The 56,912-nt window shown below is 45.9% G+C and overlaps 1 protein-coding gene across 1 annotated transcript; it reads right to left on the minus strand.

The window, feature by feature from the left end:
• Positions 1–6,649: 6,649 nt before the first annotated feature.
• Positions 6,650–50,250, minus strand: CACFD1 (calcium channel flower domain containing 1). Its single transcript, XM_069241791.1, has 5 exons — positions 49,894–50,250; positions 35,334–35,406; positions 33,320–33,445; positions 26,367–26,474; positions 6,650–11,996 (listed from the first exon to the last, which is right to left on the minus strand). The coding sequence occupies exons 1-5, from the start codon at positions 50,036–50,038 to the stop codon at positions 11,915–11,917; spliced, it is 534 nt and encodes a 177-aa protein (XP_069097892.1). The 5' UTR covers positions 50,039–50,250; the 3' UTR covers positions 6,650–11,914.
• Between the last annotated feature and the right edge of the window lie 6,662 nt (positions 50,251–56,912).

Here is a 56,912-nt window from a genome sequence, read left to right on the forward strand (position 1 = left end):
GCTGTCACTCATGACATCAGATGCCACCTCGACTGGGGCGAGAAGGCACCCCAGATCCTCCTCGACCTCTCCGCCACGATCTCTCACCACATCCTTGTGGCTAGACTCCTCCTCCTGGGAAACCGTAGCAACACCCTCAACTGGATCCACGACTTCCTCACAGGATGCACCCAGAGGATCAACCCCCCTCCTTACACATCAAAACCCAAGAAAATAATCTGTGGCGTTCCTGAGGAGTCCTCCCTCAGTCCCGCACTTTTCAACACTTTCAAGTCCCCACTGGTGGAGATCCTCCAAACCTATAGACTCAAGATAGTCTCCTACGTCGATGACACACAGCTAATAACCTACCTCTCAGAAGAGCACTCTACCGCCAGATCAAACTTCAAAAACGCCTTAGCCAACTTCACAGACTGGATGAAGTCCAACTCTCTCAAACTCAATACGGACAAAACCAAAGTTATCATCTTCAGCAACAACTCCCCCGGGACGACTCCTGGTGGCCAACCACACTTGCTACTCCCCCTTACCCCGGCTGACCATGCATGTAACCTCGGCATCATCATCGATAAAGAACTCTCATTCAAATAGCAGATAAACGAAGTGGCCTTGTCATGCTTCCACATCTTTCGCATGCTCCAAAAAATCTTCAACTGGATCCCTGTCAGCACCAGGAAAACAGTCACACAAGCCCTCATCGCCAACCACCTCGATCACATCAAAGCCCTTTACACCGGACTCCCCGCCCAACTCCTCCAGCACCTGTAAACCATTCAGAACACCACACCACCTAGGATCATCCTCGACCTTCCCATGCGAGCCAGCATCAGACCCAGTTACAGAAACCTTCACTGGCTACCCATCCACAAGTGATGCAAATTGAAGATCCTCACCCTCGCAAACAAGGCTCTCCACAACACCGGACCGAACATCATCAAATACAAACTGTCCTTCCACCTGTCCACCAGAAGGCTCCGTTCTGCCTCCCTCGCCCACATCCCCAGGATCCACCGCAGCTGAGAAGCGCCTTCTCCCAATTCACTGCCAAAGCATGGAACAACCTCCCTCTCCACCTCTGCACCACTCCTACCTTACTGTCTTCAGAAGAGAACTCAAGACCTGGATCTTCGACCTGTGATTATCCTACAGTTAGCAAACTCGACCACTCCAGCACCTGGATACCCCTCGGGGTGATAGGTTGCTCTTTATAAATACCAATGATTGATTGATGTCAGTACGACTGCCTGTCAGGGAGACCATCATCATTTATTGACTCCCATTTGGATACCTGTGGCGAAGAGGCTCATGGCTCAGTTGGGGTAAGGCAGACTAGCAAAGTGCAGGACAAACATTTCAGTGAAGCCATTTCACAGAAAGAGCACGTGTATGTTTTGCTCGCCTCACTGCTTAAAACTAAAACCAGATTATATAATTCTACCCTCAAAGTGCTTGTGGCCCACCACTAACTTCAGTCGGGCCACTCCTTCTACTGGTGTGGTACACTGCACTGAATAGTCATCACTCTAAATGCTTTGCTCTGTGAATTTTCCAGCATTCCTGGGAGCAGCTGGGCAGCCCGCACAGCAGGGTAAGCTAAACAGTAAACGCCCACCTGGCCTGCACAGATTTATTACAGCACCGACCCAACCAGCACCAGTGATCTGCTGTGAGCAGCCATCGCTGGGTAAATGGAGAATATCATTGTCTGCAGTGGGCCCTTGCTGCATCTGTCTTGGGTGTGTGCTTGTGATAAAGGTTGGTGATGCCACTGAAAGCTCGAGCCATATGCCGGACTGTGGTTCACCTCGAGGTGCTCATGGAACCTCAAGCATAAAACAAGCTAAACTAATCATGTGGCCTAGTGACTGCTATTGCAGACCATAAAACAGGAAACCAAGTTTGAATCCCTGGACACAGCACACTGAATATGGCAAATTTCCCACTGCCTAGGGGAAAAGTCTGTATCTGTTGTGAAGTGCTGGTCTTTCCTTGGTCAGCGTTCGCACCATGCAAAACTGCCAAAAATAAAATCGTCCATCACCCCTGCTCTAATTTTATCTGATCTGAATTAAGAACAAAGCATTAACCTTTGATGTCAGAAAACGATACCCATCTAATCATTTTGGCTGAATTGCACAGGTCGAAACTGGAGAACCTGGGGGGTCAATCCCGGCTTACCGGTTTGACCCAATCGTGGGATTGTAGGCAAAAACTGTAATGCACATAGCTATATTTTCATTCATTATCACAAGAGGACCTTCAAATACCGGAGTGCAGGATGTAAACTGCACAAAAACATTGTCTGATTTACCAGCCTACAACATTGCTGCATATATACTATGAATCGAGGCCACCTTTGGGGTACATATTGTCATGTGGTTCCTATTATTGTATTAATACTGCATGTTTAGGGTGGCAGAACTAGAGTGTGGAAGACTGAGTCAACCCCACATCACTTTGGAAACTGTCAGCCTAACTTCTGGCTAGCCTGCAGTGATTCACCCACCCCTAGCAAGAAAGAGGTGATTTTAGGCAACCTAAACCAGACACTGACTCCTCAGGAAAGACGTGGAAAAAAATCATACCCTTTTCTCGGTTACTCAGTGACTCACACTTGCCAAGGCAGGACACAAGATGCAAACTGGATTTCAATGCATTTATTGAAGCGATTGCATCCAAGTTTAAAAAGAATGGGCGGCGATAAGGCAGATGAAACAAAATATGGTGGTCATCATTACAACCAGTATGAAGGAAATTAACAACCCACAAGTTTGTATGATTCTAGAAAGCCTATAGATTCCAGCCTACACCCTATGTCTAGATCGGAGAGCACAGTGGTTTTAACCCCTCTGCCTGCCCAGATCTAAGGGAGTAAACCCCGACCCCCTACCTGAATAGGATGGCATGGGTCTGCCTATTGTCTGGATGGCAATCCTCTCAGGAAGCTGAAGTCAGCCCCAGGATCAGCAATGCAGTCTGTGGTGTGGTACGAGCCCCAGGACGACCCTGACTGGAATGCAAGCTGCCTTCCTTAGGCTGATGTAGTGTTTATATAATAACCCATACACACTTTGAGGAACAGCCCTGACAGAAATTGCAAGTCGGGAAAAACTTTGACTGCCCTAGACTGAACAGTATCTTTATTCAGATCCTTTGTATGTGTATTACATGCAAATGCAGCATTAGTTAATGAAGACGCTTAGACATGTTTTTTAAGAAGTCTTATGAAAATGGTTGCATTTCTGTTAAGTGGAAATTGTAGTATTTGCTCAAAACAATCAGAATTCATGAGTTCCAGTGTCAGCTCAGGAATGAATGGATCATTGTATTAGGCGTTCTCTTTAACTGAAAAATGTACGCAGCAATATACTTTGAGATGGGCTTCAGTCGTGTTTGCCTCAAACTTTCTGTCCATTGACTGTGGTGTCATTTTGCTAATCTGTTGTCCTTACAAATAATACTTTGATTGATTTAGTGGCTATCATTAAGAGTTGGGCTCAAATTTTAAAAATAAATGGTGTGAAACCAGACCTGTGTGGCACCAGGTGACCGATGTCCATCCTGTGGGCTTTATGCACTTTTTCCCCTTGAAACCTTTATTCTGATGTAGCCAAACCTTTTATTTTACCGTAGTTTTCCAAATGTATTGCCCGAAAAGCCACAGGTCTGTCAAATAGTGATGAAGAGACAGTCATGAACTACATCAGATCTGTCACGGTGTGAAATAGTAAATTATTGGTCGGTAAGAAACCATGTGCCACTTCCTAAGGTTTCAATGGTTTGTGGATTGGTAAGCTCATCCTGGCTGGAAAGGACTCTCACTCTGCTAAGCTCCTTCTATTCTTCATACATCCTGAACTGCTAGACAGATAATACTTTGAGGCGGGTAAGCAACCTGTATTATGTAAGAGATGAAGCACTTACAACTAGAACAATGGCGCGCCAGACAAATATCATGTAATACAGGGACAAGTCTATTTCTAAACATCCTAAAGTGTACTATGGGCCAGGGAGTGTGTGATTTGGGTAAATGGGGGAAACCTGAATTAAATTCAATGCCACCTGATTCCAGTATTATTTAGGGCTCTGGAGTTTGATCGGATCATCCGTCTAAGTCTCTTTAGTAACTTCTGCATTCTGTAATAAGCTAACATGAGCGAGCCACTGATCTTGACATACAATGACATCACACAAATCCCCTCTGGATAATCTTGTTACTGCTATGCAATATTTGTGTTTTGTTACTGTAAGTCACCTAGTGGTGGCTCTTCATGTGCAACACATGGTCCCATGTTTTGTTTTTCTAGCTGTGCATTAAGAGGCTTGTTGGCAATCTGGCTACTGAATCCTGTAGACATAATTTATGACTCATTTGCCTTGCTGGATAGAGTCAAATTAGCTGCGTCTTAGGTGCAGTATTGCTGTCTCTTTCCCCCCCCCCCCCATGTCTGTGTGTTCTTTTTCAATGGATCCATCAACCACCACAATGGGATGTCGTAACAGCCCAGGCCACGGGATAGTAAGGGCACCAGCGAGTCCATCCGCGACCTCATGCTGCAGAACCAGTTTGGTTTGTCTCTCTTTCAAGTACTCTTTTCAGGCTGCTCCACAGACACATTCATGTAAAGTGACTGTTCTCACAGCAGATAGAACTGGGGCCGACTCCAAGCAGCAGTATTCCCAACATGGACTTGATGAACTATGAGCTCCATGTACCCGGTTATCACCAATCTTCCTGAAGCAGTAATTAAGGTCAGACAAAAGGGCAGACTTGGCCTAGAAACCTTTTCGTCTTGAACAACACATTACAGTCCCAATAACATCTGCCAAATGGCAGAGTTCAGGAGGAACTGATCAGCTGCTCTTTGCTAATAAGGCCCAATCTGAATTTCTAAGTGAAACCTTTCAATTCATAATCTGGGTCTCCACCCTCCAGCTACAGCAATGCAGGCAATTCACTTCCACTGGAGGGGGAGCTTTCCTCACCCCTATATGGGGCCGTGCTGAGCTAGGGACATCCAAAATGAACCCCATGTTGCTTTTGTACAAATAATAGAGGCCAAACTTAAAAGGAAACCTAAACTTTAAGGGCTAGCGCTACAGGACAAGGGTAGCAGCTAAAAAAGGCCTGAATTTAGGTGGCCAAGGTAGGATCTTTTGGGGCTGTAGTCAGTGTCATGATAGTAGTAGCTGCAGAAATGTCTGTCGCAAATTACTGTTATGCTTGCTCAGAACTGGGTATGTTAGATGGATTGAGATCACACTTCACAACGATCTGCTGCTTTTTCATTCACTTTGCTTCCCTAAAATCTCAAACACTGGACAGAAGATTTCAAGCTATTTCACAAAATCTAAGATCAAAGATGAGGACCCTAGTACCAAACTTGCAAGAAAAGGTGACAGTCTTACAATGGATGAATGGAGCAATGACAATTATGAAGTCCATAGACAAAGCACTCAATAGTGAAACCGCTGACAGTATCAGTTATCACCTCTACAGAAGGAAGGGGGATATGACTGCCTGCCCTCCCCAACCCCCCCCCCCTCAGCCCCCCCACCCCACGTTGTTCTTCATGAAGTTTGGAGACATGGCCAAAAAAGTGTTTCCAAAATAAGCATACAGGTTAAATTGCTAAAGCCCCTAACCTTGGTTTTCCTATTTGTCGGCAACTTTGATCTTGGTGCTGAGCAATCTAGAAAAATGAAATAATTGAGGAAAAGGATAGCTGAACATGAACAAACCTATGTCCATGTTACACCTTTGAAGATCTTTGAAAATGCAAAAAAAAAGAAAAATATTCATTACTTTAAGTAACTGCAAAAGCAAAATCAGTACAAATGTCAGCAACAGCCAGAATATTCTGTATAGCTTACAAAGAAGCAAAGCAGAACAGGCCAATAATAGAATTATGAAACAGAGATAGACCACCACCAGTTGAATGGACTGGATATGGGACAAAGATTGCTCATATATCCACAGAAATGAAAAGGTCATTCTTGACAACTTTGAGTACTATAACTATCATCAAAAGTGGATTCGCGAGCGGTCCTGGGACCTTCCACGCGACTGGGACCACAAGTGGTGCAGGGTCATCGGACATCAGACAGAGAGGAGCTTCAGAGACCATTCCCCTCTGAGCCTCGAGTTCATGGTACAGCAGTCCTCCCAGGAGTTGGAATTGTGGTCCAGCTCGAAGCACCAAAGTCAAACTACACGAGTGTCTGTCAAAGATATCTACCTATGACATGCACCGCATGGTTTAAATCCAGTTGCCTTTTAGGGGACATCCCTAGCACACCAGGAGACGAACAAAAAAAAAAAAAAAAAAAAAAAAAAAAAAAGGACAGACCTACAAAAGTCGAGAAAGTCAATAAAAAAATTACTGAGGGTGATTCTCACGTGACCAGCGCTGACTCACGCAGAAAGAAAAGAACTGACATCATCGTACTGGGGTAGTGCTGATATAGGCACCGCACGCATCACTTCCGGCATAGACACCACCGATGTGGAGTTAAACAATGCCACATACCAGCAAACAGGGGTACTGATTGAAAATTTCCAGATCCAGACTGACGCCAGGGGAATATTCTGAGGTAGGGAATCTGCGGCTAGAAGTCTCTATCAGATATTATGCACATTTTGGAGATCTTTTACATCAAAACAGGGTTACATATATTTTATTCACAGATCATATAAAACGTACAAGTAAATCTAGTAGCTCTATGGTAGAAGACAAGGTTAACCACAGTTCAACAAGGTAAAGTACTTCTCGGACATTACAATTATGAGAACATGCAACAAATTTCTGAAAAGAAGCATGGGTTTTAGGAACAGTTGTATTTTAATAAAAAGATGGTGTGTGTGCAATCTTGAGAAAATTGTGTGCAACAGAAGATGCAGAGCATCAATCCAAGTTACAATGTGAGTAACTGGAGGGCAGTCAAGGCTGCAGATAAGAGAACGTTCTGCATCTTATAGCAAACATTTAACAATTTATCAAAGGTTATGAAATAAACTGTTTTTTTGTTTTTGTTTTTTTAGTAATCTGGTACCATTTGTACTTTGAAAATAATTTCATGTTATTTACTGGGTTCCTTTTCAGAGGAAAAACTTTTAAAAAAGCTATTTTAGCCCTTCTTCAGAAAAACCTTTAAAAAACATGGACTTTAATTAAATACATTTTGAGAGAAACAGCGATTCTAATAATTTTACCCAGTACACCTGGGGGTGAAGAAACACTTGAAAAGAATTACATTCATTTTGAATCAGTGATCATCAATAAGTAAGACTGTTGTTCTGGCCTTACATGTCTTATTAAATTATTTGAAAAGCAATAAATGCTGCGAGAACCACAGTCACTGTGCAAGTACTAGGACATAACTTTGAAAGTGAGTGGTTCCAGTGAAGGAAGGGGACATGGGAGGGACCATAGATGAAAAGGCTGGGTCAAAATGGCATTTATTAATTTTAAAAAGGTTATTTTAAGCCCTATTAACATCAGCTTTATTGCAGAAAACACTGAATAACAAAGTATGTGCAATTAGAAATGTGTGGCAGTTTAAAAACCAGAATAAATATCTTACTCATAAATAGCAGAAAAGTCATTAAATGAACGGAAATTAAATATTTGGTTATTTCAAACACAATCTGTAACATGCAATACAATCAAATTGTAGCAAGAAGCACCACCTGCTGGACACGTGCTCCAAGGACTTTACATCTGGTACAGAAGCAGTTTACCCATGGATCTGTGCAAAGATCTGCCAGCAGAAACTAAAAATAATCGTACAGTACCCCAGCAAGCCAGGTGCCCCAAATCCAAAGTTAAAACACAATACACAGAAAAAGAATCAGAGTTCGCATCAGTGAAAGTATGATTTTCCTTTCAGTTTAGTAGGGAACAAAATGGTTAGCTTATTTAAAGAGAAAGTTGTACGAAGCGCTTACATTCAACATACAGAATGTATCTAAACAATCTGTTTGAGTGGCCGTGAAATATCACCCAAGTAGGAGGGACAAGCCATGTTGATAAAAACAAAAAAAGCAACAAATTACTCATACAGGAACTGACGAGCTACTTAATTGCGCACACTAAACATTCTGAAAGTAAAACAGTAATTCTGAACATGTTCAATTGAAAACAATCCGATTAGATCAAAACTATTGAAAAAAAGAGCGTTAAGATGTAGTTTGTTTGTCTGAACCAGTAATCCTAATGTGCCAGTGTTTCATTGCGTGAAGCCCATGCAAGGCCATTTCAGTGTTTAGTGATATTCAAATGAGTTTAAACCAAAATAAAAAAAAAGGGGGTGGGGTCTACATGGAAGATAAAATTCAACAAAAGACTGGTACAACAAGATTCCACAGAGCACAATTAAGCCAACACATATTTGCGGGATTACCTCCTACGTTCCCACCTCAATTCACCAGCAAAATTCACACAAATAGCAGAACTTTCTCCCCTCTTCAGGAATAGTAAAAGTTCCACAAAAATTGGAGCTAAAAATAAAAGCCATTCCTACCAACACCGTGGATCCTGCTGTACATAAAAAATTGACTACTACAATGATAAATTGTAGTGATTTACCTTCAGGAGTCAATATCTGCATGATGTCACATCAGAAAGTAAGTACTCAATGCTTTTTTGGAAGAGGTAGACTTGCGAACAACTTTTCTACATGTACAAAATGCTGCCTGATCTTTTAAGACATTCGTTCAGGTAAAGCGCAGCTCTTAATTATAACCGCCATAATATTCCCTTTTAGTCCATTGTAAACAAGCACACTTTAAAAAAGCGACATTATTAATGTTATTAGTTTACAGAATTCCACAGCAAAAGAGAAAGGAAAAAAAAAAATCCACACAGAGCAACCTGAAAACAAAGCAAGCCACGAGCGGAGTGGACTCTATTCCTAGATTCATTTTTCAATTTTAGTTTCAAAATATAAATTCAATTTCACCACACAATGGGGGATGGGACAGGTAATGGGTAATTTAGTGCCCAAAAGAGGTTTTCTTCAGTCCAATAGGGCTTTGCTGGTGTATTGTAAACTCAAACCAAATAATCAAACAACCAATCTTACGCAATACAGGTAAGTGCTAGTGAAACACCTCAAAATATCATGTACTTACTAATGGGCGCCTGACAGCTATGTTTCAGGACGGGCCACAATTGAAAGAACAGCGTTAATAACCAGCTAAAAACAAAGCAAGGTTTTTATTTTTTTTAATCTAGATCCTTACATAAATTTAAAACTACAAGCAGGTGGGCGAAATGAAGTTAAAAACAGCTTTTTTGACCAATACTTCCAAACCAGTTAAAGGTTACTAAGTGGTAAAGTTAAAACTAGGGTGTGCAAACATTTGCATACTTCCTTTTGATTCATTATGCCAAATTTTGGAAATATTATGTGAAATGGAAATCTGGCATTTAGAGCTATATTTTAGAGTGAAATGTGTCCTCATGACCATTTGAGATGCGAGGGCGCATTTAAAGAAAAAAAAGTTCATAAGACACAATTACCACAAATAGGAGCATACTTTGTGGTCGGTCGCATTGTTCCAGTGTTCCTGCGATACGATTTTCATCTGAACAGTACTTCACCAACAGGCATAATTACAGGAATGTTGCTTAATAAATCCAACACATAAGGCCGGAAATTCATCAAGGTCACGACTGCCTAAGAAAACTTTCACCTTTCCCTGACAAACACAGAACGTTATTATAATACCCAAAGCAACCACTAGATGGCAGCACTATACAGCATATGGGAATCCATAACCACTTCATACTGCAGAAATATCCACCACTTGAGGCCCACAGTTTGAAGACCTCTGCCCTAAACAAAGCTTAGATGCGTGTTTTTTACATTAACAAGAGTTCCTTTGAGATAACAGGTATCGAGGCCCATAAAATATTGAAATCAGCACCAACCAAAAAAATTCTGAAGTACACAACCCAGGCTATCTGCTTCGATATAAGATGCATTCCATGTCTATGAAGGGCACAGTTGGATGGCTTCATTCAAAGCCTCGGCCTACAACAGATAATAGGGTACACATTTTTCCCACTACCACAGGTCACTCACTACCTATGAAAACGTTTCTTCCAAAGGATGACTGCTACAATTTCATCTTTACCTATTTCAGGACAATGGGGGAAAAAACATTTGTAAGAGCATCCACCAAGCACCTAATCACTGAGAAAAGACTTGAGCAAACAACGCTGTACCAACATGGTAGACGCCTGGAGCTCTTTCAAACAGAACCGCAAACAAACTCAACTCCGCAGCACTAGCACGGACCAAAGGGAGCTGTCGCAAAATAGTCCTTAGCATGAGCAAACCTTCATAGTACACACTAGTCTGCAGGAGAACAGACCAGGGTGACCAGGCCTTGTACGTCAGCATGCACTGGTGGACCTATCACGGCCAGGCACTCTGGTATCCTGAGAACATGATCTACTGCAAACTGCAACACCTGGGTGTGCTTCGTCAGGTGGGTTTGTTCTGTCCCATTCCAGTCATTCCGCATAGGATAAACAGGGCTTATCAATGAAAAAAAGGGACAACCTAAATTGGGATTCCTATGACAGAAAACTGGGGCCGGCAGGAGGGGAAACCAAAAGTCAAGAAACAAAAATAGTTTAAAAGGAAACAAAACTGAAATAAGAGCAAAAATAGAACTGCAAACTCACCAGCACCACAAAAAAGACGAGCCACAAATGGCATTTAGGATCATACTACCTACATCGGGGCCCAAAAAAATTCTCCATCACTTTTGAGTAGTACACTGAAAACTGGAGACCCACAATGGTTCATTCTTTATGAGCCATCGATAATGTGTCAGGCTCTTTAGGTTGCACAAAAGCAACCCAAGATTACAAACCCCTTCTTCGAGGTGAACCCCACTCCACAGAGACATGTTTTCAGTTTCCCTTAAGCTCTCTCTAGCTGCCGCTCTTTAAAAAAGTTACTTGGACGCACCGATTAAAACAAAAACTGCAAGAGAATAATTTTTAAAAGATGTAGTGTAGAATTAAAAAATAAAAACAGAAATGAGAAGCAGGCGTCACATCGCCAGAAGAAGCGTCCCTGGTAACAGTTGTACTTCGTTGAATTTGTGCTTTTCAGGCTCAGTCGCTGGTTATTGCATTGTCTTAAATTCACACACACGGGTTTTAGTTCACAGCCTCGGGGTTGGATGTGCAGGTCTCAGCGGATCTGTGCAGGCGGCATCCAGCCATGGGATAGAACAGTGCAGGTACCTGCTGCCACAGAACCCACAACGCGCCACCAGCTCCGAGGTCACACAATCCACCGAGGTCAGAGGTTACACAATCCACCGAGGTCGCACAATCCACAGCGCGTCACCAGCTCCGAGGCCACACAATCCACTGAGGTTACACAATCCACACCGCGTCACCAGCTCCGAGGTTCCATCTCAGATATCGAAGGGGGGGTATTGATGGGTTCACATTCGTCGCGCCCGCTCCTCGCCATCAGGCCCAGTCTCTGCGGGCATGTGCCAGGGCCACCGACCTGCTAGCACTTCAAAGGGAAGAAGAAACACAGGGCGGGTGCGCCCGGGGGTGGCAGGAAGCTGGTCGAGCCGAGGGCCTCCCTCCACCCCGAGGTACTCGGCACCCCACTGCTTCCAAACCTCGCTCCTCAGGCATGCATGCTCTGTCTTCGGGGGTCTCCCAGCTTCTCACGAACCACACCTCGCCCGCAGGGTCACTGCCCCCACCGTGAACCACAGCTCAGCAGGTTGGAAACGTAGAATAAAAGAACGGAACACTATTTAACGTAATTACATCCAGTACAATAAGTATTGATAAAAGACTCAATGCGGTGGGACTGCGGTCCTTGGAGAGGGGTCACTGCATTTAAGCAGCTTGGGCGATGGGCGGCCTTAGCCCTCGAGGGTTCCGGTCATCCGCTCCTCGTCCGCTTGTTTCTGCTGCTTGAGCTTCGAGTAGGCGATGGCGTCTCCTCTGTGGAGAAGCAAGGAGACAAGTGAGAAACGGAGCAAGAACAGCCGGACACGCATCCTGAGACAACCATCATCCATCCACATACTGGGCAGGCGCAGCGGGACACGCATCCTGAGACAGCCATCATCCATCCACATACTGAGGAAGCGCAGCCGGACACGCATCCTGAGACAGCCATCATCCATCCACATACTGAGGAAGCGCAGCCGGACACGCATCCTGAGACAGCCATCATCCATCCACATACTGAGCAAGCGCAGCTGGACACGCATCCTGAGACAGCCATCATCCATCCACATACTGAGGAAGCACAGCTGGACCCGCATCCTGAGACAACCATCATCCATCCACATACTGGGCAAGCGCAGCCGGACACGCATCCTGAGACAGCCATCATCCATCCACATACTGGGCAAGCGCAGCCGGACACGCATCCTGCGACAACCATCATCCATCCACATACTGGGCAAGAAGAGCTGGACACGCACCCTGAGACAGCCATCATCCATCCACATACTGGGCAAGCGCAGCTGGACACGCATCCTGAGACAGCCATCATCCATCCACATACTGGGCAAGCGCAGCTGGACACGCATCCTGAGACAGCCCTCATCCATCCACATACTGAGCAAGCGCAGCTGGACACGCATCCTGAGACAGCCATCATCCATCCACATACTGAGCAAGCGCAGCTGGACACGCATCCTGAGACAGCCATCATCCATCCACATACTGAGCAAGCGCAGCTGGACACGCATCCTGAGACAGCCATCATCCATCCACATACTGAGCAAGCGCAGCCGGACACACATCCTGAGACAGCCATCATCCATCCACATACTGGGCAAGAAGAGCTGGACACGCACCCTGAGACAGCCATCATCCATCCACATACTGGGCAAGCGCAGCTGGACACGCATCCTGAGACAGCCATCATCCATCCACATACTGGGCAAGCGCAGCTGGACCAGCATCCTGAGACAGCCATCCTCCATCCACATACTGAGCAAGCGCAGCTGGACACGCATCCCGAGACAACCATCATCCATCCACATACTGAGCAAGCACAGCTGGACCCGCATCCTGAGACAACCATCATCCATCCACATACTGGGCAAGCGCAGCTGGACACGCATCCTGAGACAGCCATCATCCATCCACATACTGAGGAAGCGCAGCCGGACACGCATCCTGAGACAGCCATCATCCATCCACATACTGAGGAAGCGCAGCCGGACACGCATCCTGAGACAACCATCATCCATCCACATACTGGGCAAGCGCAGCCGGACACGCATCCCGAGACAACCATCATCCATCCACATACTGGGCAAGCGCAGCCGGACACGCATCCCGAGACAACCATCATCCATCCACATACTGGGCAAGCGCAGCCGGACACGCATCCCGAGACAGCCATCATCCATCCACATACTGGGCAAGCGCAGCCGGACACGCATCCAGAGACAACCATCATCCATCCACATACTGGGCAAGCGCAGCCGGACACGCATCCCGAGACAGCCATCATCCATCCACATACTGAGCAAGCGCAGCCGGACACGCATCCCGAGACAGCCATCATCCATCCACATACTGGGCAAGCGCAGCCGGACACGCATCCCGAGACAGCCATCATCCATCCACATACTGAGCAAGCGCAGCCGGACACGCATCCCGAGACAGCCATCATCCATCTACATACTGGGCAAGCGCAGCCGGACACGCATCCCGGGACAGCCATCATCCATCCACATACTGAGCAAGCGCAGCCGGACACGCATCCCGAGACAGCCATCATCCATCCACATACTGAGCAAGCGCAGCCGGACACGCATCCTGAGACAGCCATCATCCATCCACATACTGGGCAAGCGCAGCCGGACACGCATCCTGAGACAGCCATCATCCATCCACATACTGGGCAAGCGCAGCCGGACACGCATCCTGAGACAATCATCCATCCACATACTGAGCAAGCGCAGCCGGACACGCATCCTGAGACAGCCATCATCCATCCACATACTGGGCAAGCGCAGCCGGACACGCATCCTGAGACAGCCATCATCCATCCACATACTGAGGAAGCGCAGCTGGACACGCATCCTGAGACAACCATCATCCATCCACATACTGGGCAAGAACAGCTGGACACGCATCCTGATACAGCCATCATCCATCCACATACTGGGCAAGAAGAGCAGGACACGCATCCTGAGACAGCCATCATCCATCCACATACTGGGCAAACGCAGCCACACACGCATCCTGAGACAGCCATCATCCATCCACATACTGGGCAAGCGCAGCCGGACACGCATCCTGAGACAGCCATCATCCATCGACATACTGGGCAAGCGCAGCCGGACACGCATCCTGAGACAGCCATCATCCATCCACATACTGGGCAAGCGCAGCTGGACACGCATCCTGAGACAACCATCATCCATCCACATACTGAGGAAGCGCAGCCGGACACGCATCCTGAGACAGCCATCATCCATCCACATACTGAGCAAGCGCAGCTGGACACGCATCCTGAGACAGCCATCATCCATCCACATACTGGGCAAGCGCAGCCGGACACGCATCCTGAGACAATCATCCATCCACATACTGAGCAAGCGCAGCCGGACACGCATCCTGAGACAGCCATCATCCATCCGCATACTGGGCAAGCGCAGCTGGACCCGCATCCCAAGACAGCCATCATCCATCCACATACTGAGCAAGCGCAGCTGGACCCGCATCCAGAGACAACCATCATCCATCCGCATACTGGCAAGAACAGCTGGACACGCATCCTGAGACAGCCATCATCCATCCACATACTGAGCAAGCGCAGCTGGACACGCATCCTGAGACAGCCATCACCCATCCACATACTGAGCAAGCGCAGCTGGACACGCATCCTGAGACAACCATCATCCACCCACATACTGAGCAAGCGCAGCCGGACACGCATCCTGAGACAACCATCATCCATCCACATACTGAGCAAGCGCAGCCGGACACGCATCCTGAGACAACCATCATCCATCCACATACTGAGCAAGCGCAGCCGCGCATGCATCCTGAGACAACCATCATCCATCCACATACTGAGCATGCGCAGCCGGACACGCATCCTGAGACAGCCATCATCCATCCACATACTGAGCAAGCGCAGCCGGACACGCATCCTGAGACAACCATCATCCACCCACATACTGAGCAAGCGCAGCCGGACACGCATCCTGAGACAACCATCATCCATCCACATACTGAGGAAGCGCAGCTGAACACGCATCCTGAGACAGCCATCATCCATCCACATACTGGGCAAGCGCAGCCGAACACGCATCCCGAGACAGCCATCATCCATTCACATACTGGGCAAGCGCAGCCGGACACGCATCCTGAGACAATCATCCATCCACATACTGAGCAAGCGCAGCCGGACACGCATCCTGAGACAGCCATCATCCATCCACATACTGGCAAGAACAGCTGGACACGCATCCTGAGACAACCATCATCCATCCACATACTGAGCAAGCGCAGCCGGACACGCATCCTGAGACAACCATCATCCATTCACATACTGAGCAAGCGCAGCCGGACCCGCAGCCTGAGACAGCCATCATCCATCCACATACTGAGCAAGCGCAGCGGGACACGCATCCTGAGACAGCCATCATCCATCCACATACTGAGGAAGCGCAGCCGGACACGCATCCTGAGACAACCATCATCCACCCACATACTGAGCAAGCGCAGCCGGACACGCATCCTGAGACAACCATCATCCATCCATATACTGAGGAAGCGCAGCAGGACCCGCATCCTGAGACAGCCATCATCCATCCACATACTGGGCAAGCGCAGCCGGACACGCATCCTGAGACAATCATCCATCCACATACTGAGCAAGCGCAGCCGGACACGCATCCTGAGACAGCCATCATCCATCCACATACTGGGCAAGCGCAGCTGGACACGCATCCCGAGACAACCATCATCCATTCACATACTGGGCAAGCGCAGCCGGACACGCATCCCGAGACAACCATCATCCATCCACATACTGGGCAAGCGCAGCCGCACACGCATCCTGAGACAACCATCATCCATCCACATACTGAGCAAGCGCAGCCGCACACGCATCCTGAGACAACCATCATCCATCCACATACTGAGGAAGCGCAGCAGGACACGCATCCTGAGACAACCATCATCCATCCACATACTGGGCAAGCGCAGCTGCACACGCATCCTGAGACAACCATCATCCATCCACATACTGAGGAAGCGCAGCTGGACACGCATCCTGAGACAACCATCATCCATCCACATACTGAGCAAGCGCAGCCGGACACGCATCCTGAGACAACCATCATCCACCCACATACTGAGCAAGCGCAGCCGGACACGCATCCTGAGACAACCATCATCCATCCACATACTGAGCAAGCGCAGCCGGACCCGCATCCTGAGACAGCCATCATCCATCCACATACTGAGCAAGCGCAGCGGGACACGCATCCTGAGACAGCCATCATCCATCCACATACTGGGCAAGCGCAGCCGGACACGCATCCTGAGACAGCCATCATCCATCCACATACTGAGCAAGCGCAGCCGGACACGCATCCTGAGACAGCCATCATCCATCCACATACTGGGAAAGCGCAGCCGGACACGCATCCTGAGACAGCCATCATCCATCCACATACTGGGCAAGCGCAGCCGGACACGCATCCTGAGACAACCATCATCCGTTCACATACTGGGCAAGCGCAGCCGGACACGCATCCCGAGACAACCATCATCCATCCACATACTGGGCAAGCGCAGCCACACACGCATCCTGAGACAACCATCATCCATCCACATACTGAGCAAGCGCAGCCGCACACGCATCCTGAGACAACCATCATCCATCCACATACTGAGGAAGCGCAGCAGGACACGCATCCTGAGACAACCATCATCCATCCACATACTGGGCAAGCGCAGCCGCACACGCATCCTGAGACAACCATCATCCATCCACATACTGAGGAAGCGCAGCTGGACACGCATCCTGAGACAACCATCATCCACCCACATACTGAGCAAGCGCAGCCGGACACGCATCCTGAGACAACCATCATCCATCCACATACTGAGCAAGCGCAGCCGGACACGCATCCTGAGACAGCCATCATCCATCCACATACTGAGCAAGCGCAGCGGGACACGCATCCTGAGACAGCCATCATCCATCCACATACTGGGCAAGCGCAGCCGGACACGCATCCTGAGACAGCCATCATCCATCCACATACTGAGCAAGCGCAGCCGGACACGCATCCTGAGACAGCCATCATCCATTCACATACTGGGCAAGCGCAGCCGGACACGCATCCTGAGACAGCCATCATCCATCCACATACTGGGCAAGCGCAGCCGGACACGCATCCTGAGACAACCATCATCCATCCACATACTGAGCAAGCGCAGCCGGACACGCATCCTGAGACAGCCATCATCCATCCACATACTGGGAAAGCGCAGCTGGACCCGCATCCCGAGACAGCCATCATCCATCCACATACTGAGCAAGCGCAGCCGGACACGCGTCCTGAGACAGCCATCATCCATCCACATACTGAGCAAGCGCAGCTGGACACGCATCCTGAGACAACCATCATCCATCCACATACTGAGCAAGCGCAGCCGGACACGCGTCCTGAGACAGCCATCATCCATCCACATACTGAGCAAGCGCAGCCGGACACGCATCCTGAGACAACCATCATCCATCCACATACTGAGCAAGCGCAGCCGGACACGCATCCTGAGACAACCATCATCCATCCACATACTGGGCAAGCGCAGCAGGACACGCATCCTGAGACAACCATCATCCATCCACATACTGGGCAAGCGCAGCCGGACACGCATCCTGAGACAGCCATCATCCATCCACATACTGGGCAAGCGCAGCCGGACACGCATCCTGAGACAGCCATCATCAATCCACATACTGGGCAAGCGCAGCTAGACACGCATCCTGAGACAACCATCATCCATCCACATACTGGGCAAGCGCTTGCGCGTGCGCACTGAGAACAGGGACGCCTGTATGCCCTCACCCTACTCGATAGGAAATGACTGCCTGGGTTTCTTGTAGTGATTCCGGGAAGGCCCAAATTCTAACTACCTTCGCAACATACATACAAAAAAATTGAAGAAGTTTAATATACTAAATCTACGTCACAAACCAGGGAAGTGTCTGAGAATTTCTGGAGTGTTAGTAAACCAGCAGGGAGATGAAAGCAGGATTGACATCCTAAACTAGGTGAAAAGGAAAGGTTACTTACTGTGGCAAACACTTGGTCCTTAGGCCCCTTCAAATCACACACACAGGATGCACTAGTTGGAGAAAAAGGAACATCCAGACTTTGGAAGACACCTATAGTACCAACGGGTGGCTGGATGAGGCAGGCCAAGTGCACTCTGCTTAGCAAGTTCAGGTCTAGATTCAGTTTCCATGTTAAGTGGCTGACGGATAGCAGATGGCCATCAGCACAGGCCCATCACCAGCTAGCAGACAGAAGTGCTGTGGTCGTGTCCGTGTGGACCTTCACCATCTTGGATTGGACCACTGCAGAAAAGATTTTTAATGCCGGACAAACTGCTTTCAGCACCAACATGTTCATCCGACTTGTCCTACAAATGCTATGGCGCGGCGTCTCCCGGCCGGGCCACGGGGGAAGCCGCGGCCAGTGTCAGAGGTCACGGGGCCCGCGGCAGCCCTTTTCTCCGGCCGCGCGCTGTTTGGATGCGGCGAGGCCGGAGGCCCAGAATTGGGTCTCGGTCCTCACCGCGCACGGCACGCGACACGGATATTGTTGTGGGGTATCTGCACCCCTCCAGCATCACTTACCGACACGCCTTCAGGGCCTTCCTCCTGCATGGTTTTTGAGCCATGCCTTCTCCTTCCCAGCATGTCGTGCACTTCCCTTCTTCCCTGCATGCATCTGTTCCCTTTGTACAAGGGTATATTTCCTATCTCTTGCTATAGCTCCTTCCCAATCCAAGATGGTGATGTTACTTCTTCCTGTTTATCACTTCCTGTCTAGGGGTATATAAGGGGAATCATTTCTTCTTCTCATTGCATTGCAACACTTCTGCTGTGGTGGTCACGCTCCGGCTGGTCTTCGCTTGGACGCCAGTCATTCTTGTTCTGTCTTCAGCCTTCCAGATTTCCAGGATCCTGAGTTCTAAATCCTTGTGTCCTCCTTCTGTTCCAGGGAGTTCCTGTTGGAGGTTTTTTCCCCTTGGGGTTTTTCCTCTGGGACACCTTCTGGAGGGCACGGACTGTGGTGGTGTACTATTGTCAGCAGCACTGTGGCTACCGGAAGGGGTCGCCCCTACCTCAGTCAGAGCAGGACTTGCAATAACCGGGGCCACTCACCATCCCTCTCCAGTACAGACGGTAAGCCCAGGGTGAATCGTGACGGATTGCAAAGCCCAAAACTTCAGTCGCTGACCGGAACCATGGAGAATCCCGTGATGAGTACGGAACCAACAAGTCAAACCTTGCTCCTGACTATCCAACAACAGGCCCAAGAACTCCAACAGCTACGAACCGAAAATACGGCTTTCCGACAAGCCCTAGCCTCTAGAGCGACTGATGTCCCTACTATCTCTGAAACCACACCTCGCTTCTCTGGGGATCCTAATAAATTGCGAGAGTTCCTAGATGCCTTGACAGTCTATTTCGCATTCCGTCCTTCACAGTTCATGCAAGACAAGACTAAGGTTGGATATTTGATCAGCGCTCTATCTGGCCCGGCCTTAGCCTGGGCACCCCCTTGGTGACAGGCAATGATCCCAGCCTGTCTAACTATTCAGCCTTTGTCGCTGCCTTTAAGCAAATGTTTGAACGTCCTGGACATGAATCTTCGGCAGAAGAAGCTCTATGCGATATTCAACAAGGAAGTCAGGATGTTCTACAATACATCACACGATTTAGACATTTGGCAGTTGAGACTTCTTGGGTGGAGCGTACTTTGGTGACCCTGTTTCGCAGGGGTCTTAGGGATGACATCAAAGATGAACTAGTGCACTCCGCCAGAGTGGAGAATATCTCAAGGGTTTAATGGATTTGACCCTTGCGATAGAATATCGTCTAAATGAGCGAAGGGTGGAGAAGAAAAAGAGTCGTATACCATCACACTCAATGACCTCCCGCGCCATTCCTCATCGTTCCGAGGAGACTCGTTTTGAACCTAAAGGACCTACTGATGAGGAGCCTATGCAAATTGATATGGCACGAGGGCCATTATCAACTAGTGAGCGTGAAAACAGGCGACAAAAAGGACTTTGCCTTTACTGTGGTGCTGCTGGTCATCTAACTTCGTACCTGTCCCATCGGTCCAGCCCCATCCTTCCAGCCAAGCCCTTGGGAAACGCCAGCTCCCGTCCTCTGTGAGAAGGGTGAGGACGGGATATTCAGAGATACCTTCCATCTGTTCCTCCAGGGAAGAAATAACTGCTCTTTTCCTCTTACCCGTCACATTACAATTAACAGATAGCCGTGAAGAAAGAGCACTGGCCTTGTTGGATTGTGGAGCCAGTGGTATCTATCTAGACGAAAACTGGGCCATGGAAAGACAGATTCCTCAGATACCCAAGGAAGTGCCAGAGCAAGTCCACACGGTGGATGGTTCCCTCCTAGCCTCGGGACCAGTCCGGCATACCAATCCTACATTAGGTCTGCATTTCAGGAAACATCAAGAAAATATTTCCTTCGACTTGATATCCTCACCGCATCACGTAATGATTCTGGGGATTCCATGGCAAACCCGGCCTAATCCCTACATTAATTGGGAAACTAGAACCATTTCTCTTTCCTCTCACTTTTGCCAACAGCATTGTTATTTAGCAGGAACCTATTGGTCCCCGAAGAGTCTCTTATTAACACCACCTAAAGTGGGATGTTCCATCAACGTTCTACAAGGAGTACCCAGACATTATCTAGAATATGCCAATGTATTCCAGAAACCAGAAAGGCCAGTACTGCTACCCCATAGGGAATACGATTGCGCCATTCCTCTGGAATCAGATGCCGTGGTTCCTTTTGGGCAAATGTATTCTCTAACCGAGCCTGAGAAAAAGATCCTCAAGGAATATCTAGAGGAAAATGTACAAAGTGGTCTGATTTCCCCTTCCTCTGCACCTCCAGGGGCTCCCCTCTTTTTCGTACCAAAGAAGACGAAAGACTTACGTCCTTGCATAGACTTTCGAGGATTTAATAAAATCACTACTAAGGATCGCTACCCTCTGCCTCTTATTAAGGACATCTTAGAAGCCGTCAGAGGGGCTAAGAAATTCACCAAGTTAGATCTTAGGGGAGCATTCCATCTTTTAAGGATAAAAGAAGGTGATGAATGGAAGACCGCCTTCAGAACACCTTTCGGCCATTATAAATATCGGGTGATGCCTTTTGGACTAACCAATGCTCCCTCCATCTTTCAGAGATTTATGGACGCTATTTTTTCTGATCTTCTACACCAGACAGTGGTCGTCTATATGGATGACATTCTAATATTCTCGGTTCACCCAGAACAACACACTAAACATGTACTCCAAGTATTAGAAAGGCTTAGACAACATAATCTATTCTGCAAGCCAGAAAAATGCGAATTTGACCAAACTGAAGCAAAATACTTGGGGTATTGCATCAACCAAGTAGGTGTTGCCATGGATTCAGACAAGATCCAAGCCATTCTGGATTGGCCATCCCCCTCCTCCATCAAGGAAACTCGGTGTTTTTTAGGATTGGCCAATTTTTATTGTCAGTTTACAGCCAACTTTGCCCAGAGAACCAGTTATATTACACAAACCCTTAAGAAAGAAAATTTAAGGAAGGGTTTTTGTTGGACCTAAGACGCCGAATCCGCCTTTCAAGAGTTAAAAAAGGCCTTCATTCAAGATCCCATTCTACGGCATCCAGACACCACCAAACAGTTCATTGTCGTCACGGACGCCTCAGAAAGAGCAATCGGGGCTGCTTTGCTACAAAAACAAGATGATGATGGGCTAGAGCACCCCGTATTCTATCTTTCACACATACTATCCGACTTCGAACGTAACTATTCGGTGTTAGAACGAGAACTAACCGCCTTGAAGACAGCTTGCACTGAATGGAGACACTTTAAGGGATCGAAAGAACCTTTTGAGGCACGGACAGATCATCGGAATTTACAGTGTTTGAGAAACTTTCAGTGCCAAAATAGTCGGCAGACTCGATGGGCTTTTTTTTTTTTAGTCAATATGATTTTTACATCACGTATATCCCTGGTTCCCAAAATATTTTGGCAGATGCCCTATCTCGTCACTATCCTGAGTGTAGTGACTCTCCTGTGCAAAACCTATTTGAAAATAATAAGATCATTGGTTTGGTACAATCATTCCTAGACAAGGTTAAGACTGAATATTCCAACCTTGAAACAACTGAAATGAACAATTTACGACCGCAGCTTCATAAAGACCAGGAATACTACTATCACAAAAAGGCTTTGTTCCTACCTACTAAGATAGTCCAAACAGAAGCCCTACGAATGTGCCACGACTCTCCCATCGCAGGTCATCGCGGTATGAAGGCTACCCAAGAGCTCCTGCTTCGCTCTTTTTGGTGGCCTACACTTAAAACAGACACTGAGGACTATGTGACTTCTTGTCCTATCTGTGCACAAGTCAAAACACCTCGCAATAAACCAGTAGGATTACTCCGTCCTTTACCGGTTCCACCAGGTCCGTGGCACACTATATCCACTGATTTTATGTGCTCTTTACCACCTTCCGTTGGGAATCGGGTAATAATGTTAACGATTGACTCCTTCACGAAAATGGCACATTTCACGGCATTAAGGAAACTACCTATGGCTAAAGATCTAAGTCAAATCTTTATTCAGGAGATCTTTCGGCTTCATGGCTTGCCACAAGTCATTATCTCAGACCGGGGTCCCCAATACATCTCCCGATTTTGGAGGCAATTTTGTAAGACACTAAGAATAGAGGTCGCTTTATCATCTGGTTTCTATCCCCAAACAAATGGACAGACAGAACGGCTGAATCAAGGCCTTGAACAATATTTACGTAGTTTTTGTAATGCTACGCAGAGTAACTGGTCTACGTACCTACCACTTGCGGAATTCTCATACAACAATTCGGTACACAGTGCTTCAAAAGTCTCTCCTTTCTATTGTTCTTATGGATTCCATCCAAAAGCCTTTCCTATTCCTCTGAAAGAAACATCCAATCTCCCTGCCATTACCTCATATGTCCGGCAACTAAGGGGTATCCAACGTGTCACACATTCAAATCTTTTAGCCACTAAGACACGCATGAAAAGAATGGCTGATAAGAAACGTTGTGAGGCCCTGCATTATCAGATCCACGATAAGGTCTGGCTTGCCTCTAAATTCTTACCTCTCCGACTAACCCAAAATAAATTCAAACTTCGGTATTATGGTCCATTCCTGATCCTTCAAAAGATCAATCCTGTCTCTGCTCGTCTTCGCTTGCCTCAGACTTGGAAAATACATCCTGTATTCCATGTATCTCAGCTTAAACCCTATGTCCCTGATCCTTTTCGCAGACAATTCACCTGTCCTCCTCTTCAATTGATTGATAACGTGCCTGAATACGAGGTCCAGGAAATCTATGACTCTCGGGTCTTCCGTGGTCATCTCCAATACCTCATTCATTGGAAGGGCTACCCTATGAGTGAGTGCTCCTGGGAAGACGCACCTTCGGTTCATGCCCCTTTTTTGATCCGTCGTTTTTTCCGTCTTTTCCCTCACAAACCTGGGACCTTGGGGGGGGGGAGGGGGGAGGGGAGAGAGGGAGGGGGAGTTGGGGGGGACGGACCTACTGTTACACCGCCGTGGGGCGTGTCAGAGGTCGCGGGGCCCGCGGCGGCCCTTTTCTCCGGCCGCGCGCTGTTTGGATGCGGCGAGGCCAGAGGCCCAGAATTGGGTCTCGGTTCTTGCCGCGCACGGCGCGGATATTGTTGTGGGGTGTCTGCACTCCCCCCAGCATCACTTACCAACACACGCCTTCAGGGCCTTCCTCTTCCTCCTGCATGGTTTTGGAGCCATGCCTTCTCCTTCCCAGCATGCCGTGCACTTCCCTTCTTCCCTGCATGCATCTGTTCCCTTTGTACAAGGGTATATTTCCTATCGCTTGCTTTAGCTCCTGACCAATCCAAGATGGTGGTGTTACTTCTTCCGGTTTATCACTTCCTGTCTAGGGGTATATAAGGGGAATCATTTCTTCTTCTCATTGCGTTGCAACACTTCTGCTGTGGTGGTCACGCTCCGGCTGGTCTTCGCTTGGACGCCAGTCGTTCTTGTTCTGTCTTCAGCCTTCCAGAATCCCGAGTTCTAAATCCTTGTGTCCTCCTTCTGTTCCAGGGAGTTCCTGTTGGAGGTTTTTTCCCCTTGGGGTTTTTCCTCTGGGACTCCTTCTGGAGGGCACGGACAGTGGTGGCGTGCTATTGTCAGCAGCACCATGGCTACTGGAAGGGGTCGCCCCTACCTCGGTCAGAGCAGGACTTGCAGGAACCGGGGCCGCTCACCATCCCTCTCCAGTACAGACGGTAAGCCCAGGGTGAATCGTGACAGCAAATCACTGATGGACTACCCTACAATGTGCTCCCCACCCATACTCCAGGGTGAACTGCAAGACGCTGACAGGGGCACCCCCGAGAGGCTGGGAGCGGGAGGAGTACGGAGGACGAAAGAGCCAAGAATGCAAGTCTTGGTCAAGAATGCAAGTCTTGGCTAGCTCGGTAAATTTGAGAAAGTACTGCAGGGTGGGGGGAGATCCTGGAATTAATAGGGGATACTCCCGCTTTCTGTACTGCATTACATATATCAAGTGTGCGCGGCATACACCCACATCTTATTAGTCTGCAGTTACTGGGATGACTAACTTTGCTGCTTTAAGTTAATCACTACATAAGAAAAGGTTTAACTGCTGTAATCATGATATTCCAACACGAGGATTTCTTATTTATGTACAAGGGAGTGTTCTAGATGAAAAGGTTTCTGAAAACGAACAAAAAATGTAAAACATAAGAGAAAAGAAATTGCCGACTCAAGAATAAGACTTTCAGTTCTAGGGGAAAAGAACATCCACAGGGTCTGCCAGTTAAAACTGGGGATTGGGATTTAGGATCAGTGGCAACAGTGACTTCAAACTAACATAACCCTGAAACTGTTAGAGAGACCATTCGAACCGCTCTGGAGTCAGGGCAGCTGACTGCTGCTTACAAGACATAATCCCAATATCTGGATTGGGTTCCCCTGGTGTATGGCTGACACGACCAGACACAAGCTCTTCAGCCGAAAGAGATCCCAGGAGAGCAGCAGGTCCACAATAATGCAGGCCCAGAACAGTTTGGGATCCAAGAAAGCATCTCTGCAGCTCCAGGAATTACAGGTATGCAATTACTCTTGGTCCAACTCTGGTTCCAAACTTCTTGTGGCACATGAGTGGCTCAAGCTTTTCAGGTGTCCTCCATGCAGGGGTTCAATGTGATGGACTTGTTGCTGGCCTATCTATTGGTCAGGTGACTGCCATTGACCTCAGACTGGCCCATATAGCCTCACCTCCTTCCAGGCAGGTCACAAAAGCAGTGCTTCCTCAGCATCAGGCCTTCAGGAGGAACTACCACCAGCAAGGACCTGCCACTGATGGACATCATCCCTGGTATTGTGCAGAGACTCCTTGAAATGACAGCATTTTAGGGAGGGTGCCAATAGGTACACGGCCAACCTCGTCCAAAGATCTGGTCAAGCTGATGTAGCTTCCCGAGGGCTCAGTAACAAAGGGCATGCAGCTTGTCACCTTCACATAGGTGAACGGAAAACTGACTGAATAGCTATTTTGTGGATAATAGACATTTGGGGTTACTCACACCAAACATACAACTTTACACCATTCACTCCAAGAAGAAGCGATCCTGTTACACAGATTCTGCACTAGAGAGACAGCACAGAAATCACCACTAAAGAAATCAAGAAGGGTTGCTCAATGAGAGAATTGGCCAGCTGACGATAAGCAGGGGGCACGCATGAAGTCGGTGAATAAAGGACAAAACGTAAACATTTTTTTTTTAAATGTAAAACCACAAAAAAACAGAATGGTGTATTCTCATGTACTGAACACGGGCAATTTTAAAAAGTTGCAGAATTTTAGCAAGCGTTGAAAACTCCAGCGGTTTCAATTAAAATCTGTGTTAATGGCCCTCACTGGTGATACAGCTGGAACTACTACATCCTTTCACCTACAGGTTTAGAAAAGAGGATCCACTTCACAAACACTTACTTTTTTCCAAGGGCCGAGAGTCCATACAGCACCCCTGTTGCAAACGCAATGGCATTCCCAAAGAATGTGGTGATGCTGAACTTGAGTATTATGGGAACCAGGGCCATCCTGGAGAAAGATAAAAGAACCAGGGACAGGTTCACAAATAGGAATGCTAGGGCTGAATATGCACCATCCTCCATTCCCCAACACGTTACACATATATAACAACCACAGCAGCCGAAGGATGCAAGAAGCAGTACACTCACTGAGATTTTCAGAAAATAATTACAACTGAAGAGCCTTCGAGTGCAACAACTCTTGATAATTACTGTGCGACCCTTATACCCATCACAAAGAAGCATTTTAAGAGATTGAAAAATCAGAAACGAGTCCTAAGAACACTGGAGAACAGGCAGAAAGAGGAACAATTTGCCATAGGTGGAAAATCACTTGCTCAAAACTGATTAATAACACATTTCTAAATATTGTTACACGACGAAGCACTACTCAACAGTAACATACCGAGTTCAGCCATGTAAAATGTGGTTTGGGTCTAAACGTTAGAGGGACACACTGATCAACCCTACAGGAGCCAGGGTTTGGAGATGAAATTGCCTTAAAACAAATCACCAAGGGCCATTTGTAAAATGGCACTTGCAGTAAAGCTTGAGATTTATAAAAAAATCTCTTCAATTTCTTTTGGTCCCAAAAGATCTGAGCATTTAAACCATTAACATCTTTTGGGCTTCTGATCAAACAGTCTCACGAGGCCTACTTAGCAAGAGTTGATAGTAATCCACAACAATGATAATATTGAATGCATTCACTCTCTTCCCTTTCAATATGGAGAAAAGTAATGAAACCATGCCATGCCTTTAATGGCCTTCTGGTTGGAGGCAAAGCTCTTTCGTGCGCCAGGCAGTTTGAAGTACCCCTTGTACCTCTCCCACCAAGGCTGCTGAGATGCTCTTTTCATGACCTACAGCTATCTAGGTTTTCTCAGTTCTATGACTCCAGCTCTGGTGTCAACAGACTTCTTCTCACTCAAGAGAGGAGTTCTTTGTTTGGGCATTGCTCATAGGCTTGGTATTACTCTTCCCGTTCGACTTTGTCCCACACGGCTGCAGATTTCTTGTTATTTTAGATTTCTAAGATTGTGTCATTTGAAACTTTTAAACTTTCTCTTCAAAACTCCAACAAAAGCATCATGGACTTTTAGCAGCATGTCTTTTACATCAATTCCTTCAGTCTTATTCCTGGACATCTCCATAAAGGGCCTAATTTCAATAGGTGGCTTGTCTGTACAGGAGATTTACACGTCACAACTTAGCACAGAATGTTGTGATCACAACGGGGCTGTATTACCGCGACTCCACAGCAGGGCTTCAATTAACTAAATGTAAACTATGGAGTTTTCCCCGGTCCATTGCCCTTAAGGCACATGTAGGTGGAATGACGCAGATGCAATGTCTACAATGCCTGTACCAAACAAGCAGCCATTACTTCTCGACCCTGGTCACTTTCAATACGCGGGTAGGGGAGTGGCTGGTTAATCTATTGTGGATTCCCTCATACCTTATCCACTAACCTGGCTTTAATACTGAAAATAGGTCACAATGGCACTTACACATAACCACCAGTAATGGGCGGATCAACCTTTTTCATCTCAGCTTTCCCACTAGATCTTCCAAGAGATTCATGGTCATTGAAGCTTTCTTCGACCAAGAGGGCCCATAAAACAACAAAACAAAACAGTTTACAGAGCCGAATACACTGGTAAAATAAATGCTATATATGAAAGAGCTCTTCTCATCTATTCTGACTGCATCATTTATTTTGAGATTTCCAAATCAGACCGTTGTTTGGGTATCTTTTGCATCTTTTGACATATGGGGAAATGGGTCACACAAGAACGCAAAAGCATTAGTTTAAATGACCCATCAGGTAGATGGCTTGCAATTCGTGGGGTACAAATTCCATTAAACATGGCTCTGATTTTTCGTAACAGACTAGCCACGTTTCTGCTTAGAATAAGTAGATAAGCTGATACACCCTTTTCTCCTATCAATTCCAAGGCCCACGGTTTGGGCAAGTATCTCTTTGGACAAGTACTTCTTGAAGAGAGCCATGATGCAATAACTGCTATATGGTCAGGGCCAATGCAGCCAACCCAAAACAGAGCATGGGATTGGGCAGTCAGAGCAACATGGTTAAGCTGATTCCTTTCCACAGTGGTTGAAAGATATAGTACTAAGAACCTAGGACAGCCCAGTGGCTACCATAAGTTGCCAGGCAGGGTTATGCGCTTGGTCTCCAAAGATGTAGGGTTTAAATTGAATTTGGGAATTGTGTGTAAATATTGTTATACGTCGCCGAGCTAGAAGCAAACTACCCACAGGAGCGCTGTTTTTTAATAAAACCATTGCATTAAAGTTTCACAAACGATTGCCTACGTTTTAAGCCACATTGCAATTAAGTGATTTGCACAGGATTTCCAGTCGATTTGGATTCAAATCCAGAGCCACAGGATAATAAGTCACTAGACCACATCTCCAATCCAGTGCAAGCAGACAGACCGCAACCTATCACTTCTTGAAAGAAAAATTAATACTATCGTTTTTGATCATTAACGTTATGCCACCTTTCACCAGTGAGCTGTTTCCCTCACAAGAAAGTGCATGGCAAAGAGCTTTAATTGCCTTATCCAACAGGCTATTTTTTTGGAGAAAGGTATCCTCCATGTATTTAGCTTAGATGGGCCTACGCTGGGTACATTCATCACACATGAGATGCAATGACTTATCTCAGGGCACACATTCTTTAAAATATCTTCTACCTCTGCAATGGTTACAAAGTTTTATTGGGGTTGAGAGTTTTGCCCATTTTACACACACTAGTAATGAATAAATTCTGTGTGTCTTTCACTTTGTACAAATGCTGGAGGCATGAAACCTTTGAAAACTACTTCACAGCGACATAGTTCGTCTCTTGTGTGCACATTTGTTTTTCAACCTGGAATCGAATCGCACCATGAAGCGAAGCTTCTAAAAAGCAAAGTTTAAAAGTAGCTACCTGTGTGTTATTTTAGAAATCCTTTAGTTTTATACAGGCATTAACTACCTGACTTGTCTTGCCCATAAACTAACCTGCTTCGGAAAAGTAGGTTGGGCTGGGTTGGTATCTGCTTAGTAGCGCCATGTTAGCTGCTAAATCCACAGTCAGTTCTGGATTACTAGACAAAAAGCACTTCAGATGCTTAGACTATGGAGTCCGGATCTAAAGATCTTATGGCAGAAACGAATACCAATTACTCGGAGGTTTTCTGCATTTTGTACCACTTTTCTTATTCAGGTAATGCACTGCTGAGATATTTCGGGGCAATCAAGGTGTAGGTAAACTATCATTAACACCTCTCAGTATCTTCAACATCATCAGCTTATTCAATGGCATCATCTGCATCAGTACTGTATGTGGATGCCATCTAAAGGCCGTTGTCTTGTCAGATAATATAGCTCTTACATTTACCATGAATCAGCATCAGGTTTTAGCTCCATTGCAAAACAATCCACAAAGAACCATCCATTAGCTCCATGAGAAAATAATTTAAATACCTTGCAGCATCAAAAAAGGAAGCTGGTTGGAAGGAAGGTGGGGCCATTGAAACATGCTTTTAAATGAAGACACCAACAGTTATTCAGGAACCTCGTCACATATGGTTGTAACCAAATCCCAAAGTCCCACCTCACCAAACCCGCTTGGTCTCCACTTTCTCTAATGTGTGTAACATTCAAGTCAGCGTAGCCCATATGCTCTACCAATATTCCACATGACCTGTTCCACCTCCTGGTCATTGCGGCTGACGGTGTCCAGGAGACCTGTTTGCTTCAGTTCCCTCACCAGTTTCCTAGAGTGAAGAACACAATTATCTAACATTTAGGAGACTGGTCAAGACTTGGCTCTTCCCGCAATAAGTTTTGGAGTCTCCTTGGTAGTAGAACCTGCCTCACCCAGTTAGCGCTTCGATGCCCTTGGGCCGGAATGCGCTTTATAAATACTCAATACATACATACATTGCGTTCCATAGCTTTCTCAGCAAGAGGACAGCCACAGCTGATGACAGCTTAGTAGATTCTTCAGGAGCTAGTTACCGGTGCAAGCCGAGGTACAACTGATAGGAGCTCAGAGGTCGGCACCAACCGTGCCTGCTGGACAGAAGATCTTGCTCTGCGGTCAGGGGTAAGTCTAGCAGGCTCCAGGGAGTCGGGGTGAAGGATCTACGCTATTGACCACATTTTATCCTAGTTGAAGGAACTGTGTGGGTCTTTTCTTTGTTTCCCCCACCTCATGAACTGGGGGTTACTTCAATGCAAAGAGGTTAGCCTTTGCTATTTAAGAGGTATAATTCATGAAGATACGATGCATCCCTAGTAGAGATGGGTTTCTGCTGGGGATTCTTTGTGGTAAGGCCCAGCCAACAGTCTGGATTAGAAGCAGTCTGTCTCTGCTGTGTTTGAGCTATTGCTTCAGGATATCATGATGAGGCAGCACGCAAGGGTTAGCAATGTAGCTAGTGCCTCAAACTCTACTTCCATCCTGTCTCAGAGAGTGAGAAGGCACGCAATCCAAGCCAAGTCCGTAGCTGCTCAGGCAAGCCGCAGCCTCCAGTTGAAACTGGAAACCACTTTGGCTGCTATGGATGGGGTGCACTCTTCTAGTGAGTCGGGAGTACAGGCTGGAGTCTCGCATAGGGCAGATGATGTCACATCTCCCTCCATAATGACTCGATCTGAAGTATTATGTAACAACAAACCGCCAGTGGTAACTGTTGCAGGGGTGGATCTGACTCATACTAAGGTTAAAGACTACCCCTATTTACAATAGGTAGATCTCAGCCAATGGTGTCATAACTGACAGAGATAGAAGCTCTAGTGGAACCTGCTATACCACCACTATTGGTAACTCAGCAATCTGTTTGCGAACCTCCAACACAGAAATCTATACAGGCTTTGGTTTCAGAGGCAGAGTCTAGCGAAATACAAAACCAACTCCCACCCAAGATAATCATGGAGTTATCAGCCCTATACTATCCGGACCAGATCCGTGGACAAGAACAGGGGCAGCTATTACAGCAGGAGCAGCGGGGTATCACAGTACTGAGGACCAACACGTCAAGGCAATGCTTGATATGATCTTGTCCGAGATTAGGGACTATAAAGTCTCACAGACACTTGAGGTTGCTATGCTACATGAGAGGTTGTCCAAGATCAAAGGAAACATGATGCAGCTTCCAGGAAGACTTAAAGAGGCAAAGACTAGGCTATCTGATCTAGAAGGCAAAGATATAATAATGCAGAAATTGTTTGCTCAAATGGAGAAGCAAAAAGGCCTTCTGGAATCAGAGTGATGAACTTGAAAATCATTCCATGCGCACTAATTTGCACATTACAGGGGTCCCAGAAGGTTGTGAAGGGGACAATAACGACCATTTACGGCTTTTATATTAGCCAGACATAATAGCCAATAAACTGACAACATATGCAACAACTCTGGGCTAGGATCAACCAATGGTTAATTTCAGGTTGAGGTATCAGTAGGGGGGCCCCCCATTTATATAAATAGATAGATGGGAGCCAAACGTTACCACTATCATGGCTTGGGAGAAATTAAACAGACTCACAAGTATTGGGATTGCAACCCACCTCAAAACATTCAATCCATCTCAAATATACTGACAAAGTACATTCACAAAATATTCTTGAAAGAACAATACAGGTGGGCTCAGGAATATGCATCCCTTCAAGCTGAAAAATGAACTCCATTAATGGCACTTATCTGCATACATCTGGTACAGCGCAACTCCTGTGAGTTTTAGGATGGCAGTGTCCAAATTCATTTTAAAAACAGGTTTTTACATAGAGCAAGTTCAGTGCTTCCTGAACTGTTCAGGATTCTTCACACTAACTACCCACATTTAATAAATATATATGTCTCTCCCGCTAAATTGAATGGGTATCTTTTTTCTGTAAGCACTGACAGAGGTTTTTTTAAGTCGGTGAACAGTCCACAGCCTTTGCATATGGCATGTGCATGCAGGAAGCCTGCATGCAAATGTCACAGAGAGCTCGTATCGAAGTAGTAATTCTGTGCGATTACAACCCTTTTGCACCAGTACCAAACCCCGCCTGAGATAAGAAGGGGAGTTTACCACATCAAGAACAACACTGAGGAAGCATGCATCTTCACTTTGTGGTTCAGTGTCCTGAAAATGAGTCACCAACAGCTCCCAGAGGGCTAAATGCAATACAGTTCAATCCTCGGCCAGAAGTACTGCCAACTGAAGTGAACACAACTTGCGTAGCCTTAAGGACAACTACAGCAAGATTGATCTCACAAGACGATCATACACAAGAAGGGCAAATCATATACGATTTGACATCTCTGTGCATTGGGGTGGATGAAGTCTGCGTTAGTTGGAGCTTACTTGTAAGCTACAGTGATAGTAATACTTAATCACTGCTTCAGATAAACATGTTACAACACTAACAGTCATTAGCACTACATTTAGAGGTCATTGTCCTGCCCAATCCAATGGCTATCCTTTCAATGCCCTAAAAGGAAGAAAGGCGGAATCAGCCCTGCTGAGACTCAAACTTTGTAAGCTGGAGCTCTCTAGGCATTCTCAGTAGTGACAACACCTCAAAAATGGAAATGAAGGACATAATGTTTACTTGTAAGGCGCATGTTCCCCCTAGGGGTATCTTGGATAAATGGCTCTCACTTTCTGGACCTCAGAAGGATAAAAAACTGAGTGGACCCCCAGGATTTGAACCTATAACCATCAAGTCAAACAGACTCCAAGAGTTGATGCATTCGTCCACAGGGCCACCAGAACCACAGATCCCCTGCAGCCCAATCAGAATTTACAAGGCATTCACTGAAAGAAGAAAATGAAAAAGAAAGACATTCCTTACCCGCAGTAAAAGATGGCCTTTTGCCAAGGTCGCAGTTTATCTGCCTTTGCAGCTACCATGTTTGCAAATTCGATGAACTGGCAGCAGAAGGGAGCTTCGCAGAGGAACAGAACGAAGGCGGTCAACCTTAAGGAAAGAGTTCAGTTCAGCAACGTCAGGTTTGGCAAACAGATTCAGGTTTTATAACTAGCTTCATTTTCACACACTGAAGACCCAAAAAAGAAACACAGGCCATCTACTCACGGGCCGAAACGCTTGCACAACTTTCCGCTAAAGGCGTACTTGCAGCTCACAGGTCCATTGCTGTCTTGGGACAGGGACTCTTCACTTTGTGGAAACATGCTTTTATAGGAGCCAAGGTCTCAGCACTGTGTGCAAAAACTGAACAACCAGGGAACTGAAGGAAATCAAAGACTCAGCTCAGTGCACAAAACAAGGACCTAAGGATTGAGGGTTGCCAGATGAAAGGAATACATCACTCGCCCGCGTTCTAAATTGTAGTGCCAGTAATTCCTGCCCTAACAAAAGAATTTCTGATTGTGCCGTGCCATGCCAGCCGATTTTTCTAAGAAGTCGAGGCCCAGTGACCTTTAGAAGAAAGCTGCAGCAGTCACTTCCGGTGCATTCTCAGAGTTGCAGCACTCTATTTTTTTTTTTTTAAGTAATCCAATGGGTTTTGAGCCAGAGAAACCCGTGGGCTCGTTCCCTTTCTGGCTGGACACATCACAAGCAAGCACGACCAGCTGTGGGGTAAATCTGGGATTATTTGCTACATGCTCCAGTAGCCTTCAGGATGCAGGAGCAGGGCCAAACATCCTTTAGGCACTCAAACAAAAACACCAGCACTATGGTGAGTTGAATGAGCCTGGTCTAAATTCAAAACACCATGTATCCCTCCAGCAATACAGTCTTACACAACGTGTGTTACCCAGAGGGGACACATCGGGAGACGAGTGGACGGACCAATATAAAAAAATGCAGTCTTCCTCAAATACTGAAGTTTTGGAAAAAGGCTGATGACACACCACAACCGTGTAGACTCTGGAAGGTGCATCAATCAACACAGCAGACTTGAGCTGTATGTAGAGTGACCAAGATGGGAATTCTAATGGGAAGGAAATGGGTCGGATAGGGACCCCCAGGAATGAGTAACAATTTCATAAGAACTACTGGTCTCCTCCACTCCCATTATATTAACATTTGCTAACTTTATAGACTATCTTTGTCTTGCCAAGAATAAAAACGACACCTAAAACAATATCATTCAATCTAGAAACAGACTTTAGTCAATTAAATTACCTGTCAATTATTTTCAATCCAATTAATTGAGGAATATGAATTTAAATACATGAATTTGATACAGATCCAGAAATTATGCGAATGAGATCTTATGTAAAATTAAATTCATCATAATGATGGGGAGAATGTAGTGTACCCCAGCAGATTCCTGGTTCCCTTTCTGAGCCTCCGGATGCTGGTATGATGGGCTTGGGTATGCATGAATGAGGGTTGGTGTTAGCAAGAGTGCATACTAGCCAGCAGTGGTAGCGAAACAAGTTTGGAATAGCTCTTTGAACATCAGGTAGATTTCGAAGTTACAAATTAAAAGTTGTGTTAATTAACTGTGGGTACCTATTTAAAATTTGATGGATAATGTACAAAGTAAAGAAAAAGGAAAAAAAAATTAAAGGGGAAAAACAGTTAAACTATTAGGGACTGCCATCATGCAATTTATATTTTAGCTCTTGTATCATGATAGTAGGTGTTGATATTCAAAGAGATTGTGATATGTCCTGATATGACAGGTTTCTAAGTAAATTTCTGTTAGAGAATAAAGCTGTATAGTTTATGTAATGAATGCAAGAAGCAATAGCTCTGGTGATGGCGTGTGACTAGAATGGACCCTTGCAGATTATATTTCAGTACTGTAGTTGTATGTATATAGTCTTTATTTGCAAAAAAAGGTATAAATTAGTAAAGAAATGTTGTAAACATTAAGGTGTGAGGCACTTACATCATCCAGACCCCCGCAGCTATGTTCAAGGGATTGATTGTAATACAGGTCCACAGGCCAGCCACTGCACATGCTGAAAAAAATGGGAAATAAGCATTGTCTGTGCTATTCATTCCTATCACAGTAAAAGCTTTGCACATCTGAATAGAATAACAGATCCCTCACTCTCTAAGAGCTCGGAAGAAATACCTGTAAGTAACTAAGAGCAGCCTTCTTAGTGGCTGCCAGATTCCAGGATTTCAAAAACAATCCAATTATAAAGTGAAAGGTCTTCATTCCGAACACGATCTTGCATGTTTCCCGCTCCAAAGCACATCATTTTGAATTCACGCTAATCCATTTTAAAATCGGTTCTGTGATTTAACTGCAAGTGTCTGCAGGATGCATAACTGCAGAGTAAGTTTTTAAGTCAAACAGGCTATGCTAGCCACTACAGATTCAAGAACGGAACTCAACTAAAGATGCAAAAAAATAAAACAAACACGACATAACAAAAAGAAGTTTAAAATATCAGCCAAGCTATGCAAACAGGAGATTTTGGAGCACAGCATCTATCGTCAAGTTTGTATTTAAAAATGTGGCAGCTCGCAACCAATTCTAACGTTAAAAAAGAACAAATGTACTTTACTGGGCCCTGAGAGCGAACAGTAATTGTTATTTGAAGCCACGGCAGACGTAAAAGGGTGACTCCCCTCAATAAGGAAAGCACTGAAGATGTGGTGCTCAGACAGGCACTGCATGGCCAGTCCATGAGGCAGACATTGGCTCGAGTCTCTCTCAGTTGCAGGCCAGCTGTAAGCTAGGCCGTGTCTTTTTGGAAGGGGTGGATTGGGCAACTCCCTCAAGACTGGTGTGCCTGGGAACCACTACCAGTCATGCAGCTAGGCCCACCTCCTCTCTGTGCCGGAGAAGAACAGGGTTTTGTAGTCATTTCCGGTGGTAGTGAGTCTCTCTAGCTTCTAGCTACTACGTGGGGCAAAGATCACACTTCCAAATGACGTGTCCGTCCGTCCCGCCCCCGCCCCCCCCCCCCCTCCCCCTCCCCGAGCAGGACAATAACCGGACGCTCTCCATTCATCCCTGGACAGCAGCACCGTCAGCTTCTCTCACCATCTCTGGAAGCTTGCCCTCTGGAACACACGCTTCTGCACACACCGAGCTGACTAGTGCATTATTTATCACTTTCATTTCCACACTGTTAAAAAGAGCCATATTAATGTCAGGCTGGGCTCTGAGATGGGACTCTAACAGAATTGAAAGAGTTTACCAAGTGTGATTTCTCGAAATTGTAATACATTTCAATGTTCATAGGTCTGTTTGGACAAATACTTGTACAGTCTTCCCATTTCATCAACACAGTAGCTTGTTTAAGCACCAACATCGCCTCCCTGAAGCTATTAGACTGGTGGGTTTGGTTCACCGGGCAGTGCGCAAGTCTCCACCAGTGGGAGACAGGAGATTCATTACCGTGTTCCCATCTAGCAGTGACCTCTCTGGAGAATCACACAATGGAGCTTCCTATATCCTAGACAGAGCCTAGTACCAACTACCACACAGGTTATGCCAACTCCCTCAAGATCCTTCTGACAAACCACTGAACTCCAAACCTCCAAGAAGGCCAACAGCAAGGACGGGCATGCCAGCATGTCCCATCGAAGACAGAGCCGGACAGGTCTTTGTCAAATCACAAATGCCTACGGAATTGAGAAGAAAGTTCTAATTCTGAATTTTCTTCAACTTTTTCAAAGAGTTGGGGACTACGCGAGAAAGTGGAAGAGAAGAGCGCGCAGTGGGGCCATATTAAAAAAGACGGAAAAGAGTGTGAAAATTAAGGAGGAACGCATATAATGAGAACAGTGGGGGGCTGGCCACGTTGCATAAGGAGAAGCACACCTGAGAGAATTGACATGGGAGGGGGCTAGACACCAGAGACAGAGGACGTGGTAGTGGGAGGGAACCAGACAGAGTGAATGCAGGAAGAGCACCAGAGGGTGGGGACATGTAGGCGGGGATGGAGAGAATGGCCATGGGAGGAGCTAAACACCAGAGATAGGGGATGTGGAAGTGGGAGTGGACCAGACAGAGTGGATGCAGGAAGAGCACCAGAGGGTGGGGACATGTGGGCGGGGACTGAGAATGGACATGGGAGGAGCTGGACAACAGAGATACAGGACGTGGAAGTGGGAGGGGACCAGACAGAGTAGACACAGGAAGAACACCAGAAAGAGGGGACATGGGGACAGGGAAAGTGAGAAAGGACTTTGGGGGGCACTGGAGAGCAGATACAACAGATGATGGATATTGGAGATGTAGGGAGTGGCTAAGAGTGAAGAGGATGCAGAAAGTAAAGGGGTGCAAGAAGACGGATCAATGTAACAAAGCTGACCAATGGAAAGAAGTAGGGGGAGAAAACTGAAGATAGAGCAAGAGAGTGGGAATAAGGAGTCCATTCTGACATCCAGAAAATGATTTTACTTTAATTTGTGTTTTTTTTTTAAATTTACATTCCAATGACTGGTGGCACAAAAACTCTTGTGCATTGATTCTGTGTTCTCAATCCTTGAAGACTTAACCCCTTGGGTGCCCAGGGCGTAACGGTTACGTCCTCGTTTGCACTGCTCAGGTGCAGAGGATTTAACCGTTACGTCCTGCTATGGGCCCTCGGAGGGTAGTGCTAGACTATTCTTAGTAGGCCAATCTGCCCCCAAGGGGGACGGAAACCACTACACACCAGGGATCTTTTTTGCGGCAATTTCCCGCAAGGGTCGCGACCCCTTAGGCAAGGATCGTTCACGGGGGGAAATTATTTTAGGCCATTTCTGCCCCTCTTGGGGGCCGATCGGCATATCTTTGTTAGGCCGATCGGCCTAGTAACCAGGGTTTTTTTCGGCACCAATTTCTTGCAAGGGTCGCTCCCACAGAGGGGAGGTTGATTTATTTTATGCCATTTCAGCGCCCCTTGGGGGCAGAAACCACTTAGGCACCAGAAATTGGAGTGTGTGTATGTGTGTTGTTTGTGGGGGCAAGGGGAGATTTTCCCCCCCAACCACCAAAAAAAAAAAAAGAGAAGAGGGTGGGGCTATGGCCATACGCCCACCGACAAATAAATGGGGCCAAAGTTTTTCTGCCCACCGGTGGGCACATGGGGCAATTACCTCCGATCCAATACCGGAGGGGGGTGAGGGGGGCTGAAAGCCCACTAGATGTCAGGGAATTAAAAAAAAAAAAAATTGTGGGGTGGTGGCTAACAACCAGTATGGGCATGGTTATGCCCCCACCCCAACTGAAGGGGGTAACAGTCTTTCAGCTCTCCCCGCACACTAAAACATCTTATCCCATGCAAGCAAGAGGACATTTAATTATTTTGGGGTCTGGTTTTACATTTGGGCCATGAGAGCTTGGATAACTCTCAAAATCGCCCCACATGAAATGGTGAGGGCTGCACTTTTCGGACTTTGGGACACTGTCATGTAGAAAAATCCACAAGACCTAGACACATCTGAAAACTAAACATCTGGGTGAGTCCAGGGTGGTGTGCTTCACATGCACCCACACCATTTCTTACCCACAATGCCCTGCAAAACCGCCAACTTTGCCGGAAATAACACATTTTTCCCACATTTCTAAGATGGAACTTTCTGGAATCTGCAGGAATCCACAACATTCCTACCACCAAGCATTGTCGCATCGATACTGATAAAAATTCTGCCCCACTTGTCAGCCTAAAATGTTTTGAATTCAAGCTTCCCTTTTGGACCGCTTTGATTCCCCCTCAAATTCAACATGTTGGCTCTTCCCTGTCACGGGCACTTGGCCCGCCTACACAAGTGAGGTATCATTTTTACCGGGTAACTGAGGGGAATGTTGGGTGGTAGGAAATTTGTGCCGGTGAGGTGATCCCACACAAATGTGGGAAAAATGTGATTTTATTTTTAGCTAATTTTGAGGATTCTGGGTAAGAAAACACTGGGGGATCCAGGCAAGTCACACCTCCCTGGACTCACTTGGTTGTCTAGTTTTTCAGAAATGTTTGGGTTTGGTATGTTTCCGTATATGGCTGCTGAGCTCAGCACCGAAAACGCAGGTGCTCCCCCTTCTCTCCCCCCCAAATACAGGTAGTTTTGTATTTGATCATTTGGATGTGTCTGCAGAGTGTTTTGAGGCATTTCCTTTCATGGGCATTAGGCCTACCAACACAAGTGAGGTACCATTTTTTATCAGTAGACTTGGGGGAATGCTGGGTGGAAGGAAATGTGTGGCTCCTCTCAAATTCCAGAACTCTGTCGCCAAAATGTGAGGAAGTGTGTTTTTTTTTTTTGCCAAATTGAGGTTTGCAAAGGATTCTGGGTAACAAAACCTGGTGAGAGCCCCGCAAGTCACCCCATCTTGGATTCCCCTAGGTGTCTAGTTTAAAAAAATGCACAGGTTTGGTAGGTTTCCCTAGGTTCCGGCTGTGCTAGAGGCCAAAGTCCACAGCCAGACATGTCAGATTTCAATCTAAAAATGTGATGTGTCCATGTTGCGTTTCTTGTCGTGGGCATTAGGCCTACCCACGCAAGTGAGGTACCATTTTTATCGGGAGACCTGTGGGACCACAGAATAGAAGAACAAGAGTTATTGTCCCTTGTCTTTCTCAAAAGTTTTTCCTTCCAACTGTAAGATAGTGTGTAAAAAAGAAGTCTATTTGAGAAATGCACTGTAATTCACATGCTAATATGGCGACCCTGGAATTCAGAGATGTGCAAATAACCACTGCTTCTCAACACCTTATCTTGTGCCCATTCTGGAAATACAAAGGTTTCCTTGATACCTATTTTTCACTTTTTATATTTCAGCAAATGAATTGCTGTATACCCGGTATAGAATGAAAACCCATTGCGAGGTGCAGCTCCTTTATTGGCTCTAGGTACCTAGGGTTCTTGATGAACCTACAAGCCCTATATATTCCTGCAACCAGAAGAGTCCAGCAGACGTGACGGTATATTGCTTTAAAAAAATCTGACATCGCAGGAGAAAGTTAAAGTAAAACGTGGAGAAAAATTGCTGTTTTTTTCACCTCAATTTCAATATTTCTTTTAGTTCAATTGTTATTTTCTGTAGGAAAACCTTGTAGGATCTACACAAATGACCCTTTGGTGGATTCAGAATTTTGTCTACTTTTCAGAAATATTTCGCTTTCTGGGATCCAGCATTGGTTTCAGACCAATTTCTGTCACTAAAAGGCTAAAAGCACAAAAAATAGAAAAAAATGGGGTATGCCCCAGTAAAATGCCACCATTTTGTTGAAAAATGTGGGTTTCTGATTCAAGCCTGTCTGTTCGTGAAAGCTGGGAAGATGGTGATTTTAGCACCACAAACCCTTTGTTGATGCCATTTTCAGGGAAAAAATACAAGCCTTCTTCTGCAGCCCTTTTTCCCCATTTTGTTTTTCAAAAACGAAATTATTGCTGCATTTTGGCTAATTTCTTGGTCTCCTCCAGGGGAACCCACAAACTCTGGACACCTCTAGAATACCTAGGATGTTGGGGAAAAAAAGACACAAATTTGGCGTGGGTAGCTTATGTGGACAAAAAGTTATGAGGGCCTAAGCGCAAACTGCCCCAAATAGCCCCAAAAAAGGCTCAGCACATGAGAGGGAAAAGGCCTGGCAGCAAAGAGGTTATTATGCTCTTGCTATGTTCATCAAGTAGATTTATACACAAAACAGAACCTTAATATTTTTTTCAGTAGCTATGGTCGCCTCAGTGCCACAGTCAAAGAGGGATCTGGTGAATGAAAAAACAAAATGTAAGAGCAAAGAGGAGCATCTGTTCAATGCCGACAACATAAGGAAGCTGGGCTCCTGAATAGGTTAGTAGATGCACTGCAAGCAGATTGGACAGCTCTAGTCACTGAGCTCTTCATAAATGATGCAAAGGTGCCTATGTATCCAATTTGCCGAAGCATCTCAACTGACAGCAAATACCAAAACAGTTACAAAAACACTTTGTAACCAGCTGTGAGGAAGGAAAACCACCAGTCTAGAGATGTGGCTGGGTTAAGAATATTCAAGGACAGCTAAACTGCCTGCAATCTAAACCACTTTGTTTAAACTTCTTCAAGGCTGAACAATAACCAACACCCAGGTCATCGCTAACATTGGCTTAATCACATGACACAAGCTGGCTGAAGCCACAATCCTCAGCTTACCTTCTTTCAAGTGTCACATTCAATCCAATCTCATTAGTGCAATGTTTCCACACAACTGTTACAGCGTAGCTTGTTTCAGCATCTACTAATTTATGTATTGCCCCGTGCAATCTTCCATGCTTAGGTTTTTCTAGGAAATAACCTTTTATTGCTGCCAAAATGGCTGCTTCTTTAAATGCCTTAAGAAAGGTTGCGAAGAAACAACCCCCAAATAAATGCAGACAAGATTAACTCTTTGTGGATTCAAGCCATCAAATGAAGTTCTCCACACCCTGGTCAGAGGTTTCAGGGACTGAAAAAGCCCTGTCCATGGCATGCTTCTGAAGGAGAGCAATAAGTGACTATAAGAAATGAGAGTCAGCAAATGGGAGAATGCTACTGAATGTGATGACAGAAGATAGAAGCCCAGACTCCGACAGACATACAAGGAGCATGTTAAAGCCTGTTATGTCCCCATGAACAAGCGTTCATGACAGCCGGACGGGTGAAGTGTTGTCGAAGAACTAGTTCTGAGAATGGAAGCCGAAAGATTCAAACCAAACCTCAGTCTGCGCTGGATCTGACTGCAGACGGAGGCAGCACCCCTTGAACAGGTCTCCCAGGGACTTACAAAAGCAGGGATGGCTACCTGGACCAAAGTTGAAGAGTAATTACTATTGGGATTGAGGTTGTTTCCTAACTTGATGATAATCATTTCTCAAGGAATAGAAATGCTTGAATCTGTCAACTTCATTAACTTAGTAAATGAGGGGTCTGGGCAGTGCTTAACTGGTAAAAGAGATGGCGGATGGCCAAGGCTTGCACAGAATAGCAAGGCTTCATAGCGCCGAGGTCACCTCAGGCCACTTTAATCCACTACCAAACACTCCCTACCCTTGTAAATCACACTTGCAAGTCCCTGTTTACTCCCTTTGTGCACATCTTCCATCTTCCTCCTTTCCCCTGTGTGTTTTTCCTCTTTTGCTCGTGGTCAACGAGGAAAAATAAGCGCTGGCCCCAAAAAAGTGTGTTAGTGGTCTCCTCTGGCTCAAATTAAGCACTGGGTCTGGAGAACAGTAAACTATTAACAAGTGTCTAAGTACGCTACTCACTTACATTACAAGTGTCTAAAGTTCCAAGTCTGGGTCCAAGGCTTCTCCAATATGAAGTCTAAATACTGCAAAGAGATAATACCCGCTCCAACTCTCCATGCAGTCTACCCTGTTCTGCCATAAGATTCTGCAGCATTTGCGACCAGCTACGTTAAAAATGAGAGCAATGATATGAAAACTGCATTGCAGTATGGCATAGGGAGTCCAAACAAGGGGAGTTGATTAACTTCATGCTTGTGATCCTATTTTTAACTGGCTAATGCGTTTATAAGCCTCCTTGAAGGTCCTGCTTCAAAACAGACTTGCCAATGAGCGAATAGAGCATCTAGGTTGAGACAACGGGCATTATAGGTTCTCTGCTTTCAACACTGGTCTTCTAGAATAAGGAAGGATCTTTGGGTAATCTGCAATGTACAATCATTTGAGAACGTATCTAAAGCATCATGATTTTTTAATGCAAACGTTATTGGCATTGTGGCGAGGTTCGATAATCATTAGGTACGTGGGTATACATAATAATAGGAGAAACAGGCAGTCCTGATTGTCGGACAATTAAATGGATCAGACCAACACTTGCATTATCTAACATTGCCATAAAATAGAAACCATCCCACACTCTCCCACCCTCCCAACTCGCTTCTGCCAACTAATGTTGTAACTAATGTGGGTAGCAAGTACAATTTAATCTATTGGAAAAATAAACAAATAAAGTGGAAGCCTGCATGTTTGTTCACGTCAGTGATTTTAGGGGCCCATCCACGTGTCAACTACTTATTAGTGTGGAAGGGGAGGAGGAGAGAGGGAGGAATGGAGCTTCCTGGATCTGGAAGTGTATAAAACCGAGAACCCAAGCCTTCTAAAGCATCATGATATCTTGAACTACGCATGTGGTATCAGCCCTCAATGCAGTTTAGAATCTGTGTCAGTGGCACCTATTGATCTACATCTGCCTGCTGATAAAACACTATCACAGAGATGACTACAGAAAGGCCCTCTACTTCTGAATCCCACCTCATGTTTCATGCTCACTCCAAACCACCCAGAATGCCGCCCTCGGACTCATCCTGAACATCCCGAAAAATAACCGCATCTCTCCACACAAAACAATCTCCACTGGCTCCCAGTCCAGAAAAGATGTAAGTTCAAGCTACTCACCCACGCCTACCCAGCTCTCTGCAACACCAGTACAACATAGCTCAATGACCGACTCAACTTCTACCAACCCACCACACATCCTTCACCTGCGTCCCAGGCAAGAGCATACCTCACTCATATCAAGAAGACCAAAGCGGGGGAACGCTACTCATACCTTGCAGCCAAGACTTGGAACAATCGCTGCAACATCTCGGAACCTTGCCATTCCCTAATGGACTTCTGCAGGAACCTCAAGACATGGTTATTCCAGATGAAACAGGCACGATCTCCTCCTCTGCACTCAGGCCTGCCCTACTTAGCGCCTGGATACCCTCAGGAGTGATTAGCTGCGCTCTACAAATCCACATAACATATTACAGACTTGCTTCTATTAAACCTGTAGGTAAGTTTTGAAACTGATGATCACATCCTACTATTGTAGAAACTATGAGAAACTAGCATCAGATGGGACTGTCCATCAATGGTCTCATTCTTTTATCAGTCAACAGGCCATAAGAGTAACTTTGTCTCCTGTCACATCCAAACCTACAAGCTATCATGTGGTTATTCACAGGGAGTGGCTCTATTCCCTGCTTTATGTCGCCTTATGCAGACCATCTCAGCTATTGTAATGTGCAACTGACATACACTTGCCATCACATGGCCCACTTCAAGGGTTCTTGCAAGGAACTCTGTACATACAATATACTGGCTTGTTATCCAAGAGATGATCTAAAATACAACAGAAGGGTTTGTCAACTATGATACTTTAGTGACTAGATTTGCACTCATACTGCGAGTAAGCAATAAAATCTGTTTTGCCATACTTTTCTGCCTTTGTAAGAAAGTATGTAGTGCAGCCAACAGCTCGAAGAGGAATAGTCTCCTTTTAGACTTCTGTTCATGAGCAGGTGCCTACAAATACCAAAGTCTGGAGGTCCTTAGCCAGTCACTGGAACATACATCTTTATATCAAAGTTCCTCATGGCTAGCATCAGCAGTCCAACCACCGTTGCTAAAAAAAAATAATAAAAAAAAAAAAAAAAACTGCTACTTTAGAAAGCTTCACTGTTGTGCAGTAAGAGAGGCCATAATGGAAGTGTCTCTTAGGCTACACGGGAAAGCTCAATGTACTCCTAAGTCCAAATAATGTCTAAATAAGACATGCTCACCTTCCTCTTCACCCCAAAACCTGAAAGTATCAGCAATAGGGTCACCACATTATGTGTGGATCATTAAGTTCAGGCGACAGGTGCTGCCAAATACGTCAAGATTTGTCACAGTCATGGACCAACAACTCATTTATTATTTTTCTCTACTGCGCGTCACCAGCGCTGTATACCCAGCTGACCTATATGGAAGACGGAAAGCAAAGAACAAGTCCTAAAATATAGGTGTGGGGCTAATCAGCACAGACCATCAGACAGACTTAAGCAAAAGACATTTTATAGCAATTTTACCTACTGCAATTCTACACCTATCTTTTTCACATACTAATTCAGAGCATACATTTCTCACAAGGATGCCATTTTCAAACATGCTTTGGAAAAGTGAAGAAGCCTCATCTGTGACTCTACTGGCTTTGCCAAGGCCTGATTTTTTTTTTGCCTCCGGGTGGCTGCTACGTGGGGGCAATCTGCATTTTTTTCTTGCTTTAAGAAAATTCATTACACATGCGTGCAGTGTGTATGCATGCATGGCGCAATAAGTCATCTTTGAATGAGTATTACAGCAAATCATTCAAGTCTGGCTCCAGTCCGCACTTATTATTTCGCAGCAAAAATATTTGTAATTTATTTTGTGCAGGAGAGCACATCCCAATGGCACTGTGCCGCTGTAGGGCCCTAACAGAAATAATTTCGCGCACAGAAGACCCAGAAGCAGGATACAGGTGCCCTGGACCTCGCAAAAAGTAAAAATAAAATAGAAAAATACAGCTAAGAAGAGCAAGGAAAGCAAATCACTCCCATGGGGTGCTGGGAAAAAAATAAAATACTTCTCTCATGTCAGCAGTGCAAGGATAGAACTTATCCAGTCAAAGCGTGGTAAGACTGAAGTGCTGCATGGACGGGACAAAGAAAAGGGAGGAAATACATCAAATATGAGCAAGTGGTGGACACACAGCCCACTCTTACTCTTCTACTCTTCCTTGGACACAAAGCCCACTCTTACGCTCGCTTGGACACAAAGCCCACTCTTACGCTCGCTTGGACACAAAGCCCACTCTTACGCTCGCTTGGACACAAAGCCCACTCTTACGCTCGCTTGGACACAAAGCCCACTCTTACGCTCGCTTGGACACAAAGCCCACTCTAACGCTCGCTTGGACACAAAGCCCACTCTAACGCTCGCTTGGACACAAAGCCCACTCTAACGCTCGCTTGGACACAAAGCCCACTCTTACTCTTCCTTGGACACAAAGACAACTCTTACTCTTCCTTGGACACAAAGACAACTCTTACTCTTCCTTGGACACAAAGACCACACTTCCATTCTTCCTTTCCCACTCTTACTCTTCTACGCTTCCTTGGACACAAAGCCCACTCTTACTCTTCTACTCTTCCTTGGACACAAAGCCCACTCTTACTCTTCCACTCTTCCTTGGACACAAAGCCCACTCTTACTCTTCCACTCTTCCACTCTTCCTTGGACACAGGGCCCACTCTTACTCTTCTACTCTTCCTTGGACACAAAGCCCACTCTTACTCTTCTACTCTTCCTTGGACACCTAGCCCACTCTTACTCTTCTACTCTTCCTTGTACACAAAGCCCACTCTTACTCTTCCACTCTTCCTTGGACACAAAGCCCACTCTTACTCTTCCTTGGACACAAAGCCCACTCTTACTTGGACACAAAGCCCACTCTTACTTGGACACAAAGGGGCTCTTTGCCCAATGATAGCTAAAGATATCGGTAGGCAAGACGTAAAAGGGAGTGGCAGTGGATTTTTCTTGGTTGGTACATTTAAAGTGGGATGCTTTAGAACGGGTAAATGCTCTGACTTTAAAGTGACGATGCTTTCATGACAACGCTTTGATTAGATCCAGAGGTGGATTGTGATTGTATCCTTATATCTGACTCCGGCAAACCCAGCAGCTTTTGCTTTCCTAATCACCCCATTTATCACCTGACAAGGGTCTTTCAGGAAGCAGGCACCTGTCAATGTGACAAGACAAAGAAAAAAAAAAAAAAAGAATCTCCTCATGTCTTGTGTTCAATAGAAAGGAGGAAGGTCCTTACCGGGGGGAGGTCGGGCAAAGATAAATTTAATGAAAGGTCACAAGCCCATTTAACGTTTCACCTCTGCCTTCAGGGTATCACTATATCAACACTAAGTTAGCTCAACGATGCTTTTCCAACTGCCTGCTTTTCCACCATATTCTGGCACATGACACTCTCTGGCCAGTGGCACTTTTGCCCAGGGAGGGCCACTGAACACCGCCTCAAATATTCTACTTCAAGGCGAGGGTACCTCAGACATTCATCACTTCCACTACAAGACACCCTCCCAAAAACCCATAAGCTGCGTTAGCCCAATACAAGGGTGTCCACATTCCTCACACAGTGCACGCTAAGCCCAAAGCGAGTATCCTATCCAATGAGGACCCCCCCTAACTCAGTTCTCACAGGTCAGTTCAGGCAAGGCCAGCTCCAAACAGACAAACAAACAAACAATCACACCCTTCCCCAGTCAAGCGTAGCCGAATCAAATAACAACTCCCTGCTAGGCCCTCTAGCACAGGCCTCAGATGTATTTAAGAAACATGGCCGGGGTATGTGATGGGATATTCCATGACCAGACTCTACGCACCACACCAGTTGCGAGGTGCAGAATCCGAGTGTGCCAGTTGGAAGAAGTGAGGAGCTAATGCAGGAATACCTTAAATCAGGGTGGTCGACTTCCCATAACCACTTCGCAGAATACACTGCACATGCAGAGGCACTGCACTTGCAAACCAATTAGATGACATTCATTTAGGGAGAAGGAAGAAAAGGGGGCCAGATGTACGAAGCATTTTTCAAGTCTCAAACAGCGAATTGGGCCGTTTGCAACTCGAAAAATGCTATTTTGGATGTACAAAGCCCAAACTGCGATCCGGATAACAAGTTACCGAATCACAGTTTGGGTTTTGCGATTCGGTATTAGGAAGAGGCGTGACAAAGGCATCCCTTCTTGATACCGAATCCAGATGGTATGTATGATTGTTTTGTCACCATGAATGTGGTCGCAAATCAATCGCAGTTAGCACCAGTTTCAAACTGGTGCTAACCCATTCGCAAATGGGAAGGGGTCCTCACGGGACACCTTCCCCTTTGTGAATGTCAGCAAAAATATTTTTTCGGAGCAGGCAGTGGTCCGAAGGGACTGTGGTGGATGAAGGAATAGTGATCAAGTTGGTAAGGATGAGGAATAAAGCATCTGACCGACAGCCATACAGTACAAAAAACTAGAAACAATCAGTGGCAGAAGAGATCAGTGCAGATGTTGTTGGGTTGTGGGGTGACGGTAAGAAGAATCAGATGCTGACAGAGCTTTGTAAATCTTGCAGATATACTAAAGGTAGGTCAGGTAGAGTCCCAGAGGCAGGAAAGTGTCTAGCTGATCCACAATATCTAAAAGTTCAACCTCTCATGAGTATGCTACTAATAGTTGCATTTTACTGTGCCCACTGCTGAAAAAGTGTTGGAGGAAGATCGGACTTGCAAGGGCAGAGGACATTAGTTTTGCAGATTTTAGGTCTTTATTAGTTTTTAAGAGGCAGAAGGAAGCAATTTAGGTGTTCAAGATGGGCTGTGCAAATTACTCCTGTTTATCCAAAACCTTTTTCTCAATTAGTCTTATTTATCACATAACTGCTGTAAGAAGACAAAGTACACTTGTTTCCGGAAGTACATTGTTATGCTTTCATTGAGCATTACTGCAATAAGTCATATTTTATAATCCTTTTGCTCTTGCTCAAGGATTTAAATTAACTATGTACAGCACACCATGTGTAAAAACATTATGTAGATATTCTACAGACTCAAGGCTGTAGCATTTCCTCCTCTTGCACTGTTACTATTTTCAGTAATCATTAATATTTATTACTCTACTGCTACTAATCTTCATTATTGTGCTTGGGTGTTGGTTTTGTGCAGTCATGGACTTCAAACAACTAAAGTACCAAAGTGGACCTGACATTACATACCCTTTGAATGTGGATGGCAATACATGGTTGATCCTTTGACCCACCCTGAGTCTCTCTGCCCTCCTTTGGATTGCCCAATGCAGGACTTTTGGAGCTATGTTTACTTTCTAATCCAGCAAATGCCCTGATTAACCTCAAAGGTAGCAATACTAAACACACTGCCAGGGTTTGCAAATGTCCTCACAGCTGTAGCAGCAGATACCACTGGATAACTATTTTTTGTACAGTAGATGCACCATGGATAATAATACTTTATATTCAGTTTCTGTGCTTCATCAAGTGTTGTTAGCACCAGCATCTTTACAAATGTGTCGTTTTTAGGCTTTGGTACCTGCAAAGTATATCAAAAGCATGAATATGAAACGGAAGATGGAATTCAGGGCTACCATATAGTAAGTACACTGAAAATAACTTCAGCGTTGTGTGTGTTATAGTGCTGTCCTGATTATGTAAGGGAGCCTCAACTAGTCACTGTGACTCAGGTCCTGAAATTTGCTATGGTGCCATTGATCAAAGTGGTAGCCCTCCCCGAACTCTGAAACTAGTTGTGCCCCTGCACAATGTTTGGTGCCCCATCCCAACTGAGCCTGTGACAGGGACACCCAATGCGGGACAACGAGGCATAACCTGCTGCCACCTTCCTAACACAGAAGATGTAGGGTGGGGGCGCCTACCTCATGGAGGGCACCAGGTTTCCAGTCCTTTGCTGGTCACTTAGCAAACACTAACATCAAATGTACTTGCCCAATTTATTCAAAGGAAGCAAATCGGACTACAAGACCCAGAACCCATCGCGCCTCAGGATAGCCCAAGTGTCAGCTGTAACCGGGAAACAATGGAAGAGCCATCACTACAACTCCCAGAATGCACTAGGCCCTCACAAGGGCGCCCCCGGTACCCATGTATGAGGGGTCGGCAGGGGGCTCGGCGCCTCCGGGGTGCGCGGTTATACTCACACAGGCCTCCCACCACCCCGGCCGTCCGGCAGAGCCAGCGGTACCACCAGGTCATGCCATCCTCCTGCGCGCTGGAGGCTGCCGCGGTCGGGGCCTTGTCCGCGTCGGCCCCCGACTCCGCGGGCGCCGTCTGCGCGCTCATCATCGTGTGTCCGTCGGGCGGCTCCGAACCCCGTCTGTCCGTCGGTGCGGCGGGCCGGCTCTCTCCTGGCCCCGCCCCCGCGCCGCCGGTACCCTCGCCCCGCCCCTCCTCTATTGACACTCGCAGCTGTCACTCCGGGGCACGTCACCTGACACCGCCCCGTTCCGAGGTACATCCTTGACGTCACTGACTGGCGAGAAGGCAATCCCTCGCGTGACGTCTCAGACCATTAGAGTCGGGTGCGTGCCATCGTCTGCACGACTTTCGCCACGTGTAACACTGGCGGCCATGTTGTAATCAGGCGAGCGACCCCCGACTGACGTATCCATTGTGTGGCAAGGCTTTACAGAACAAGCATAGGCAAAGCCAATAGGTCTAAACTGTGGGCGAGTTATTTGATTTGAGATGGGCGGAGAGGGTGGTGGGGAATGAGGGGTGGTAAACGGAGGGGTCGGGTCTAGTGACTGGGAGGGCGGATTATTTAATGATGTGTACCTAGGCATGCTAAATGGAACATCCCCAAAAACAATATATTTGTATGCCAATTATAAACCATATTTGTTGAATAAGAATACCTAACAGTCATTCAGCTATTATGATAACATGTTTGACATAATAGAAGTAATATCAAGCTTTGGCAATTGGGTGGGGCGTGATGACTGGAGGAATAGGTGGGGGTGGTGAACGGGAGGGTGGATTATTTTTTATTTATTTTTATTTAATGCGTTTTTATATAGCGCGGACTTTACCCGAAGGTGTCAGAGCGCTTCACAATAGGCAAAGTAAAGATACAAGAGGAGAAAAATTACAAGTGAGCCTGTTACAAAAACAAGCCTTACATTACAAGAGGCAATCGTGATAATTGTGCACGTATCAAGAGCAAAAAATAAACGAGGTAGCAAACGATACGTTATGAGAGGAAAAAGTGACGTGTGCAGGTTACAAGAGTAAATAAAGTACGAATGGAGGTAAAAAAAGTTGCAATCAATGGTAGACACTCAAAGCACTAAAACAATAGTTACGTTACATGAGGCAGTGGTGGCCGTTGTGCATGTATCAAAAGCAAACAAGATATAAGAGGTAGCAAATGATACGTTGAAAAGGAAAGGTGCCGTGTGCATGTTACAAACGAGTACAAGATACAGGTAGAGGTAAAATACTGCACTAAATGGCAGACACTCAAAACACAAAAACACCCTGGGAAGGCACTTCTATAGGCATGGAGAACAGAATATCCTATAATGGAAGGACTTCCTTCTGAAAACAGAGGGCTTGAATTAACTAATGATAACTAATCATTAACTTGATTAACTAATGATAGGTGTGCGCATGCGTAATGGACCATCCCCAAAACAATATATTTGTATTCCAGTCATGAACCATATTTAACTAGGCTACCCAGCAGGCATTCAGCCATTATAACATATTTGTTGTGACAGAAGTAATGAAAAAGGCTGCATGCCAACTTGCAACGGTGCTCTAAACAGGAAATTTCAACCTTGTTGTAGGCAAACACGTGCTTCACTTCCAAGGGCTGCCCCGCATCCCAGGCATTCCTCTGCCAAGTATAGGAGCTGGTGAGGCCCCGCTCTTGCTGCAGTGAAGCTGCAAACAAACAGGCACAGAGAATCCAGAAATAAACAAAATGCTTCATCCAAAGAAAGGCTTCTTGGTTATTATTTTTTTTTAAAAGCCACTGACAATGTAAGAAATAAGACAAGCGCAGACATGAAATAAGTATATAACAGCTTGTGTTTTCACCATCCATGCTAACTCAAATGTAAGAGCCTATTTATTTGTAAGAAGTGTCATAAAGTGCTACATGTCAACTATGGCCAACACAGAGGGAAGAAGCAAACACAGATAGTCAGAGGGAGCAGAGGGCAGCGCCAGCTACAAAACATGCTCTCTGTAGAGTGGCTCAACAAAAAAAAAATCACAAGCAGTGTAAGGACACCGATACTTGGGCCAGGCTCCAGGTCAGGACCACATGCAAGAAGAGAGAGGTGGTGACCGCAGAGCTGACCAACAGGAAGTATGCAATCGAGAGTGGCTTTGAAGCCCGCAAATGGTACGTAATGGTCGGCACGCAAGCCCACTAAGAGTAAACAACATGTGTCCAAGAGAGCACATGTGAAAACAATATGTTACCTAAGTAAAAACTTTTCTAGCTAGCTCATCAAGAATTTTCAATTAAATTAAGGACACAGAGGCGAGGATTATGCTTCTCTTCCTTTACTGTCAAATTACAGGAGTAAATCAAAAACAAAGAAAGCTTTAAACTACATGTCTCTACCAATCATCAGCCACCAGTCTATATATGTATATACCCTTGAAACAACTGTCCGTCCTCTTTCTTTGCAAACACAGAACAACTTCAACAGCATATGCACAACATATTTCCAACATGGATACCAGAAATCAACTGCAAGTTGAGGCAAATGGTCAAATCCAAACACAACACCTAAGCTGGTTTGTTATCTGCACCTGTTTATAAGAAATTATTCGTAAACCCATGCTTCTCCAAAGAGGAAGCTGAAACCAAAGGGTGGGTTAGACAACACAGTATCAAATGTATAACCATCATGATAACGGTACCAATGATATGCTGTGTAATACACATTATTCATCATAAAACCGGGTGAGATAATCCTTGCCTCAGTATCCTTAATAGAAGTGAAAATTCTTGACACGCTTGCTAGAATTTTTTTTATTCTATGTCAGGAACAAAAGGTTCCAATTGTGCTAGTTTAAAGCTGCGCCACCACCATTGAAGCGACATCCACAAACAGCTTGTGATAGGATACTTTAAATGTGGAATCTTATAACCAGTCAGCTGCTGCCACAATGTCCTCTAACCGAGAACCAGTGGAAAGAGGTTTAGATGCCACGGCACCTTGGACCGAATGGCTCCAAAAGTGTCTACATTAATAACAGCTGCAACCAACAGCCGTGTGACCAACAAGCCAATTTGCAAAAGTTACTGGCCAAAGTGGTTTTTGCAATGATACAAGCAATTGAATTCCTGGGTCTATGCAAAATTCACAGGTGTAATCCTCATGAGCACTAAGGCATCGTACTACACACAATTACTGGTTACCAGAAAAACCCGGTAAGACACACAGAGTGAGGCTGTCTTAGTGCACTTGGTTATCTTGAAAGAGACTCCTGTGGGAGTAAATACTCTAAAGGTTTTACGCCGGAAACTCACCTACAAGAAATGGTAGTAGAGTAGAGTCAATTTTGCCAGCAGCTGTTTCCTCGGATGTTCTTTATTGGCTGGAAAAGCTCTTAAAAACCGCAATACCACATTTACATCCAACAAAACAGAATATTTTGATTGCAGAGGTTGGATCAACCTCATACCCCCAAGGGATTTGCAAATCAATGGCTGCTCTCCAACAGGTTTATCATCAGCACATGGATGGCCCACAAAAATAGCAAACTGACAATTATTAACTGTTTTATAGGCTAATCCTTGTGTAGCCAATTCTGATAGGAAGTTAACAATTATTGGAACACTTGCCCCCAAGGGATCAATCTCCCGCACACTACACCAATGAACCCATATACTCCAGGCTGCAGGATATCACTTGTGAGTACTGGGGGGCCAAGACTGGGACAAGAAGAACATAGCCTGCTCTGAAACTCCAGGCACTTGCCATTGTCTCCTGAAGTTCTCCACGCCATGAGCGACAAGCAGTCCTGAGCCACCAATGGGTGTGGGAGACCCAACGGGTCTGTCAGAAGGTCCTGGAATGTTTGGATCTGGACCGGCAGAGCACAAGACTGTGCCATTGCCACAGGGAACCATGGCCGAGCCTTCCAAAAGGAGGTTACCAAAGTCAGTTCTGATGCCGTGTTTGGAATAAGACCTTCTGGATCATCGAGAAAGTGGAAAATGCATAAAGCAACTTCTTGGACCAAGAATGGAGAAATGCATCTGAACTCGTCGCTTGCGGGACTGCCCTCCAATTGTAAAATGTCAGAAGATGGGTGTTCAGACGGGACGCAAACAGATCTACCTCGCAGGGGCCCCATAAATTTATGAGGGCTCTGAAAATGCAAGGATTTTGTCTCCAATTGCTGGAATCTAGGAGGAAACGAGAATTGCAGTCTGGTAATACACTTACCTGACCCGGAATGTATTCCGCCACCACCAAAATCTGATGCTGAAGGCAGCAATGCCAAAAGTCCTTGACAATCTTCACTAAAAGACGGAATCTCGTCCCTCCTGAGTCTGTTTATGCACTGAACCACTGAAATATTGTCCTTCCGAGGCAAGATGCAACATTTCACCTTGTGAGGAGTCAAAGTCCACACCACAAATGCCCCCACAAGCAGCTCCAAGCAATTTTCATGAAGTTTGAGCTCTTCCGGAGACCATCTGTCCCCTGTTTCTACTGAGTTGCATCTCGCCCCCAACACCCCATCTGCTGGCATCCAATTTTGTGGCCATCTCAGGAACAGAGGCAAAAATGGCATCCATATTGTCCAGCCACCAGGAGATTTCCGTCCTGGCCTCCTCCAACAGCAATTTATATTCCGAATAAGATAACACCTTCTGTACATAAAGTATCTTGAGGTGTTGCGATGCTCGGTAATGAAGGGAACCTGAAAAAATGTCCTGAATGGAAGACACCAGAAGGCCCACCAACCTGGCCAGAATCCTCAGTGGTATAATCTGTGAGGCCAGGGTTTTTTCCAACTTTTTCTTGATGGACAACATGTTTGCAAAGGGTAATTTGAGTTGAGCCAAAATCAAATCTACTTGAAATCCTAAGAACTCCAGAGAGATTTCTCCCCTTGGGTTATGATGCCCAGATCTTGAAGGAGTTGTGCAGCCCACAAAAGGTGGGTCAAGACTGTTTTCCTGTTTTGTGCCATAATGAGAATATTGTCCAGTTAAATAATTGTGCGCACTTCCCGTTGCTTGAGGAATTGCACCACTGGATGAAGAATCTTGGTGAAACATAAAGTGTCCGAGGACTGGCCGAAGGGCAGGGCAGTAAACTTGTACTACCAGTGATGCCACTGAAACTGCAGAATGTGTGGGGCAAAATTAGAAATCGATAGATAGGCATCCTTCAGGTCGATCCGTACCATCCAATCTCCTTCCTGCAAAAGGTCTTGCAGAAGGTTATGCCCTCAATTCTTAAATAGCGATATACAATTCAAGAGTTGAATTGTTTGAGATTGAGCAAAAGACGAGAGCCTCTGCCCTTTTTCTGCACTAGAAAAATTGTGCTTACGAATCCCTGTGCATGAGGAAGAGAGGGAACTATTGCCTTTTGGCAAGCAGGTTCTGCATTTCAGCATTAATAAAAAGGAGAAGGGGAGGATTGGAGTCCTGAGAAGGAGTTCCATAAAAATCTGCTTTGAAACCCTGCACCTTTTTCAGAACCCAAGGGTCCTCAGTGATCGTCTGCCAGTTGTGTAGAAAATATCTGCCCCTGCCCCCCAACCGCAACCTCTGAAGAAGGAATTAGCTTTTCCCTGAATAGGAAGGGTCACCTGATGTGTTTGCACCACAGAAACCACCTCTGCTGGAGCAACCTCAACCTCTTTTATATGATGAGTAGAAGTTATTTGATCCTGAGTAGGCCGTAGCTCCCCTGCCTCTGGGGAAATATCCTCTGTGGAAGGTCTGAGGGTAACCTCGGCTCGGCGCGCGACCTCTGAAGCGGCCGGCCCTCTTAAAAAGGCCAGTGTGGGAAATCTTTTTTTTATAGAGGAATGAGCCTTGTCCACTGCAGAGAAGGTGGCAACAAACTTGCCCAGATCCTTCATAAATAAGTCATTGAATAGAAGGCTATTCGTTGAAGGGCCTGCTTTAGTAGCCGCAAGTCTGGCCAATTTAGGATTAATTCCCATCAGCAGGGATTTCTGGCGTTCGGTGACATGGGACAAATTGCATTACCCAGAAGGCAGAGAGCATGTTGGGACCATTCAGGAAATACATCCATATCAATGGAGGAATTCGAGTCTTTGGCTTTGACAGCTAACTCTAAAATCTTTAATAAGTGGGCCTGATAGATCTAACAGTTTATCTTGGCAGCCTCACTGGGTACGATCAATTCCTTTCTTGGGATCTTTCACAAACTTCTTTATGAACGTCGCCATGTTATTATCTAGCTCGGAAATGTCTGCGACCTTGCCTGTAAGCAATGGTTGTGGGCATTCAGACCTTAAGGTGTTGAGCACCTCCATCGCCAATGCTTTGCATTAGCACGTTTGGAAGTAGTCTGCTACTTCAGGGCATGGCACCCAGTCCGTACAGTCCGTGCGGTGTGAGTGGATGATATTATCTGGGTTAATAAGGAGATTCTGAGGATGGGTGTCAGAGGGATGTGAGACTCTTCGTGGGGATTGGTCAGAATTGTAATCTTGAGAAGATTGAGAGGAGGAGTCCTCTTCAGCTCGGTACTTTCTGTGAGGAACTCCGGAATGCCTCACGCTGATAGGGCCCCATATTGATGATCCAAGTGAACTGAAGAGGCCATTTGTGTCCCAGCCCTCAACGGAGGCTGTCCAGTCAGACCCTTGCCAGATCTACCAGTGGCAGTGGTGTTCTTAACCCCCCGGGGGGGCATTCCCCAAGAACACCAGCGTTAAATTATCTCCTGCCGTATTTAATGAGAGGGCGGGTAAAACACCAAAGCGGCCAAATTAAGGCACTGTTAATGGAGTCCTGCACATGGTTGTCCAGTGGCTGCACTTACCTTTCTTCCACCTGATGTTCATATGGGACATTACTATAGGCCGCAAAGGACTCATCTTCGTCAAAATCTGTGCCATTGTGGTGTTTTATACCAACAAGATGGAATTTCTTTCAAACTTGAAGGAGGAAGTTAGAAGTGGGGGTGGTGCCCAACAG

Source organism: Pleurodeles waltl, chromosome 6 (genome assembly GCF_031143425.1).
Source record: "Pleurodeles waltl isolate 20211129_DDA chromosome 6, aPleWal1.hap1.20221129, whole genome shotgun sequence".
NCBI classification, from domain to species: Eukaryota; Metazoa; Chordata; class Amphibia; order Caudata; family Salamandridae; genus Pleurodeles; species Pleurodeles waltl.

Excerpts from the sequence above, each read along its gene's own strand:
- CACFD1 (XM_069241791.1), bottom strand. The coding sequence starts at position 50,038 with ATGATGAGCGCGCAGACGGCGCCCGCGGAGTCGGGGGCCGACGCGGAC. Across the intron at positions 35,407-49,893 it reads CGGGGTGGTGGGAGGCCTGT|CATGTGCAGTGGCTGGCCTG; the intron begins GTGAGTATAACC and ends CATTTTTTTCAG. Across the intron at positions 33,446-35,333 it reads GCTGCGGGGGTCTGGATGAT|GTTGACCGCCTTCGTTCTGT; the intron begins GTAAGTGCCTCA and ends TCTTTCCTTAAG.